At 43.3% G+C, this 72089-nt stretch overlaps 1 protein-coding gene and 1 pseudogene across 3 annotated transcripts; both read left to right on the top strand.

The window, feature by feature from the left end:
- The first annotated feature begins 21294 nt into the window (after window positions 1-21294).
- On the top strand, window positions 21295-57073 carry PMP22 (peripheral myelin protein 22). Of its 3 annotated transcripts, none has more exons than XM_054458395.2 (5): window positions 21295-21514; window positions 25947-26058; window positions 27525-27624; window positions 47267-47407; window positions 55776-57073. In XM_054458395.2, exons 2-5 carry the CDS (start codon window positions 25981-25983, stop codon window positions 55937-55939), a joined length of 483 nt encoding a protein of 160 aa, XP_054314370.1. In that variant the 5' UTR covers window positions 21295-21514; window positions 25947-25980; the 3' UTR covers window positions 55940-57073. The 3 variants fall into 3 exon arrangements, with proteins under 3 accessions (XP_054314370.1, XP_054314367.1, XP_054314368.1); XM_054458392.2 differs by lacking the exon at window positions 21295-21514 and adding an exon at window positions 24153-24290; XM_054458393.2 differs by lacking the exon at window positions 21295-21514 and adding an exon at window positions 24937-25603.
- Window positions 48976-49072, top strand: LOC129018536 (small nucleolar RNA U13; annotated as a pseudogene).
- Window positions 57074-72089: the final 15016 nt, after the last annotated feature.

Genomic DNA, 72089 nt, shown 5'->3' with positions numbered 1-72089 from the left:
CATGGTTGTGGGAAGACATTTAAAATAGGCTTTTGGGTTAGACACAGTGGCTCATGCCTATTATCTCAGCACTTTGGGAGGCCCAGGTGGCTTGAGCCTAGGAGTTTGAGACCAGCTTGGGCAACATAGCGAGATTCTGTCTCTACCAAAAATTTAAAAATTAGCCTGAAGTGTTGGTATGCACCTGTAGTCCCGCCTATTTGGGAGGCTGAGGCAGGAGGATCATTTGAGCCCAAGAGTTTGAAGCTGCAATGAACTATGATCATGCCACTGCACTTCAGCCTGGGTGACAGAGTGAGACCCTGTCTCTAAAAAATAAAATAAAATAAAATAAAATAAAATAAATAAAATAAAATAGGTTTTTGTAAAAGTTGAGAGACAGCAACAGGGACCCAAACTCACAAACTAAGATAAAACTAACAACCCATCTCAGGCATAAAAGGGTCTGTCCAGGGATGGAAGCCTTTGGGTCCTCCTACTCCTCTAGCCCACAAGGGGGAAGCCCTACAATATGGCCATGGGTATTTTGCCATGGAATCTTATGCTCACATGTGCTGAGACCAGAGCTGGCATGTACAACCACAAGTGGCCTGTGCCTGGAATTTGTGACCGAGAAAGGAGCCATAGGACCCAGATGTCACAACCACAGAATTCTCCAGAAACTTGTCTGGACATCCAGGGGCTTCAAATGGCCATAGTGTCCCCATATGCATGCTGGGAGGGCTGTGCTGTACAGAAATGTCTGTAAACATTTGGATGAGAACTATGTGTTTTAATGTCCTGTGCTCCGGTCCCTGCATGCAGCCAAACAGGCAGGTGCCATCCCATCATCTGCACGTAGAGAGTAGTGATGGTGAGAAAAATTATAGGAATGCTCTCTGGCAAAGACTAATCCCTCAAGATGCTCCAGGAAAATAGTTTTGGACCCAGGAATTGCCAGGTCTGGATAAACATAGTTCAGTCCCTCAGATGTTTTGAACATGACTAAATGTTCGGCTGTAAGGCCCTTCATCCGAGGCCTTCAGATAGTTCACGTTAAATCCTGATCCTGTCCCAGACAGTGGCCAGTGAAGAGTTATCAGATCCACTGCTCTAGTAACCAAATACCTTGGAGGGTTTATCCTTCAGAGATAAAAGTGAACCAGTGAGAAAGTTAAAGTTTCACACTGAGCTGCTGGAACAACACTGTGCTTACACAGTAGGGTCCAATTCCAGTCTTCTTTGCTAATAAAGTTTCTTTATACTGGGATCCTCATTTTCCTGATGTTTAAAACAGAAAAAAATTCACGCCTCAGTATCTGCAGGGATTGATTCTAGGACCCCCTGTGTATACCAAAATCTAAAGATGCTCAAGTCCCTTATATAAAAGGGTATAGTATTCACACACAACGTATACACATCCTCCACTACACTTTAAATCACCTTTAGATGACTTGTAATACCCAGTGAAATGTAAATGCTATGTAAATAGTTGTTATCCTATATTTTTATTTGTATTACTTACTGTTGTATTGGTTTATTTTATTTTATTTTTTCCTGAACATTTTAATCTCTAGTTGGTTGAATCTGTGGATGTGGAACCCATTGATATGGTGGAGGGCCAAGTGTGATAATAGAAATGTGCCTTGTTATGCATGGCCTCTAAGTATTTTATCAGTTTGGAAAACAAAAAGGGATTGACTTTGCCACAGTAAAGCTCTGGAAGTCCCTGCACATAATAAGCATTCAGGAAGCCTCAGGGGTGATAGTGATAAAATGATAATGTCCTGATAGCTCTTCCAAGAGGCGTTTATCCCTGCACTAGGGATTCTTGAGACATTCTATGATACTACCGTGCTGCACTCTTTCTTGTTTTCTAGTCTTGAAGTCTAAGTGGCAGAGTGACACTAGATGAGCCATTAGGTTAGAAATTTAAAACTTTTGAAGCAACATAAACAAGTGAGTTGTCAAACAGCTGAAAGTGATGTTTTAACAGCCAAAATGTGACAAATATAAACACAGGGTTATCAAAGTGCAGGCATTCTAGTAATACATAGGGGTTTGGAGATTTGTACGTTTTTCTTCTTATGCTTTTATTCATTCATTCAGCAAATACCTGTTTTATGCCAGAGACTGTAATTAGGCAGAGGAATAAAAAATTGCAAGACAAGTCCCAGCCTTCGATGGGATCCATATATATAGCCTAGAAGGAGGAGTCCAGTAAAGAAATAAATTCAATAAAGCATAATTAGATCTATAACAACTCGATTTGGTATTCATGATGTCAGCAGTCTGTGAGCAGTCATGCAGGTCTGTGACGTGCAGTAATTTTAATTCTGCTGAGGCACAGAATGAACTGATGGGCTGAGAATAATAAGCAGAAACAAGGCACCAAACAAAAAGAGACCAGCTGACTTCTCATTGCCCGTGTCTCAGAGATGCATGGTTCTCCATGGTAGCCACCAGCACAGCTGCCTTCTTGTGATAAAATACTTTCTCAATATTGTCTGGGAGAAACAATCTTGATACAAAAGCCAGATGCTATTGATGATGGAAATGAGGAAAAATTAAATTCTTCTAAGGAAGCAATTGCTCTTATCCAGAAAACAGAAGCATTTTGAGAGGAAGAATAATGCTGTATTGGACACCACCATGGAAAATCATGAAGTGCTCAGAATGTAGCCCTCATGAATAGGATAAGCTTTATTCCATGTGCCTTGTGCAATGGTAGGTGAAAGATGTCGGGAGAAGATTCATAAAGGAGGTGGTCTTGGATCAGATTCTTGGAAGATAAGTCACATGCTAACACTCTGACTAAGGTCAAGTGTTAATAAAATGCCTGACCTGTTTGGAAAATACAGGTTGAAAAACCAAAGGGACTTGTGTTTCTGGCCAAGATGGAGTGATAAGGACTGGACTGACTCTCTGGCCAGAAACAACAACAACAAAACAAACAAACAAATATCAGACAAAATATACAGAACAACGGTTTTCAAGACACTGGACATTGGACAACAAAGAACAGTGATCTCTGAGAGACAAGAAATGAATGAGATGAATCCTATAATAGCCTCAGCTCACACCACTGAGTTTCCAGTTCATGACACAAGGAGGAGAAATCCAGGAAGAGCCCAGTGAACTCCCGAGTTGAGGAGAAAGAACTGAGTTTGGGCAGTCTAAGGATGCTAGGGTCATAGGACTAAAGTACCAAAGAGGAGAGAGAGAGAGAGAGAGAGAGAGCCCTTGAAAAACTCAATAGAGTACTGATTGGTCCACTTGTGTAAGAACAAAGACAACGTGAGACCCAGGGAAAGGACCAGTCAAAAGAATTTGAGGGAACAATACTTTGTGCTCACACAAGGTGGAAGTAATACCTGTTTCCACCATCCAAACTGGAAAAACTCATAATTAAGTATGCTAGTCAGAAAGGTCTTGATTCAGTAGTGGGCAATAATTGGCTCTAGACCTGCCTAACAAATCTCAAAAGCAAAATCAGAAAGGATCAAACTGTTTCCAAGTAATTTAACTGTACTGTAAAACAAAGCTCAAAAATATTTGTAGGAAGACAAAAATATCCAGCACCCAACAAGGTGAAATTCACACTGTCTAGCATCTGATCAATATAACCAAGCGTGCAAAGAAATAGGAAAAATGACCCACACTGAGAAGAAAATCAATCAAGTGAAACAAACCTAGAGCTTACACAGATGTCAGAATTAGCAGACAAGCAAATTAAAGTGGTTATTATAACTGAATTCAAGTTGAAAAAGTTAGGTAGAGACGTGGAATGTATGTAACCAGAAATCAAACCTATGGAAATAAAAATGACAACATCTGAGATGAAAAATACATGGGATGAGATTAATGACAGATTAGACCTTGCAGAAGAAAAGATTAGTGAACTAGAAGACATGGCAATGAAAACTATCCCAAGTGAAACACACAGAAAATAAAATAATTTTTAAAAAATGAGGCCAGGTGCCATGGCTGCCAGCATTTTGGGAGGCCGAGGCGGGGGGATTACCCGAGGACAGGAGTTTGAGACCAGCCTGGTCAACTTGGTGAAACCCTGTCTCCACTAAAAATACAACAATTAGCAGGGTGTGGCGGTGCACACCTGTGATCCCAGCTACTCGGGAGGTTGAGGAAGGAGGATTGGTTGAGTCCGGGAGGCAGAGGTTACAGTGAGCTGAAATGGTGCCACTGCACTCCAGCCTGGATGACAGAGTGAGAGTCCATCTCAAAAAAAAAAAAAAAAAAAGAAAAGAAAAGAAAAGAAAAGAGCATCAGTGCCCCATGGAACAAACTTAAGTTGATTGTGTGTGTGTGTGTGTGTGTGTGTGTGTGTGTGTGTGTATGTAAGCAGCCCTTAAAGGAGGAGAGAAAAGAAAGGAGTTGACAGAAGAAAACATTTGAAGAACGAATGCAGTGTTTTTCAAATTTGATGACAATGAACCACAGGTCCAAGAAACTCAATGAAACTGATGTACAAGAAATAGGAAAAAAAATGACATCAGTGCACATCCTACTCAAATTGCTCAAAGTGACTAATGAAGAGAAAGTCTTATAAACAGATTTTAAAAACCAAGTTCTTTAGAGGTAGAAAGAGATAAAAACAGCAGGACCAGCTTCCTTTGCACACAACCTGTGCAGTTGCACAAGGTACACTGTGAACGGTCTCAATGCTTGGTTTAATGCCCTGCTGTTGCCATCTTGAAATTTTTAGTAATTTTTGTACAAGGGGTCTACATATTCACTTTACACTGGGCCTCACAAATAATATAGCTGGTCTCAGAATAACACATGTTTGATCAGAAACAATGCAAGCAAGAAGACAGTGAAGCAACATTTTTAAAAGCTGGAGAGAAAAATATATCTGTCAACCCATAATTCTATACAGAGGAAGAAATATTTTCAAAAACAAAGGCAAAATAAGGACTTATCAAATTGTGTTCTTTAAATTTGTGTGGTTTACTCCATGCTAACTACACTTCAATAAAATTATTTTGCAAAAAGGAAAAACAAACAAAACCCATTTTGGTAATGGTTAATGCTCTGCCCCTCAGCCTTCCTCTGCACTTACCTGTCAGCTCAGGGGAGGGTTCCTACACCTGCTGACAGCTCTCCCACCTCAAGCACATGCATCTCTGCTTTGGTGTGGGGGGTGAGGGGGTGGGTTTCGAAGGAACCGTGGGAGTTTTCTCAGCCTGTATGCAAGGATGCAAGTGACAGGATTTAATGCTCCCAGGAGCAACTGTCAACCAATGACAGATGGGAATCAGTGGATAATACTCAAAATGAAGCAAATGAAGCTCAGACAGTATAAAGGATCTTCCCTATGCCCATTAACGAGAAGACTGAAATTGGGTCCTCCTGCATCAAGACAATGCTATTCTTCTGGATCTGCCCAACAAATGTTAAAAGCAAATCCAGAAAGAATCAAACTGTTTCCAAGTAATGTAACTGTACCATAAAACTAAGATCAAGAATACTTATAGGAAGACAGAAATATTCAGCACCTAGTAAGGTGAAATTCACATTGTCTGGCATCCCATCAATATGATCAGAGAGACACTGGGAGGTGTGTTCTACCTGAGTCTTTAAAAACTTCCCAGCAATAGTAACCGTCTCATAAAAGAATCCCATGTTGGCTTCCCCCAATCCCCCACCATCTTATCTTACTTTTCTAATTCCCTACTTTTGATTGCTGGAATCATCTCTCAGATAGAAAGCCTGCATCAAGCCCTTGCCTCCAGGTGAGTTTTTGGAGGAATCCAAAACCAAGACACTTTCCTTCTTGACCAACTTCTCGCACAGTCTTGCACTCAGAATTCCTATTCTCTCCTAATTTAGCAATTCCTTGGTTGCTAAGCTTTACAGAAGATGCCTGTCTTTAATAAATCCTATTGAATTATATCTTTCTTCGGATTCTTGATTCCTCTTTAATAGTTAAGCAATTTATATTGTAGCTTAACTCCTCTAATTTGACATCTAGATCTGCAATGACCACTACATTGCCATCAGCCACAAAGGATTATGGTGCTTTTGAAATGTGGCTAGACCAAATTGAGATATGCTACAGTATAAAAAATGTATGTTGGATTTTGAAGACTTAGTACAAAATAGAACAAAACATTTCAATATTTTAATATTAATTATTTGTTGAAATTACTTTGGACATATTGGGTCAAATAAAATTTATTGTTTAAACTAATGTTTCTTGTCTTATTTTACTTTATATAAGTGACTTCTAGAAGTTTTTAAATTTACATACATAGTTCACATAGTTCTATTAGGCAGAGGATTTTTGCAATTGTCCAAGACTGTGAAAGACTCTCTCAGCTTTTGATTGATATTAGTTGGTTACTGTAGGTGTCTTCTACCCTGAGGGTAAAAGGAATTTGAAATCTAATTTTAATACAAGAACCAAGGGAAAAAATTGACCTTTAATGAGTCACTTTCAGATAATTCATTACAAGTAATTTCTAGTTTACAAAGCAATAATTGTAAGAACCGTTCATAAGTCAATTATTTGCCCTTGAAATATCATTTCCCATAGAATTGGTTTTAAGTGATAGTTTCATGCCTAGCTAGCCACATAGGGAATTCAGCCACATGGGGAATTTCAACCACATTCTTTGTTCAGTAGATTTTGTGGCCTGGTTTGAAGACTCAGTCACCATTTTAGACATGGTTTTTTGGAGAAGATGTTGGGTGACAAGCAGAGAGAAAATATCACATTTATTCAAAAGGTTCTTTTTTGCCAGCTGCCAGTGTCTGTTGAGACAGAAATAGGTGCTGGTGATAGGTCTGGCCTCTGGAAAAAACTGGATGTCACCTCTGTCTAGGAAAAGGTCATCTTTTAGTCATTGGATGAAGGGCTTGTTTAAGACCTTGGAGGGCTTCTTCCTCCCTGGAGAGGCCTGTCTAAAGCTCCTGGCTACTTCAGATCATGTCAGTCCTGAGGAGGGAGGTGAGGTATTCTTAGGATTCCAGGTGCTCTCCAATTTCATACAGGTTCTTTTTAACCCAGAGTAATGTAATGAGTGAAGAGGATTGTGTAAAATGATAAATGGAAAATAAATGCCAGTTTCAGGGAGGCAGTAGTGTCTGTGGAGAGTTGGTAAATTAGGACACATATCTCGCTATGGTAGAGACAATGCTCACCAGATTCTGTGTGCTCTCCCATATTTCCCTGTCTCCTTTGCAGTTGGCTTGGGTCCATCGGATTAATTTTGGTCAACAGGCTCTGAAGAAAAATGACATTTCAGGGAATTAAGAGCACGTGTTCCTCCCTCTACCTTCTCTTTCTTCCCCCAGTGACCTTGGAGGCTACTTGTTGATAAGGTGAGTCCACAAGAAGGAGGAATCCTGGATCCCTGAGTCACTGTTTGGATTATAGTGCTTACCAACCCTCATTGGACTTTGAGTGACTAAGAAATCATCTTTCCTTGGATTAAACCACTAAGATTTCGATTTTATTTGCTATTTCAGCAGAGCCCATTCTATCTTGACTAATATACTACCTAATTGTGAACCACTACTCAGCTCCAAATGACTCCTGCCATATAGTCATGTACACATGGCATTGCCAAGTAGCCCAGCTTTTCAAGAGAAGCCAGAAGCAGGGATTTTCATGTGACTCTAGGTTTAAAATGCTGAAAATGAATTCAGTTTTAAAACACTGTGACCCAATACTGTGTAGACCAAACATATCAGTGAGCTGAGTTCAGCCCATCAGCTGCCAGTCTCCAATCTGAGTTCCCTCTAGCCTATTCAAGTATTTTGCAAACTGTAAACGTTATAGTCTCTTTGTAATTTTAGACATAAAAGCACCAGTTATGTGAAACAGTGGTGTGGAAAGAAATGTCTCAGAAATTTCAGTCTAATGTGTTATGAGGCCATGACTGACAAAGGAGAGTCCATAATCCAAAGTGAAACCATTTTTTCATCTTTTCTGTCTTCTTTCCCTGCTCTCCTGTTTGTTTCTTTCCTTTTCCACCACCGTTAAGAGAATATGTGAGGTGGTGCCTTAGGTCAGGTTTCCCAGAAGCAGACACAGCAACAAGGATTCACAAGCAAGTGACTTAGTATGCGAGGGCTCCCAGGGCAGACTGGCGAAGGGGGAGGGGAAACAGGGCAGGCAAGGAGAAGAAGCCGTGCAAGGGTATGGTCTCAGGCAAAATCCACAGAAGGTAGCTTCAGCCTGATCCCAAGAGGAACATTGGAAGGTAGGTTCCAGCCCATAATTATCGCATCCCAAAGCTAGTGACCTGAGTTCATTTTCCTCAATCTGACAGTCTGGTTAATGGCCAAGGTGGGGTGGGGGACAGGCAGGTGGGCTCCCATGCATTCCCAGCTCTCTCTGCCTGCAGGTTAGGTGGCTCAGAAGCCCAAGCAGGCTACAGAGAAGAGCTGCAGGACTGGCTGTTGGAAGCCGAGTGATGGGGGCAGCCCAGTGAGCAGATACACGGAAAAGATCAAATGGGATTTGACAGAATTTGGGTGGAACTTCAACACTGTCACTTTAGGTATAAAAAAAATTAAGGCAAAGGGAAAAAATAAGCCGTCTCTGAACTTGCATCATTAGTGAGTATAGTTCTTTATATACACATGGTAACTGTGTGATTTTGGACATCTCATTGAATTTCTCTGAGCCTAAGATAATTTGAGATTACAGTAATCCTTCAATATCCTCAGGGTACTGGTTCCAGGAGCCCCTGAGGATACCAAAACCTGAGGATGCTCAAGTCCCTGATATAAAAAGGTGTAGTATTTGCATATATCCTGTGCACATCCTTGTGTGTACTTTAAATCATCTCTAGATTACTTGTGATTGCCTAATGCGATGTAAATGTTATGTAAATAGTTGTTACACTGCATTTTAAACATTTGTCTTTTTTATTTTTTTGCACTGTTAATTTTTATTTATTTATTTTAAAATATTTTCAATTTGCAGTTGGTTGAATCTGAAGAGCTCTTGGATACGGAGAGCTGACTGTATATGGCTACTCTGAAGAATGTAAGAAACAGTGTGATACGCTTAGGGCTCGGCACATTTTGGTACTCACTAAATTTTCTCAACATCTTCCTTCTACGTGCTCCTGGTACCCCTTATCCAAGCACCAGCTGCCTTCTGCTCTCCCCAGCCTGCTAGAACACACCTGGGTAGGAACCCGCACTGTCCCTAAGCAATGCCTCCTTCCAGCCTTCTCCCTCCACATCTCATCTTTATCCCAAAACTTTGGATAAACTGAATCATGCCCATTTTAGCATTCCTAACCTAAAAATGACTCTCCAGCAATGACATTGAAAAGTGTTAAAAATCTAGGAATGTCAGGGCTGGGCATGGTGGCTCACGCCGGTAATTCCAGCACTTTGGGAGGTGCAGGCAGGTGCATCACCTGAGGTCAGGAGTTCAAGACCAGCCTGACCAACATGGTGAAACCCCATCTCTACTAAAAATACAAAAATTAGCTGAGCGTGGTGGCACACGCCTGTAATCCCAGCTACTTAGGAGGCTGAGGCAGGAGAATCGCTTGAACCTGGAAAGTGGAGGTTGCAGTGAGCCGAGATCATGCCACTTAACTCCAGCCTGGGCAACAGAGTGAGACTCAGTCTAAAACAACAATAACAACAAAAACAAACAAACAAAAAACATTTGAACTTGAACTGGAATTATAAAATTGACCTAGCAACCTGAGGCTCTCTCCATCTCACTCACTTCTAGTCCTCTAGGTCCAGCTATGACTGAGGTCAGCAGTCAGCCTGGGGTCCCCCACCCCATCTCAGTTGAGGGCTCCCTCTGGGTGAAGAACAGCTTGGCATAGGCTCCCAGGCACACAATCTCTTTCATGTCATGTGACAGGATTGTGATATTTGCAGTTTTGTGGGTCGAAAACACATGCAACAAAACTTTGGCCAAGGGTTTATTTCTGTGACGTGCTGAGCCACTTTCCTTCTGCCCAGAACTATAAGATGAAAATTTACTTTTATGATTTTTCAGCTATCTATGGAGCATGTGGTATGAGTCAGAAATGGTGTTTTTGCCCAATTTAGAGACTAGTGCAGAAGACAGACAAAGAAAAAGACAACTCAGGTCTAATACATTGTGCTTTTTGTGGGGAAGTGTGGGGTGCTGTAGGAATACAAGAGACAGATTAGTAACCAGTCCTCTCAGGGAGTTTAAGAACTTTCCAAAAAATAACAACCTGAGACCTGGAGGACAAATGAGAGTCAGGGAGATAAAGAGCAGATGGAGGTCACAAAAGAATTCCCAGGGTTAGAACACCAGTGCCAGGGTCTGAAGGTAGAGAAACCATGAGTAGTAACCCACCCATCACCTAGAAGGGAAAATGTACTGGGACATAGTTCAAAGCACCATCATGCTACCTTTGGGTTACAGGAAAAAAGGATCCTAACTGGCTAAGAAACAGGCCATAAACAGGTTTTTATTTTGTTCTACGTTGTTGTTTTTATTGCAAAACTTCTTAGACCCTTTAGAGTCCTTTTATATGTTTATCAAGAAATCCTGCAATGGGCCTTTTTCCTCCCTGACAAGTACTTAGTGTGGCCCATGGAGCCCAGAGAGGGTAGAGCCATATTGGTGAAAGGGCTCAGCTGGAGTACAGAGAACAAAGTGGATGAGAACTCCAGCCAGCACTAGGGGGGTCATTCCTGTGGCTCCTTGAGCAGCCCTCACCAGCACTCCTCGTACCAGCTTTAAGGGACGAACTGGCACTTGATCAACCTTGCCATCAAGACCGTGGCTCCTATTCACAATAGCGAAGACTTGGAACCAACCCAAATGTCCATCAATGATAGATTGGATTAAGAAAATGTGGCACATATACACCACGGAATACTATGCAGCCATAAAAAAGGATGAGTTCATGTCCTTTGTAGGGACATGGATGAAGCTGGAAACCATCATTCTGAGCAAACTATCACAAGGACAGAAAACCAAACACCACATGTTCTCACTCATAGGTGGGAATTGAACAATGAGAACACTTGGACACAGGGTGGGGAACATCACACACCGGGACCTGTCGTGGGATACGAGGAGGGGGGAGGGATAGATTAGGAGATATACCTAATGTAAATGATGAGTTAATGGGTGCAGCACACCAACATGGCACATGTATATATATGTAACAAACTGGCACGATGTGCACATGTACCCTAGAACTTAAAGTTTCATAATAATAATAATAAAAAGAAACTTGAACTAGATGTACACATAGCAACATGGTTAGATTTCAGAAGCAGTGTTGAATAAAAATGAAAAACGATGAGGTCTTAGAGCACAATATCATTTGTATGGATTACAAATATATCCACACTCAAAAGAATAGTATATATTAAAAATATCATTAAAAAAAAGACTGTGGCTCATGGATGGCTATGGAATAATGCTTCCTACCCCAACTACTTTTTCTAGCCAATGAGGTGCTAAATGATGAGAGTTATTACTATTACTCAGTGCCCTTCTGAAGTAAATGTTCTGTTCTTTATAAACATTTTCCTGTTGATATGGTTTGGCTCTGTGTCCCCACCCAAATCTCATTTTGTAGCTCCCATAATTCCCACGTGTTATGGAAGGGACCCAGTGGGAGATGACTGAATCATGGGGGCAGGTCTTTCCTATGCTGTTCTCATGATAGTGAATGGATCCTCACGAGATCTGATGGTTTTAAAGACAGAAGTTTCCCTGCACAAGCTCTCTCTCTTTGCCTGCTGCCATCCACGAAAGATGTGACTTGCTCCTCCTTGCCTTCTGCCATGATTGTGAGGCCTCCCCAGACATGTGGAACTGTAAGTCCAATAAACTTCTCATTTTTGTAAATTTTCTAGTCTCAGTGTGTCTTTAACAGCAGCATGAAAACAGACAAATACACCTGTTACCTGATTTTCCATAGGTCTTGCATTGGGCACTGAAGAAATGGCATATTGGTTCAGTGTTCAAAGAAAAATGTTAATGATCAAGCTCATTTCACTTTTGGGAGTTCGTGGTTCCAGGCCTGGGGCTGTATACTTAGAGGCCCCTCCTCAGCTCTTTCTACAGCAAAGCTACTCACAGTGTTGTCGCCACATGGGACCAGTGCCAATTCACAAACTTTTTAAGGGCTGTGGTGAAGTGAGTACAGACGGTGAGAATAAAACTTTAGAACATTTGACAGAAATTTGATGTTGTCGTGGCATCCAAGTGCATGATAGTGGGCATGTTCCATCTCCCATGGCCCGCCTGTAGGTCATGTCACTGACTGTGATGAATTAGAAATAAAGAACAAAAAAACACGGTGCTTCACCCCAGTTGATTTCAGAAGTCCTCCTCGACACTATACCTCAGAGCACTCCACAAATCCATGGGACTCTCTACAGACCCATAGTGTTCTCCAGAGAACCACAAGACTCTCAGAAAATGCCTGAGAGTCTCTATAGAGTCAAGCGACTCCCAAAGAACTCCAGGAATCTTCTCAATCTCTCTGGCCTTAACCACTCTTCTCCTTTAGAGATGAAACTGAGCCAACTATTACAGTCCATTTTCAGGTCCCAGACAACCAGTGGAACAAGTGGAAGTCAATTTGCTACTGCCAGGGATAATCACGTCTGCCCCTGCTGGCATAGAGACCTATTTGTAAATCTAATGCATTTGGTGTCTAACCCGAAGTCCAGGATTGTTAATGTATCAGTTAGTGTTTGCTGTGTAACAAACCACCCCAAAACTTAGTGTGTCTTAACACAACAAATTACTCCTTTTCACAATATTGAGGGGTAGCTGGGCTTTATTTGGCATCCATTCTGGTCTAGATCGGGTACAGCTGTTCTCTGCTGTGGTGACTCATGTGTCTAGGACCTTAGCTGGGATGGCACAGGCCGTTCAGATCTCTCTCAGTGTTGCCTGTCAATATCCAGCGGCTTGTCCAGGCTTGCTCAGATGATGGTGGAAAGGTCCCCAGCAGCCACAAAGCAAATCCCAATGAGAATGTTCTTTTAAAGCCTCTGCTTGTGTCACACTGTTAATGTCCCATTCGCTAAACGAGGTCACATGGCCAGGTCCAGACTCAAAGAGTGGAGGAATCAGACTTCACCTCTTGATGAAGGGAGCAGAAATGCCACATCGCAAGGGGGCATGCATACAGGGATGGGGAGCATTTGGGGCTAGTTTTGCATGCTAATAAAGACTGAAGAGGTTGTGTGATGTTTGCTTTTAGCCTGTAGCTGTTGCTCAGTAAATATCTATTGAATGAATATTATTTTAAGAGGACTTCAGTTTTCCTTTCCTTCACATAGTTGAGGTCACGATGTCCAAAATACACTTCTCCCAGACTCTGGTTCTGGCTGTGGGTGACTTTGGATGTCAAAAACACTTAGTCATCTTCTGTTTACTCTCCCATCATGGAAGAAGCTGCAAAGGTCAGTGACCTTAGTAAAAGGAATTATATGACTTTTGTTTCCTTTATACAAGAAACCGCTGGCCTAGATGACGAACAGACATTTCAATGTGCAATTATTAAGAAGAGACCTACCAGATTGGGTTCTATTGAGGTATTTGCACATAACATTGTGTGGACAAGGTAAGGATTGATAATCAGGCACTGAAATTGTTGGGTGAAAAGGGGTCTCTCAGTCCCCTGAGTCGGAGCATACCACGTGGACTGCCATTGGGTTTATGCACGGGCTGAGGCACCAGGTTATCTGATATAGCTTCAAGGCTGAGGAGTCCATGCATTCAGCCTCCTAACAGGTCTTCGCTCTCAGCTTGCTGGGGTGAAGTTTTTTTCACAAGGCCTTCCAGTTGGGGGTGTATCCCTGGCAGTCCACATGAACCACTTTCCCCTGGGTTCTTTGGAAGAAACTCTTCCCTGGGTGATGTGAGGAAGCTGGGAAGGCCTGTGTAATGAGGCCACCAGGATGCTTCCATTTCTCTGGAGGATTTCCTGCCCCTCCGTCATGCACAGATGGTAGCTGCATTGCTGGGCTTCTGTGCTCAGCTCCAGGTTCCTCTGCATCCCATCCCTCCCGGTCCATATGTGGGGATTTGTTCCAGGAGGGATCTGATCAGAAAAAAAGACAACAAGAGGCAATAAATTACAACAAACTTTATTGGTGGGCCTTGGACAGGGTTTCAGGATGGGGAAAATCCTTCACAGCTGGGGATCTTCCAGGGGCCACTATCGAGAAAGCTAAAGAGAAAAGGGAACTCACGGGGCAGGGGGACGTGGAGACAGGGCTTATTAGTTTAGGTGATACCAACATCACTCAGCAATGTGGTGAGGAGTCTCCAGGTCGGAAAGCTCTGAAGGGCCATAGCAGCTTGGAGTCTTAGAGCCACAAGGCTCTATGGTATCCAGGGCAGCCGATGCGAGTAAGGTTTCATGGGGCATGCAAAGCAGGCAGGTTCCAAGTGGCTAAAAAGGCTGCTTGTTTGAGCTACTTTAAGAATAACTGGATGTGTAAAAATTTGAATTTGAGGCCAGTGGGCTTTTGAGCCGATGGTTCCCAGCCTGCTGTGAAGAAATAAACCACCAAGTGGTCAATACCCAGAGGCCATCGTGGGCTCATTTATAGAACTCCTTACCTGGATTCTGGGCAGTTCTTCCAAAGACTGTGACAAGGTCACTCCCTGAATTGAATCACTGTGTTCTTCCCCAAATGGGAAATAAACATATGACGAGGGAGAGCCTGAGCCCCACTGGGAACGTTGTCTCTCCTGTGGAGAACCGCATGACCTCAGACCACATCCACCCAGTTCCTTACTCAGAATCACAGCAACACATTTCTTTGGCATTTCTGTTCAATGTTGGCTTCTACGGATGTTTTCTGTTCCCTCTTCGCTGGCCTGGAGTCCTTAAGCCTCTACCTCCTGCCTTCAAATCTGCCTTTTCATTTCCTGAAGTGACTGTCATCAGCTCGCCTCTATGGTTAGAGACTAGAATCGTGGAGCCCAATGTTTCCAATGGTGAGGTCCGTGGAACCTAAGTCTTGGAGGTAACCTGGGAATAAAAATTCCATGGTCCTATACATTTAGAAAATGCTTTGTAATCGAGTTCCCTCCTAGCGATTCCCAAGACACAGTTGCAGGTTAAATGATCCAAGGTTAGACAGTAGTGAAGCAGGAGAGCATGGGGACTGTCCCCTGGGGAGGATGGGTAGAAACATTTTCCTGGGATGAGGAATTCGAAAATGACCTGGGGTCTCCCAATAATCAAGGAGCTCACAAAATCATAGAATTCAGATAGTCAAGTGATTGTGGTTTCATTATGGTTTCACATTGTGAGGCTGGAACATGAGAGAGAGAGAGGGAAAGGGAAAAAAAAACAGAAGGGGATAGAGAGAGGTAAAGGGAGGAAGGGGTAGGGAAAGCGAGAGGGAGAGGGATTCTGAGAAAGAAGGCAATGCGGTAGGTGATAGACCATTGGCAACCACGAGAGTTTTGTCGCTTGGTCAAATTGACCATAAATGTCAGTGCAGTTTTACTCATCTGAACCACATGTCTGACCATGCTCTTGCTGTGGGTTGGAGGGATTCTCATATTTAAAGTCACATACCTAAACCAACGAACTGTTGGCTCATTCAGGCTCCCTCAAGATCAAGAAACTTCAAAAACACTTCTCTTTTTTCCTTTTATTTTTCTTAATCTCCCAATGTATTTAAATAAGTATAAGGTACAATCATTAAACTCATGGTCTATATAAATGTCTACATTTTACCATCAACATTGTAAGATGCACAGCTCATTCCAATACTGCCATAGCACCTCTGTGCTTGGAGTGACTCCACTTGGGATCAGTGCAAAAGACGAAGCAAGACCTGGCTCGTGGCCCTCCCAGTGCCTCCCTGGGGTTGAAGCAGTGTGTGTTTCCTACATTGAAGTTACAGAGTCACAGACTCCTTATGATGGAGGCACGAGGCTGAGATCTGCGATCGCTCATCACAATGAATCCTGTTATGTGTTCAGCTCCATGCGGTTATTTCTCCCATTTAATGTTAGAACTTGGAAACACAGTGTTGAACAAATTCTGTCGTATTGCATTCTTCAGTCTTTGCATTCTTTCAGTTTTACTTTCACTTTTGTCACAGTGGTACTCAAAGACTGTACATTTGGTGGAATTTAGTGGTCAAGAACCTGGGGTCTTGGCTTCAAGTGGTCGAAGTTTATATATTGGCTCCACCATTTTCTCACTGTGTGGGTGTCTTGGAGGTCACGGCAGTTCTCCCCTCATGGGATTGTTGGAAGTATTTAATGAGAGGGTTAGCACAGTGCCTGGCACATAGCCAGTGCTCAACAAATTATAGGTGTGCTATTTTGTATCCATCACGAATGGCTCTTCATTTCATTAAACATTCTTCTTGGACGTTATTTTTAATACTTACATAATATTTCATCTTATGACTGTATCAAAAGTTACTCAATCATTCCTCTAGTCTTTGAGATTTAGGATGTTCACACTTTTCTTTGTTATAAAACATGTCACCTTTATTCGGCTATAAATACCATTATAGCCAAATTTTTGCATATCCATGACTTTCTAAAGATACATTTTTAGAATTTTAATTTCTGGGCCCAAAATTTAAAGTAAAACAATTACATAGGCCCAGGCTTACCACTGAAATCCTGTAGATTAGATATTTCCTAGTCTAACAATGAAGAGTAAACATTCTTGAAGTTTTGCCCGGCTTTCCCTTGAACGTCTCGAAAGGATTTGACCTTTGTCTGTGAACTTCCCTGGCTTAGCTGAGGTTTCACACTTGATAAGTGGTTCAGGAACTTGGAGATGAAGAAAACATCTGGTCTCCAGTTCATTTTAAGTACAACTGGTGCTCCCTAGGCTCAGAAGTGCACACAGAATGATGCATTGTGGGGACTATGATGCGTCGTGGGGCTTGTCCTCCCAGGGTCCCATCCAGGACCGTTCGTGTTCACCTTGTCCTTGCTGGAGATTAATGCCCCATTTCTTGGTGTGGCTTCGACTGCCTGAAGCAGGCATTTCTTTGGGTTACATGGGCCTTCCTGTCCACCTCTCTCAATAAGGACAATCTCTCACATCAAGTCAAGGCTGCATTTCTCGACATTGCTATGCCTGGTCTGCAGTGGCCTAGAAAATCCCTGCATTCTTCCCCATTCCGTGCATTCCCATGTGGCAAGATTGCTCTGCTTCTCCGTTTTATTTGAACCTATGCCCTATTGGAGCAGAAGCATTTTCACTTAGGAGTAAACAGTCTTAGAAAAGTTTTAGAGTTTGCAATCCCAAGTATACATCCATTTCTGACTCTTGCTTAAATTGCTCCCGAATCCTCTAGCTGCTAGCTCATGAGATGTCAGAGAAAAGACTGCTTTCTCCCCTCCACTTGCATCTGTGGAATCTGGCTTTCCTAAGCAACAATGCATTTGTGAACAGAGAATCCTTTGTACTTGGTCTGGTCCCACTGCCACAACATAATAATTCTGCGACTTCTCTCTCCCACAGGTGAAGGAGTTAATATACAACTTACTCCAAGATACCTTTCTGTATTTTAAAGATGTCATTTAGGGAACAGTCCTGTGTCAATGTGAGTTTTTTTGTGTGTCTTTATGTTGCTTTCTGACTGCATCTGTGTTGTTCATAAAGAATATCTTCTAGGGATTAGGACCTGACATAATTTCAAACTTGCATTTGTAGAAGATTCTGTCACAGAAGTCAAACTAGCTCCTTCTGTTCCTTTTATTCTCCCTTCTCCTTCTCTTCCCTCCCCTCTTCCTAGCCATATCTCCCTCCCTCCCTCTCTCCTTCCTTCTTTCCTTCCTTCCTTTCTTCCTCCCTCCCTCCCTTCTTCCCTCCCTCCCTCCCTCCCTCCTTCCTTCCTTCCTTCCTTCCCCTCTGCCTTCTTTCTCTGCCTTGCTTGTTCTTTCAACAAGCTGCTCTCACTCAACATCAAAACAGTCTAGCTGAGTCTAGATGAGGCAGGACTGACTTTTGAGGACCCTTCCAGGCCAGCTGTGTCCAGGGCTGGCCAAGAACTCCCACACAGGCTGCTGGCTATGAGGACACAGGAAAGACTTCATTCTTAGTGTAAACACTTTTCAGATATTGACTGAGCACCTGGTGGGATAGATGCTCCAACAACAACTTCATCACCTGGACAAACACCAAACTCAGACTTGCCTCTGGTTTTCTCTCTGGGGAGCCTGCATAGTGAAAAAATTACAGGTCTGGGAGTCAGAGGAACTGACTTTTTCAAGCCCCAGCCCTGGCATTCACTAGCTAGTCCCTGGAGGAAACATTGTAAATTTTCCAAGCCTCAGTTTCTTCACATAGAAAATGATTATAATGATTCCTCTTAAATAAGATACTGCTATATGTTAACAGCATTTTATTAGCTATAAAGTGCAGAAGGGCTTCCTCCCTCTTCAAGAGTCTGCTGGGATTCCACTGTCATGGACAACATTTCATTCTTATGAAATTAAATTGTCACCTACAGGCAGGATTCTGCCAGTGCTGGTGCTATACAGACATATGGAATGCAAATGTCCCTGGAGGAGCACAAAGCCTTATTGGCAGGATGAGACAGGATTCTTGAAAGCTGTACTAATGTGACTGGTGCCGAAAAAAAAATGGATGTCTTAGGATATGTTCTTGCTTTTTGATGGAAAAAGAAACGTGAATGCATAAATATGTGTAATGTGAGAATATCTTTCATACAAATAGGACATTAAATGATAGTGTTTATGGAAGCATGATGAAAAGATATGCTAGGGACGTGCTGGGTACAATTAGAGGCATGGTAGAACGTCAGATAGCCCAGGCTGTGAGTACAGGATCTGTAGCCAGAATGCCTGGTTAGAATCCAGCCTCTGTCATTTCTTTGCAGTGTGTCTTGAGAAAGTGACTGAACATCTCGCTGTGCCTCAGTTTCTCCCTCTTCTAAAAGAGGATGATGGGGTGCCTATTTCATACAGTTGTGAGGATTAAGTGACTTGACGCATATAAAATGTTCAAGATGGTGCCTGGAATATGCTAAACACGAAGTAAATATAACCTATTGTCATCGTTATCAAGGACTTGTGGGTAATTGATGCTACTGAGCCGATGGAGCGTGGTGTAGCAGAACAGCTCAGGTGCTGGAAATAGCTAGTCTCATTGACTCAACTGTGTTTCCTCAGAGAATCCCGATTCTCATTTTTCCTATCCGTAAATGGAAGGGAGGATAGCAAATAATAATAAATGTTATTTGGTGACTATTCTGTGTGTTTATTTTGCAAGAGGCTCAGTGGGATATCGCCTACAGCTTTGCAGAGACATTGCTCAACACAGATGCATGGGATAGGGGTCCCGTTTGGCTGAGAACAGGGTTATTGGAAATGGGAGACCAGGAAGGAGTTTTCCTCACCTGACTCTGGGAAGGGAAGAGAGTCTGGCCCAGATGGGTAAAGACGAGTGTGTTGGCATCTGGTAGACAGGGCCAGTGGCATACAACAGTGAACAGCTCTAGTGCTGACAGCCAACAGGGACTTCAGTGTTTGGCTGCTGGAGATGGAGGACCCAGGCAAAAGAGACGTGAGGCCAAGAGAGCAGGTCTCAGAATGTGGAGCTCAAGGAAGGAGAGAGGGAGGGCTGATCAGACTGGTCCTATCTGGCCAGAAGCCATGCCTCACATTCACTAGACCCCACCCCTTTTCCTCTGAATCTTTAGCTCTTAGATCAGAAATAATCTTAGACGTTTTCAGGCTTGATCCTGGCCTGAGGGACAGCAGCCTCTGTCATGTAGCCTTTGGAGCTGATCATGGCAGTACCCAGGAAAAGGCTGTCTGGAGAGGCTGCAAAAACCATGCTCACTGTTCCCAGTCCCTGTACAAACCATGTCAGAGGAGGATGGAGGGAGGCTCCTCTCTCTCTCTCTCTGTCACACACACACACACACACACACAGATACACACACACACACACACACCCCATTTTGCCTGGCAGAACAGACCTATAATTTGCATAATGCTGCAGCAGCCCACACTGCACCTCATCTCCATTTGGGTTCCACAACAGAAGGGAGCTGGAAGGAAACCAGCGACAATCTAACTCCACATGACAACCTGGCTGGACAACGAAACATCCAGCGGGGAGAGAGACACTGGAAATTACCCATACCTGAGCCCCATCCCAAACCGCCTGAGTCAGCTTCTCTGACCATGGCCCAGGCTAGGTCATTCACAAAGCTCTTGAGTGATTCTAAAGAACCACTGCTGTGAAAAATAAAAATGATCTCAGCAAAGAGAGAAAGGTGAAACTGTCTTATTGGCACTGGCTGTGATGCTGGCTCTGAGCAGATGCTGGCTGTGGGCAGAACAGGGGAGACGGCCATTGAGAGGCCCTTGTGACTGGAGAGTCCAACCAAACGTAAAGTGTGTGACAGGGAGGGACTTCTCCAAACTCTGCAGGTCTCTCTAGACTGGGGATCCCTAACACAAGAGGAAGTCTTATGCCCCAAGTGCCAGAATTCCAGGAAACTCATGCAATGAAACCAGTCCCCTTGTGTCAGAGTTTGCAGCTAGAAGCGGTTCAAGGGATGGAGGACTCTCTGGCAGCTGGAGTGGGTATGCTGCAAAGAACCTAAATATGCCATAACTTCCTTTACTTCCCTCTCCAAGAATTTCCAAGAATTTCCAATTGCTCTTCCAGCCTGTCCTGCCTGACAGGTTAGAAAGTTTTCAATAGTTTTCAACAGAGGTGTGTTTACTTGCATTGAATGATCTCATGAAGGTCAGCTTGATTAGGGCACGTTAAAGACAGAGTCAGAAGAACCCATTTCCCTAAGTTTTATTCTAATGTACAACACATGTGATCATTTGCGATGGGGTCTAGGCAGACAGGGCAGGTAACAGGGAATCTTTCCAAACAGGGGTTGGAACAAAGCAGGCTTGATTTGGTGACTCTTGAGACATTTGGCTCACTGCTGTGATGCTGTGAGAGATTAGCTGTGCAATGTTTGGGCTCCTTAAAATGAAGTTCATTTAAAATAAAACTTACCTGCACATATGTAACACTGTAGACACAGATCCTTCACACAGTATATTTAATCTCTGCAGAATTCACTGGGAGGGGAGGGGAGCCAGTGGGACCTCTTTACTATTACACAGGTTGGCACTTCCAGTGAGAACAGTCTTGGCATCACAGGCTTCAGGCATACTCAAAGCTCTTCTCCCTTCTGATTCCAGTTTCTCCATGCCCTGCACGGCCTCTTGGGATTATTGTATTCTGGAAAGCACACAAAGTTGGACACTGTCTCTTTAAATAATAGAGGCTGAGAACCTCTCAGGCCACCATGACATATCCCAGCATTGGATCAGCCCCTGAATAAACTGGAAAGACGCCTGGTCTGGCTTCAGTTACAGGGAGCACCACCAGGGAACATCTCGGGGAGCCTGGTTGGAAGCTGCAGGCTTAGTCTGTCGGCTGCGGGTCTCTGGCTGCCCTGTGGGGAGGGTCTTGCCTTAGCATCCCTTGCATTTGACTGCAAAGAAATCTGCTTGGAAGAAGGGGTCACGCTGTTTGGCCGGGTGAGTTTTATTGGCAAACTGTGCCTCTGGGTGATGTGTGCCTACGCTTTACAAGAATTGCCTAATTCCCCACCCCCTGCAAGCTGTAAATGAAAAGGATTGCAGGAGAGATGGTGCATTTGCATTGGAATAGACTGGAGATTCAGAGAGCTTTTTATATCCTTGGTTAAGAGGTGGATATACACTCTGGCTGGGGAGGTGGGGGCCATCTGAGAGCATCTAGAAACCCTAATGCATCCAGATTGAAAGGAAGAAAGGAATCTAGATGCTTTTTCCCCCATGGAAAATAGCTGTGCACATACAGCTGGCAGGTGGCCTTGGTAAGCAGGTCAGGGAGAAGCTGCCACCTGTAGCAGAGCCTTGGCCAGCCGGGCTCTGGGTGTGGCAAGCCTGGTCAGCAGGCACTGAGTAGCATTTCCTCTCCCACCACTGAGAACCAGGCAGGAGGCCAGAGGCAGTGAGGGACAGATGGGTTGGGTTTACCTGTCTGGCAGCGTATGGTATGGCTGTGACCTGGGTGGTTATTGATTAAACTATTGGGTTCAAAAGAAAGGAAGAAGCGAGCTGTAGCACCCAATATATGCACTTTTCTGTATGTGTATTAGACTTTATTAAAAAATTTATTTGAAAATCACAAAGGAAGGGAAAGAAAACCCTGAGTTAGATATGCTCATATTTGTAAAGTGCTTACTTAGAACAGTCCTGAGTATGTTGTGATCACGTAAGTGTTGGTTAAATAAATAAATGTCCAAATGGCATAAAACAAAGTAATAATTTCTAGAGCAAATCTAACCTATAAAATGACCTATGGAGGAAAGAAAACATTTCCGTGTCTTTAGACTTTTTTTCTACTTGCATATGCACTTTCTTTTATAAATCTTTATCTATCTATCTATCTATCTATCTATCTATCTATCTATCTATCTACCTACTTATCTATCTATCTACCTACCTACCTACCTACCTATCAGAGTTACAAGCTACTTTAGTGCAGAGGTGGTCAGGTCTTCCCTGAAGGGTTGATGTGAGAGTTAAATGTGATATAATAATAGTGGTGGCAATTTGGGCACTGGGCCCTTATTATGTTGCAGACACGATGTTAACTGCTTTGTACATATTGTCTCCTTCAATCACCACCATAAACCTTTAAAGCAGGCATTACTAGTTCCTTTTGCACCTGAGAAAACTGAAGCTCAGTGAACTTGAGAAATTGCCCAAATTCACAACAAAAGTAAGCAGGGTGATTAGGTTTGTTGGAGCCTAGAGCCAGAGTGCCTAATCACTGCACCATACTGCCTCTCACAGACCAGGCATACAAAGTCCAGGCAAAGTGCCTGGCATATAACGCGCACTGTAAATGCAATGTTTACAAGTATGCTTCATTTTAATCTGATAACACGATAGTTTTAAAAAGATCATTGTTTGAAGATTTTTTCAAATTTATTTTTACTTACACTAAGAATACACAATTAGCTAAAATAGCAGGCCCTTTCAAATCGTAAAATAATATAGAATTATTTGAATCATTGAGAGTGATGAGCTTCTATGACACAGTACACTAGAGGTAGGGAAGTGTGTGTGTGTGTGTGTGTGTGTGTGTATGTGTGTGCGCGCGCGTGCGCGCGTGCGTGAACTGCTGTATTTTCAGGCAAAAACCTTTAACATCCACATTCCTGCTCCCTGTACCGTGCCTCAAGGCTGGCCTGCGCACGGGAGTCTCAGTTGGGCGCGCCTCTGCCAAGCCGAGACTGAAGGGCTAGCCTCTCTCCCTGTAACGCTGGGCGGGCCACGTTAGGAGGCTATGAATCAGCTGATTTCCTTGGCTGCTCCAACCCCACCTCAATGGCCACCTCGCACCCGCCCCCCAAACCCCATAGCCAGGACTCCAGCCAAGGCTGACAGCCAAGCTCGACGGCTGCAGGAACACTGCCTGGAGCTTATTCGGTGGTAGTCTGGTTTTGCCCAGGCTAGGAGGAGCCCAATCCCAGACTATGCTATCCAGTAGTCGGCTGGACTTTTCTTCCCCTAATTCGCACCCAAGCGGAGCCCGCTAGATCAATCCCCGCCAATCCTAGGAAGCTGGCATGCTTCATAGGTGCAGACAGTAATAGCGGGGACCGGAGCGGGGCAGGTGTGCCCGGCTAAGACGCCAGGACAAGGCAGGGGCTCCAGGACCCGAGAGGAGAGGGACTTCTTCCAGCGCTCAAGCGCCCGCTGCCCTCTATTAGTGGGAGAGGAATCCAGCCTCAGCCCCGCACCGGCGCGGTTGGCGTCGGCGCGCCCCGAAGCCCAGCCCTGGGCATCCGCTGAGCTACATTTGGCTGGGTCTTCCCAGAGTGGGCTGAGGAGCCAGTTTCTCGGTCAACACTAGGTTTCCATGATCTCCACGGGGCCAGGGGAGGAGGGAGGTGGGAGGTGAGAAAGCTCAGCCGCCTCTGGTTTCGAGTAAAACTCGCCGCGGTTTTGCAGAGACCGACTTTTTCCTGAGGCGCATTTAAGGCCAAGTAACTGTCTCCTGCCCTCCCTCTCTCCTGCCCCCTCTCCTCCCTGAGTCCCGCCCTCCCGCACACGCTGACCCAGGGACACACCCTACTGCAGCGACGCAAACAGGGCGTTGTTCCCGTTAAAGGGGAACGCCAGGAGCCTCCCACTGCCCCCTTGCTTCGCGCGCGCGCAGCCCCGCAACGCAGCTTTGGCGGCGCCAGCAGCGGAGCCAACGCACCCGAGTTTGTGCTTGAGGCCACCCTGAGGATCGGGACAGCTGTTCCTTTGGGCTGTAAGTGATTTGGTGGGCAGAGTGAAGGAGATGGAGGAGAAATGTGGGCATCTTCCAGTGAGGGTGCCAGAAAGCGCAGAGCAGGCGCGGGGCTTTGGCCAGCTCCCTGGGGCTTCTGTTTAGGGGCACAGGGTCCCCTGTGTGTCCTGTTTCCCTCCAATGGGGCTTGGAGTAATACAAGGAGGAGAGCCTTTATGGTCTGTAAGACCTTACAGGGCAAGGGTGATGGTACTGGTGTCTGGATGGAGGATAAGGGCGGCCCAGTTCTCGCCTTGCTGAAGAGGCGTTGACTCTGGGACACACTGGCAAAACAGTCCCTGTGGCGGACATCCCGAGAGTGCTGGACTCCTGTGGTTCCCCAGTTCCCAGCCTCCTGCCATCGGTTTAATTCAAACCCTCTGGGAGTCATCAGAAATCCTTGTTTATTTCTTCCAGTGCATTCCAGAGTTTCTTTGAATGTGATGCTCGTGGAGAGGAACGGAGGGGCCTGGGATTGGGTACTTTCCAAACTGGGTTATTGAAACGTTGTCTCCCTGGCCCAAGACTCTGCCTAAAGTGGTCCCCAGAGTCTCAGCCAGATCTTTCACAGCCATGCATGTCCTCTAATAGGTCATCCCAGACTTCAGTTCCCCCAAAGTTTAAAATGAGGGGCGAGGACCGCATTACTTGGGAGAAATGTCCTACCGGCTCTGACCGGCTGAAATTCTCAGACTCAGCCTTTTACCCTCTGTCTCTCTCTCCCGTTCGCTGGACATCTACTCCCTTCGGTCCAGGCTCCTGGGCTCCTGTCCCACCGCACCCAGACCGGAGCTGAGGCTTGATGGGATCCGCGTCCTGGCTTTGAGTGCCTGGGGTGCAGACTGGACCCCTAGGCGAGCACGTGGGTCTAGCGCAAGAGCGGAATGCCCCCTGCCCCCAGGGGCTGCCTGGGGAAGCGCGCGGTGGACGGGAAGCGCAGGGTCCGGGCAAGCATCCCGAGCCATTCTTTCCTTTCCACACTACTCTGGCTCTGCACCGCCTTTCCGGAGCCGCCAGAGTCTGCGCGAGGCCAGGACCGTTCCTCTACGCTGGCAGAGTTGGGTGGAAACTTGGAGACCAACGGAATGCGGACAGCACTGGGGTCTGGGAAACCAGCCTCCTCGCCGCTGTCTCCCCCACCGCATGCCACGGCAGTCTCCAGGTCTCAGACGGAAATCTGGGCGCCTACTCCCCTCAACCCTACCTCCACCCCATAGGGGAATTCACCATCTGAACCGGGGTCTCGGAGAACGTGACCTCTCACCTTCCAGGGAGGTCGCCGGGAGGCGCTTGGGGTAGGTGGAAGCGTGCAGTGGCCTCTGCTCATATTTTCTGGAAACCCTTCTGTTCCCTGGGTGGTTTTAGAAGTGCGAACCGCTTGTTTTGTTTCCAAAAGCAAAAGATGTTCTGTTGCAGGCGGGCCCGGCTGGGCGCTGGGCACTGGGCGCTGGTCCTGCAGGCGGCTGCTGCCCCCTCTCGGCGGCAGGCGGCGCGAAGGCTCCTGACCCGCGCGGGCGGTCGGGCTGCGGGCGCTGGGCCAGGCCGGGCCTTCCGCTAGTGCGCGGGACCCTCCCTCTGCGCGCGCCTCCCTCGCTCGGCCCAGTGCTTTCGGCCTCACGCCCAGCGCTCTCCCCGCAGGCAGAAACTCCGCTGAGCAGAACTTGCCGCCAGAATGCTCCTCCTGTTGCTGAGTATCATCGTCCTCCACGTCGCGGTGCTGGTGCTGCTGTTCGTCTCCACGATCGTCAGCGTGAGTGCCTGGCGGGGAGGCTTCCTGCGTGGCCCGCCCTTCCCCATCTGGGTTCCCAGCCCGTGCTCCTTCTGGTTCAGGACTGTGTTATTTGCAGACAGTTGGAAGTCTCAGACGTCCCAGGGAAGTTTCTGGCAATCTGCCCCCTTCCAGTTGCTTTGAGAAAACGCGAGCAGATTCAGTGATAGGAACCAAGTGAGCGTCGGGCTAGGTTAGCTGCGCAGTTCTCTATTTAAGCCAAATAACTTCAGAGCCGATCTAGGGTCCCCGACTTTCATTTGATAAGATTGTTTAACTTTTTTTTTTCTTGATGCAGCCTCGTTGAAGAAGAGGAGTATTTATGATTTTTTTTTTCTCCAAACCATAGTCAGATGGGTGAATTAATTTATAAAACACCCTTTTAGGACTTGAAATTGGAAAGTTAAAATGGGCTTTTCTGGAAAAGAGTTCACAGGTCCCATGTCGGCTTTATGGCATGAACACAACACCTTGTTAGTAAAGCTTCCACTGGTAGGAACAGGCCATCAGAGTAACTTCTGTTACAAAACTGTCCAGCCCATTAGATCTTAAAAGTTATTTTCTTGGCGATGAAGATGAGCAGACATTCAGGCAGTTTTCCAATGGTGGCTTTCACTTCTTAATTTAAGGCACATTGTAAGCATGATTTTCTTTTTAGTTTTCTTTCTTTTTTTTTTTTTTGAGACGGAGTCTCCAGCCTGTCACCCAGGCTGGAGTGCAGTGGCATGATCTTGGCTTACTGCAACCTCTGCCTTCTGGGTTCAAGCCATTCTCCTGCCTCAACCTGGGATTACAGGTGCCCGCCACCACGCCCGGCTAATTTTTTTTTTTTTTTTTTTTTTTTTTTTTTTTTTTTGTATTTTTAGTAAAGACGGGGTTTCACAATGTTAGCCAGGCTGGTCTCGAACTCCTGACCTCATGATCCGCCCACCTCCGCCTCCCAAAGTGCTGGAATTACAGGCGTGAGCCACCGTGCCCGGCCTGTAAGCATGATTTTCTAGTCTCTGTGAGGAATAATTATGTTGGGGATTTGTGACTTAGTTTAACATTTACAAGCATCTTCACAGTATGTCCATTGTGCCTGGTGATGATAGTATCAGACTGATAGGAGCTATAAACAAGGAAATAGACTCAGAGAGGCAGGCTTGGGGAATGATCTCGAGATGCCGGGAGGAGAGAAGGCTTGAAAGCAGGTGTCTCAGGTTGAGTTCATCGCTCCTTCTACTATAGTAAACATCTCTGCACATAATCGTTTCTGTGTGCATGTGGAACTTCTCCATTTACAAGGTGCTTTTAAGTCATAAAACATTGGCTCTTACTATGCAGGGGTGGGCGGGGTGGCTAGGTGGATGAGGGTGCTTTTCGCCATCCCTGGGCCTTTCTCCTTCCCCTTTTCCTTCACTCCTCACTCCCTCCCTGACTCAGGATATCTATCTGATTCTCTCTAGCAATGGATCGTGGGCAATGGACACGCAACTGATCTCTGGCAGAACTGTAGCACTTCTTCCTCAGGAAATGTCCACCACTGTTTCTCATCATCACCAAACGGTGAGGCTGGTTTTGTGCTCCGTGAGCTTGTCCTCAGATGCCTGTAACACGTTTCTCAGTCCAGAGCTGGAAACGCTTATTGGAAGACACAAGCCAGAATGTTGTTGCTGGGGTGGGGTGTGATGTGACAGGGAGCCATCAGCCCAGGGAAAATGGGAGGGGTGGTGATCTCGCTGGGGAAGCTGAGATCCTAGGCATCATTGTGATTCACTCTACCTAGAGACATGCCCTTAGCGCCCTCCTGATCACTTAGGATAATGCTTTTTGTGATTTGAAAAAATGTCGACATGGGAGCTGTGAAGGTGGTATGATAGCTAAGCCTTAGGCAGACCCCCTTGGGACATTGGATCAAACGTGTATCTTTGGTTTGGTGGCTGTCTCTATTCAGAAATGTTCTGCCCCTTTCTGCTGCAGTGACAGTGGGGCTAGCTCACTGCACCATCAGTTACAGGGACACAAGACTGGCTGCCTTTCCAGGTCTTGGGCCTCAGTGATGCCACCTAGCATCAAAACCTTTGAATGTTTCCCTGTTGCAAGATGGGGACTTGAAGCTATTTGCAAAACCCTAAGCTAAGCCTTGGGGTCCTTAATCCAGAAGATTGTATTTCTACTCTGTCCTTAGCATCTTTGCTTGTAAGATATGGAAGCCAGGCTTCAGGAGGGTCAAATTAAGGGATAGTTGGCAGCAGAAGCACCAACTAGATACCCCAAGCACCCAGAGGGAAAGGAACAGCCAGCCAGGAGCTCTGTGTGTTTGGGTGCAGACAGGTGGAGGTAAACAGGATGAGCTGTTTTGGTGGCTGGGTAGGCCATAGCGATTGATGTTAAGAGCCCGTGGACCTGGATCCACATGATCTTTTGTTCCAAAAGATGTGTCCTCAGGCTGGAAGGACCTAGAGATACAGCAGAGCTTTCCTAACATCCTGGGTTTAAAAGGCCACGGAAATATAGCTTTAAATGTTGCTGCAGCTACTCGTAGATCCAGTATATATATTCAAGATGCTACACCAGATGAGAGAAACGAATTTAGATCCAGTTCAATAAAACAGGCAGTGGAGTGGCCTTTGGTCCTGGCTTTGCATAATCTAATTTCTTTGCTGGACTTTCCCTCTTACGGCTTTGTACCCAGTAATACCCAAGCATGTCCCAAGCTGAAGCATTATAAATTAAATTCCTTGAACCACAGTACAAATAGAAACTGCTAACATACTCATTTGGTAATTTATATGGAGAAGATAAGCAAGGAATAGAAAACCCTGCTTTATGTTTTTACCTTCTGGGTTGTGGAGGGAGCAGAGAAAAGATCCCAGTCCTACTGGAGTGAGAACAGTGCTTAATCTTGTCTCTGAGTGTGTGAAAGGCATTGAATTAAAGCCATCCCAAAAATTACGTGGTGGGTTTGCATGGTGAGTTGGCAACTGAGTAAATGAAATACCCATGAGTGCCTGAGAATGTGACCGTAGCACTGCTTGTCCCCAAAGCCACAGCATCCGGTTTCTCCCCCTTTAGGGTCTGGCTGAAGTTCCCAAAGCACTCCGGATGGGAGTCTCCGTACTCGCTACTGACACCTGGTGGTTACAAGTAGTGACTCAGCCCGAAAAGGGCAGGCTTTGGTGCTCACAGGCGCCATCCCCAAGTGGCATCTGGCCACGCGGCTTGGCACGGAATCCTGGACTCTTGGGCCCGGAAGGGGGCAGTTTTGGCAGGCGTGTTAAAACCCGGCTAAGTTTCAGCAGAAGCGAGGCGGCAGAGGAGTTGCTAAGTTGTGCTTAAACCATCTGCAGGAAAGAAAGCAATATTGACCTGTAGCATGTTACAGATTTGCATTTGGTGTCTTCTGCCGTTGGAAATAGCTGTCAGTTGGTGCTAGAGGCAGATCTCAAAGAGGCACTAGGGTTATTTTAATCAGGAAACTTCTTATCTCTCAACTTGTTCCTTCTGTGCCAAGCTCATGTTCTTGGGTTCATTTACAATGCCTCCTTAGTGTGGGTTTCAAATCTGCCTCGTTGCTTTCTGTGAGGACCCCAGAGTGTCTGTTTTCCACATCTCCCTTCTCAGCTCTCACAATCAGGGCATTTTGAAAACATCTGGACACTGCACCTAAACATGCTGGGTTTGTTTTCACGCCACTCAGGCTTAATCTAAATTTGAAATTTCCGTTTACACTTCCCCAGTGGTGGTTATCTCTGCTGCTATCTTCCCCAACATGGCAGCACTTGCTAGGAGTTCAGCCTTAAGTGGCGAATCCTCCGGGGCCTCTTTGATTGAGTTTAACAATTGTGGCAGCAAACAATAAGCTGAAAAAAATGTGTAATTTTTAAAACATTACACTGCCTTTACAAATGAATTATGCTCATTGCCAACCATTTACCTTCTCTGTATTTGCTCTTAGAAAGTATATTTGAAAAAAAAAAGCTTGTTAAGTAATCAAAAGTAATTCATTACTGACATCGATTTGTGAAGAATATGTTGCAAGTGTGAAAAAATAAACAGTGGCGCGATCTCGGCTCACCGCAACCTCTGCCTCCTGGGTTCAAGCGATTTTCCTGCCTCAGCCTCCTGAGTAGCTGGGATTATAGGCGCCCAACACCACGCCTGGCTAATTTTTGTATTTTTAGTAGAGAGGGGTTTCACCATGTTGGGCAGGCTGGTCTCGAACTTCTGAACTCAGGTTATCCACCCACCTCGCTCCCAAAGTGCTGGGATTACAGGTGTGAGCCACTGCGCCACGTGACTCGGTATTTTTTTCTGAAAGGACTCATTTTTCTGGTGCATGACCATGACACTTCAGCTCTCTCTGGGGGTTGCCACTCATGTTGTTTTCTACATGAATGGGGCCTCCTGGCATCGCGCCATGAGGCAGTCTAACATCTAGGTTGTGTAGTTTGAAAGAGACATACCAGATCTTGCCCCCAGGCTACATCTTAATATTAGAAATCGTTTTAGATTTTTAACTAACTGACTTTGACTCCGCCTGCCTTCTCGTTTTTCTAAATGTGTTTGTATACTTTCTGGCACCCCCTCCTTATCTGCCTCGTGTGGGCAGAGGTAAGAGAGGCTTAGTGTGGGGATATTCATTATGATATTGTATACAGTGCCTCTCCGGCCCAGGGAATACGAGGATCTGGAATGCATAGGCCTTACCTGGATGGTCCCGAGCCTGGTCGAAGAGTCAGGAGATAAGTATGGAAGGGTGAATCACTCCCTTGGAAGGCAGAGCAGGCCAGGTGCCCAAAGGGAGGCAGGCAGACAGCGCCTGAGTTCAGGGAGGAAGCGGAAGGGAAATCTCTGGTGGGAGGTAGAATCTGATCCATCCTCCAAAGGATGGGCAGGATTTAAGTCAATACAGGCAACGGGAAGGAGAATATTCCCTGTTAGGGCAATGATGTAACCTAAGGTAAGGGTAGAACAAGGCAGGGGATGGGGTAGACCGGTTGGCTAGTGTTCTGGTTAGGATTAGGGTTGATTGTGTATAAGAGAACATCTTCAAATGATAGGGGCTTAAATAAGATCATTTATTTTTCTCTCTTTTCAAAGAAGTCTGGAAGTAGGTAGCTTGAGAGAGGTATGGAAGTTCCATGAAATTGTCAGAGATGCAGACACTTTCTAGCTCATTTCTTTGCCATCTCTTGGGTTTGGCTGTCATCTTCAGTAAACAAAAGGCTGCTAGAGCTCCAGCCATCTCATCCATGATTCAAGCAGTAGGGTGGAGAAAGGAGGTGGGGAAGAATGAATCCCCTTTTCTTTTAATGAAATGTGACATGGTCACACCTACACCTATTTACAAGAGAGGCTGAGAAATATAGTCATTCGGCCTTGGGGGAAGCATGGCTTTTCAAATCATAGAAACTTGGCAGCCAATACCTCTCTGTAAGCCTGGTGTGGAATACTTCCCTTGAGGGTTTGACCATCCCCTCCCATACCCAGTCATACTCTTTTGCAATAGCTCAGTTGGGCCCTATGCAGTTCCATAAGTCCCAGTTATTTCAGCATTCTTCAAAGAGTCCATCTCTGCTGCATCCTGGGCTCTGTCAGCCACCCCACCATTCTCACATGGACGCTTCTCAGAAACTTTAGGATCTGTTGAGGCTTCTCTCTCTCTATTTCTACCACCTCTCCACGTATAAGTGAAGTCTTATTATTATTATTGAGACAGAGTTTCACTCTTGTTGCCCAGGCTGGAGTTCAGTGGCATGATCTTGGCTCACTGCAACCTCCGCCTCCCGGGTTCAAGCAGTTCTCCTGCCTTAGCCTCCCGAGTAGCTGGGATTACAGGCATGCACCACCATGCTTGGCTAATTTTTTGTATTTTTAGTAGAGACAGGCTTTCTCCATGTTGGTCAGGCTGCTCTCAAACTCCCGACCTCAGGTGATCCACCTGCCTCAGCCTCCCAAAGTGCTGGGATTACAGGTGTGAGCCACTGCACCCGGCCGTCTTATTATTATTTAATGATGTCTCTTGAATCTCTGTTTTCTTCCAGTCCAGACCTCTCTTCTGAATCCCGGACCTGTTTATCCAGCTATCTCCTGGCCACTTCCCTTGGGATATCTAAGAGAGGCCCCCAAGTCACTAGGCCAGAGACAGTCCTAATCTACCCCTTTGTCACTTTCTAGTATTTTAGCGAACGCTGCTTCACCAGCTGGCAAGCCAAACATCTAGAGTCTGCCTTGACGTGTTAGTTCTTTCTCTTCTCAGTATTGTCATTGGTCCCTCAGGCCACCCCATTGTTCCAATGTCTGTTGCCCACCTGTGGTCATGCTGCTTCCTCATTTGTCAGAGGCGCCAGGGCAGCCTCCTAACTAGTTTGCCTGCACCCTTTCTTGCTCCTCTGTGATTCATTTCTCATATAGAATCCAGGCTGACATTTAAAAAAACACAAACCTAATTATATCACTCCTCATTTTGAAACCTTTCAGAGGCCCTTCATTGGTCTTAATCTTCAGATGAAAATCTTTAACAAGGCCCATCGGAATCTACCTGAATGATCCACTCCTGCTTCTGTTAAGTCTCACCTCCCATCTCTCTTCCCCTCATCTTGGAATTTCAGCATTTTCTCACTTCCTGAAATGTGAACTTCCCATTTTGGGAGTCTCTCCATTTCTCTTCTGATCTTTCATGCAGGACTATTTCTTGAACAACTGTCATGGACCAGAGACTGTTGCAGGTGCTAAGGTTACAAGAGTGAACAAGAGCTTATGTTTTCCTGGACAAACCAGTCAGTAAACATGGAGAATTTGGGGGCAATGGTAAGAACTATATAAGACAGGGTAGTGGGATAAAGAGGGATTGCAGTGGTGAAGGAAGGTCTCCTTGAGGAGTGGCCAGGAACCAGCCATATGAACATCTAGGGGAGGTTCCGTACAGAAGGACCGTCAAGTGCAAGATCGCTGGGGAGGGAAGGAGCTTGGCGTAGTTGAGGGACAGGGGGCAGGGCAGACTGGTGGGAACAGAGAGTGAGGGGTAAGTAGAATCACAGACCATCTCAAAGATCCCCCCCACCCACACTAGGAAGGAGTTGGGTGCACATGCATGCATTTCTAATCTTTGTGATTTCCTTAGACCTGCTGTCTTCCACGGGTTTCTCAGTGGTCTGTTTGATTCCAAGTTGGAGTGACAGTCCAGAAGCCTCTATAAGGCAGAATATGTCAGAAATTGTACAAGGTAGAAATGCATCAGTATATTTTCAGTGATTATTTTGGGTGACGGGATTCTTATCACTTTGGCTGTTTTCTTTCTTTTGCTGCCTTACCTGTTTTCCTCATTGAGATCTTTTATTTTCACAATCAGAAAATAACTATGAACATTTTATGTTAGAAAATTGGTTTTGAGTAACAAGTAGGTTCGCTCTGCCTTGATTAAGAGAGTGGAGCCCTGGAGCGTGGCAGGCAGGGTTCATGGGGTAGCTTTGAACGAGGCCAGTTCCTGGAGCTTTAGTTTGCAAACTCATACAATCTGGAAGGCTCTGGTGAGGGGGAAGGGTGTGTCAAGCCTTCTCCCCAAGACCCTATGGGCGAGTTTAAAATCTACTGACCCAGAGGATTCAGGCAAAACATTTGCCCTGCTATTGAATGAACACTTTTTGTTTTGAAGTCTCCAAGATCCAAATATCAAGTCCAAGTTCTCATAAGCGTTCCTCTGCTCTTTGTTTAATTTGTGTGGACCTGATGTGTAGCAGAATGGGTCAGAATACTGGAATTATGCCACAGGCGACTTGGGAGCCCAAGAGCTGGAAGGGCACAGTCCTGGCTTGCCCTGGCCCCTGGCTGGTCTTCCATCAACTTCAGTGATGAGGCGGGACCCAGGCAGAGTTTGTCTTCAGTAAAATCTGTCTCTGAGGGCCTGTCCCTGCTCACAAAGTCCTCTCTTGTCTCAGAAGAAAAGGTAGCTGATAAACTTTTTCATGCTGAGGTGTTAGGCACAAAAAATGTGTCCCTTTTTGAATCACTTTTGTTTTTAAAGAGGAGGCCAGTGCTCAACACCAAAGCATGAAGGGAACTGTTGAACTTTCCTCTAATCTGTCCCCAAACATCCTTGGCCACCTCCATTGTCTAAGGGCAGTACCTGCAGCCCCTCATTTCCCAGTGACAACAGATGAGTCTGCTCTGCCACAGTGTGTGGGCTGGACAAGCACCAGACACTGAGAAGATGACCACTTACTACTCTTCCTTTCTGTTTAAACAGCAGCAGCAGCAGCAACAGCAAACTCATGACTATCAACAGGTTGTGTGTGGCACTAGGTCAATGCTTTGGGTTGAAAATTAGAGAAACTAAATCTTGCCAGTCTCAGCAGCCCCCAACCTGAGCCCTTGGTGGTCTCCTATCATCGCTGTCTTCAAAATGATCCCAGACTTGTTTATCAATTTGGTGACACTGTCATTTTGGCAAGGACACCGGACAATTTCCTTGTCTATGACTCAGCTTTTGGCCAGATTTTAGAAAACACGGGAGACCTTCTGCATTTATGGGTTCATGTTTGACATTTTAAAATTTTTGTGGCTCCCTGAGCCAACCCGTAATCTCTACCCAAGTAATGGCTCTGGATTTTACAGGCTCTTATGAGATGCTGAGACCCTGGTGGTGCAAGGGAGGTACAGGGGATGGAATGTGTTGTCAGCATGCCAGGATTTCAACCCTTAGAGTTTCTCTGATGCCGATACCCAGGAATTAGTACGAAATGTTTGAACCTGTGTCTGAACCGTATGACCTGGTATCTATAGTCTTTGCTTTAATAAAACTTCAATTGTATCCCCAAGATTTCACCAGAACCCAGAAAACATCCCTTGCATTTCAGGAGCAGGATTGGCCATGGTGCAGCCTGAGGTTGTGGATGTTGATCTTTGGTGCCCGAGAGAAGGCTGTCTGGGATGAAGCCTTCTGACTGTGGTCAGGTCCCTGCCAGTGTTGGGGACCACATGTGTGTGCAGTCATCCACACACATGTGGCCCCCAACACTGGCAGGGACCCGGAGTCATCTGGACCATCCCTCCTCCCTATCCCATCGAGCTGCAGACCCCTCTGCAATATGCCTACCACATGTTCATCCTACTACTGTTGGGGAACTCATCACCTTCAAGACAGCCTCTTTTAGTTTTGAAGAGCTAATAGTGAGATCCATTCATGTGTTCTTCAACTCTATTGAGCCTGTCCTATGTACTGGGCACTGTTCTAGAAACGGGGTGCACAGAGATGAACAAGAAAGAGCAGGTCCCTGCCATTGTGCAGCTTACAAGGAGTTGGAGGAAACAGGCAATACACAATAAATGCATCACTATGGGTAGTGGAGCATGCTCTGTAGGAAACAAATAGGGTGATCCAATGGAAAGTCATCAATGGAGGAATGAGCTGCTCAGGGAAGGCCTCTTCCTTCCATAGTGATGTGGTCTGAGATTTAAAAGACAGGGAAGGACCAGTTATAGGAAGAACCACGGGAAGAAAATTCCAGGAGGTAAAGGGAAGAACCAAGGCCCTGAGTTAGCTGAAGAAAGGAGGGTGGGGAATGCGGGAGAGAGGGATGGGAGCAGGATCGCTGGTGCCTCACAGGCTGTGGTACTGAGAAGGACAGTTGGGACATCATTGAAGGGTTTTAAGCACAAGAGTGTCATGATTTGATTTGTGTTTTGTAAGCTCATTCTGGCTGTTGAGAATGAATTCTGGGGAGAGGCAAGAGTGGAAACTGGGGACCACTGAGGAGTTTGTGGTCATAGTCCAGACTGGACATGATGATGACACTGAGATGACAATGATGACAATGACAATGATGTTAAGAATACAAACACCTCACGTAAGTGCCAGGCATTCTGTGAAAAGCAATGCATTAATCCTCACAAGAACTCTAGGAGGTAGCTGGTGGCTTAGCTAGGCAGGGGAAGTAGAGAAGAAAACAGGTCTCATGACAGGGTTTGCTGATGGGTTAGATGTAGGGAGTTAGGGAAGAATGATTCTAGATGACTCTAGGTTTTGGGCTTGAGCAACTGGGGTGTAACTGGATCTTGGACTGAGATGGGGAGACTGGAGGAGGAACAGAAGATTTAGAGGAAGGTGTAGAAATCAGGATTTATATTTTGACCATCAGAGAGGTCAGCAAATCACTTCAATTTAGAAGTCTTTAGCTTAGGGGAGAGGTCTGGGCTGGAAATTCAAAGTCAAGAGTCACTCTTCTATACCGAAGGGTATTCAATGTTGTGGGGCTGAATACAGTTACTTGGGGAGGAGTTGAGAGCAGAAGGCAGAAAAGGGGAACAGGGTTCAGAGCTAAGTCTTGGGCATGCCAGGGGTTAGCGAGGGTACAGGAAGGAGAGGAGACTGGGGATGAGCAGCCAGTGATGAGGGAGGAATGCCAGGAGATATTGTCACTTAAGAAATTACCTTGGCCAGGCGCGGTGGCTCACGCCTATAATCCCAGCACTTTGGGAGGCTGAGGCGGGCGGATTACAAGGTCAGGAGATCGAGACCATCCTGGCTAACACGGTGAAACCCCGTCTCTACTAAAAATACAAAAAAAAATTAGCCAGGCGTGGTGGCCGGTGCCTGTAGTCCCAGCTACTCGGGAGGCTGAGGCAGGAGAATGGTGTGAACCCAGGAGGCGGAGCTTGCAGTGAGCCGAGATCGCACCACTGCACTCTAGCCTGGGCGACAGAGCTAGACTCCGTCTCAAAAAAAAAAAAAAAAAAAAGAGAAATTACCTTGTTAAACCCAACACTGCCCCTCTTTTGTCCAGTCTCTTCTAGTTGCCTTCATTCATGCCTGATGTGCTGGACTTGGGTTTTATCAAGTTGCTTGGCTCGTCCTTAAAGAGTTTAAATCTCCATAGTGCCTCCTGGACAATGACCACAGGGTGACCCCAGTCTCTCCTCTACATGATGACTCTTCAAACAGTTGACGATTGCAGTTTTTCTTTCCTTCCTTCTTTCAGTGGCTTCTCTGGTGCTGGGGATTCCACTGGAATCCCAGCTGCATAAGCAGGGCCTCTTCTTGCCCTTCTGAAGTTTGGTCAGTGGTTTGGCTTGGCAGGCTGATGAGCAGAGAATGAGGGGAGCCTCTCTCTCTTTGCCACACCATTCTCCTTCCACCCTCTCTAGTGTTTGTGGATTCTAAGTCTGAAGAATGGTGGTAGAATAATTTAATTCATTAGATTTCAAGCATATCATTGACTTCTCTGCACCCCCAGTGTGTTGTAGTGGAAAAACTAGTAGTCTGGGCATCCGGGAATCCTTGTTTTTCTGCACCGGGTCTGCCTCTAACAAATTAGGTAACCTGGGGCAGGTACCCTGGTTTCCTAAAAGCAGAGTGGGCATTGAGGTAGGACCTGGAGTTGAGGTAGGACCTGCACATTGCATGGGTCCCGGAGCCTCTGTTCCTGTTCAGGATGTAATTGTGGCATCGAGGGATCCTAAAAGGAGGTGGCCTCTGCGCTGGGCCTTGGCAATGGGGTAGAACTGCAGTAGGCAGAGGGAGCAGAGATGGGTTTTGTGCTTGCAGATGGGCATTGGTTTACTGTCACTGGTGGAGGTAGCAGCTCTGTTGTTCTAGCTCTTCATTTCCATAATGTGTGGTCTTTTTTCATACTTTGGAGGAAAGAAGGAGGAGAACTGTATTATTTCTATAGGGAGAATTCCTCCTAAACCTGAAGATCTTGAAACTAAACCAATTATTCCCTGTTCATTCTCCACTGATGCAGTTGATGACTGCAATTGCAACTGCCTTTCCCGTCATCTTCTATGGCCAAACTCAGTGTTTTTAAGTGAGCTCTTCTTTTAAAAAACAGAAAAAAAAAAAGTTTCCTGATAAATCCGTTTGAAAGACACTAAGTTTTGAAAGTTAAGCAGGCTTTGATCATTCATGGTACATTGTGAATTACCAAGGAGGCAGATTGATATCCTTGATCATACAACCCACTCCCCTCCTTTTTCTTTTGTATCTGGTGAAGTAAGTCTTCCAAGAGCAATTCTTAGAGAAACAAAGCCTACTCTGTTTCCCTGTTTCTAGAGTTTTCCAACAAGGGTATAAAAAAACCTCAGACAGCTTACTATTATCCAGTAACCTCAAGTACCTCAGTGGCTGCATGTTATTCCCTTTAGAAGTCCAAGAACTCACTAGCAGAACAAGAATATGGATGTCAAAGTGCAGAACTCGACCCCGACAAACTAGCTCTGTGCCTGCCACAAAGCCTTTTAATTAGGAATGCGGTTCATTGAAGAACTGTATCAAGTTTAGCTGGAATACCTTGACATGAAGCTTCCTTCCACTTACTGAGCAGTTTGTGCCCACTAGTGGCCAGACACAGGCTTTGCTCTAGCTAAAATGCCCCCAGGATTACCTGTTGAAAGAGCCGCCCATGTGGTCTTCATTGCCTTTGTGAGCTCCATGCTGGCACGCAGTTGTCTCCATCTGTTTTGCTTTCTGCATGAATCATAGGCAAATTTAGCCTGACCAGCAAGCCCCATTTCAAAGCCACCAGCTGGGGGAGAAGTTGAAGCCCAGGGGGCAAGACCCACGCTGGGCTTTGGGCATGCTTGAGCTGGTGGGTGAAGCCTATGGGCAAAGGCCACATTGTTTAGGATGGGGGCCTTTCAGAGACTCAGCTATTTCTGGAATGACATTCATACTGAGAAATAAGGAAAATGGCGATCTATGTGATGGTTGTGGGTTGGGAGGTTTGGGCGTGGGAGTCCTGGTCTTGGGGTCATGTGTTTTGAAAACAGTCTAGCACTATGCAAATGGGAGGTATTAATAACTCTTTGCCTCTGTGATTTACTGTCTCGTGGCTTTTTCTGTCTTGGCCTCTCCAAGGTCTCTTCTGACTCTTGCAACTGTCCTTCCTTTCACTTTCAACAGAACCTGTTCTCTTGAGTCAGAACAGTTTTATGAATTGCCCAGAGTGGGACTTGATATGGGGCAGGGTTGGTTCCATGCTGGTAATGAAAGATGCACATGAACAGTTACATTGAAAAGTGCTTCGTACTTTCTGAGCCCTTAACTCTCTAGGTTGTAGGCCCTGGGCTAAGAATATAGCTGAGGGGGCTGATGTATTTCCTTCATTGCTCAGCTGCTCCTACAGCAGGAATCTGACCTTGAAATGAGCTTTGATCTTTGTGCAACTCGAGCTTCCCACTATCTGCTGGGGGAGCTGGGTCTGGGTGCTGCGGCAGCTCATGTCAGAAAGCTGTCAGCAGCTCTTGTACCAGACACTCTCAGAACAGGAGGCCTGCAAAGAGCTATAGCTTTAGTTTTGTTGTTGTTTTTTTTTTCTGAGGCGGAGTCTCACTCTGTCGCCCAGGCTGGAGTGCAGCAGCGCCATCTCGGCTCACTGCAAGCTCCGCCTCCCGGGTTCACGCCATTCTCCTGCCTCAGCCTCCCGAGTAGCTGGGACTACAGGCGCCCGCCACCACGCCCAGCTAATTTTTGGTATTTTTAGTAGAGACGAGGTTTCACCGCGTTAGCCAGGATGGTCTCGATTTCCTGACCTCGTGATCCACCCGCCTTGGTCTCCCAAAGCGCTGGGATTACGGGCGTGAGCCACCGCTCCTGGCCTTTTTTTTTTTTTTTTTTTTTTTGAGGCAGAGTCTTGCTCTGTTTCCAGGCTGGAGTGCAGTGGCATGATCTCGGCTCACTGCAATCTCCGACTCCTGGGTTCAAGTGATTCTCCTGCTCCAGCCTCCCAAATAGCTGTGATTACAGGCGTGTGCCACCACACCCAGCTAATTTTTGTATTTTTAGTAGAGACGGGGTTTCACCATGTTGGCCAGTATGATCTCGATCTCCTGACCTTGTGATCCGCCTGCCTCGGCCTCCCAAAGTGCTGGGATTACAGGCATGAGCCACCACGCCTGGCCAGAGCTTCAGTTTTTAATTCCAGTGCTCAGCACCAAGGTTGGATATTGGCTTAAAACTGCCACTGGGAACACCACAAATATTTACCAGGCCTCTACTTTGCACCAGGAACTTAGTGTGGCCTGGAGGATAGCAGGTACTCAACATAAGCTCTACTATTTACTGCATACTTGCAATTTGGGTGGGGGGTGGGGAAGAGTATGGCCACACTGGGGCTTGTGTTAATCTATAGTTTAGCCACTTGGGATGTTGGTGTCACACTAGGTTTGATCTAAATAAAACAGGTTTGTAATTGACAGCATTTTCCCTTGCCTTACATTTCTCTGAACTCGAATAATTATTTTCTGTACAGCTGACTTGTTTTGCCGTAGCAGAGTTTGGCAGATAATAGCTTGCATGTCGAATCCAACCTGCTTTTGTAAATAAGATTTTATTGGATAAATGGCTATTGAAGGGATGGGCCACACCTACTCATTTACATCTTGTCCATGGCTATGGCTGATTTTGTGCTACAAAGGCAGAATTGAGTAGTTGTTAAGAAGACCGTATGACCTGCAAAGCCTAAAGTATTTGCTCTCTGATTCTTTATAGACAGTTTGCTATCTGTGCAGATAGTTGCACTCTGACTCTGTAGCACCCTTATGCTGGAGAGGAGATATGAATTGATACCAAAGTTGTATCAAAACACTTTTTGGAGTTCTGGCCAATGTGCTAATAACCTGGCTTGTGTGAACATCGTAGCTCCCATTTTCTTTTTTTTTTTGAGACGGAGTCTTGCTCTCTCACCCAGGCTGGAGTGCAGTGGCGCGATCTCGGCTCACTGCAAGCTCCGCCTCCCGGGTTCACGCCATTCTCCTGCCTCAGCCTCCCGAGTAGCTGGGACTGCAGGCGCCCGCCACCGCGCCCGGCTAATTTTTTTTTTTTGTATTTTTAGCAGAGGCGGGGTTTCACTGTGTTAGCCAGGATGGTCTCGATCTCCTGACCTCGTGATCCGCCCTCCTGGGCCTCCCAAAGTGCTGGGATTGCAGGCGTGAGCCACCGCGCCCGGCCTGTGGCTCCCATGTTCATACTGCTTGGTGTGACCCAGATGGAAATGCTCCAGAACCTGGCCCCTCAATAACAGCCTGTAAATGCTTGTTTACGCTGTTTTCTCACATCAGCCCTTTAGGTGGGGTTATTTGCACTATCCTTTAACAGAGCTTCAATAGCAACTCTTTTGTTTGATCATTATGACAACCCAATAAAATATATTAGTGCCTCAAGTATGTGAAGCAGAATTCAAGGCCAAAAAAATGTATGTGGCAAGTTAGGTGGGTGGTCAGAAGAACTTGGCAACAGAGCCCAGCCCTGCCTGGGCTGTCCTAACCGGAGCACATAAATGCTGGAGAGAGTCAGGCTTTGCACGTGCTCACACGGGACCCTATCCTTGGACAGGATCAAAGCTGTGTCTTTTCTGGAGTGTGTGATATCTGCTGTCTCTTACTGCCTGGTTATCTGTCTATTCCAGTTCTGATGAATGGCTCTGACTGGGGAGCAGCATCATCTGAGCTTAGAAATGTCCTCAGGGCCCTATGGGGTTCCCTGTGAACAACAACCGAGAGCTCTTGAATCTTGCACCAGCCTTTTGGAGCTGGAATGGAGGTTGCTTTCTTCTGGGCTGGGCTCTGTTTTTTTCCTCTCGCTGTCACTGTGTAGCTTTTGATCAATGGCATTGGAAGAAAGGAAAATCCCTTGTTCTTTTCCTGGGCATGTGGAGGCCCAGTCCTGCCCAGAATTCCAGTAGCCCTTTGAGTTTTGGAATCCTAACTCTTAATAAGTCAATAGACTGCTGCGTCTGTTTTTACCTTTGTAATCTTTTAAATTGGTTTTAATTATTTAAGTAATACAAGTATTATAATACATGAAAATATTCTCAACTGAAAGGCCTTCTTGACCAAACTCTTCTTCGTTGCAACAGTAGTTCCTGGGGGAACCCACTGACATCAATTTGACACAACTTTGGCTCTTTCTCTACGAATACTTGCATGCCTGTGGATGTCTATACACCATTACATAGTTTTTTGGTGTTTGTTTTCATAATGATGACATGTTGTGTGTGCACCTTACTCTTTTCATTGTCTTAGAGATCTTTCAAAGACTCTTCATTTTCTAACTCATGATTTTTTTAACTGCTACAAAATATTTCATTGTGAGGATATACCATAATTTATTTTCCCTCATAGAAATGCTACAATGAATGTCCTTATTTATTTTCCTCTGAGTATATGTTCACTGTTTTTCCAGGATATAGTAGATAAGCACTTGAACATATATGTAGTGTCATTACGCTAGAGGTGTTACAATTTTTAAATTACTTTTAATGGCAAAAATTACAATTACTTTTGTATCAACCTAATATATTCTGCCACAAAATGGCTGGTCACAAAAGGATTATAATAATAATATTATTATTATTCCTATGAATGGTGTATGCAGGTAGCTATCACTTATTTGTTCTGCTGATATTATCCAGTTGTTTTGAATTTTGCATATTTGCTGGATGAAAATTGGTGTCACCCTCTTCATGGGTTTCACTTGTATTTCCTTGGCTGCTAGTGAGGTTGAGCACCTTTTACGATGTTTATTGGCTGTTCATATTTCTCCTTTGCTAATCACATTTTATATTTTAAATTTTATACTTTTAAATTTTTATATTTTAAATTTTAAATTTGTACTTAGCTGTTAAATTTTATACTTAGCTGTTTTCTCTTTATTCTGTCTGTAATTTAATTTTGTTAATGATGTGAACTAGAGATTTAATTTTATGTTTTACCAAATGAATAGCCAACACTATGTATTGTCTGTTGTACTTTTCCCCACTGGTTTATATGATGTTGTGTATTGTCTATTAAATTTACATGTATGCTTCCAAAGTCTTAATTCTGTTCCATTCTTTTATTTTTCTTTCATGATTAATACCGTATTTTTGAATTGCTAAAACTTTATAATATAAATATAAGCTTTGTATGTCTATAAATAAAATACATTTTATTAATTATAATTATGTTATATAATTATAATGTAAGCACTTGAACATATATAGTTCTATAATTATATATTATATAATTATATATCATAGTTCTATGATATGTTCTATAATTATATATTATATAATTATATATCATAGTTCTATGATATGTTCTATAATTATATATTATATATATCATAGTTCTATGATATGTTCTATAATTATATATTATAAAGTTACAATTAATTGTATATTAATTTATACCATATACTATAATAAGCAAAATATAGATATATGTTTTAAATCTGGTAGGTGATATCTTGACTCACTGGTTTTATTTGTTTTTCTGATTTTCTTTTTGTTCGTTTGTTTGTTTTGGTTTTTAGTTGCTGTTGTGTTTACTTCTTATCTGTCATTGCTTATTGTTTTTTAGATGAATTTTTAATTGTTTTTTTTGCAGTTCCAGTTGCAACATGGATTAGGATAGCATTGAATTTGTAGATTATTTTGTATGAAATTGGCATCTTTATAACTTTGAGTGTTTCTATCCAGGAACTTAGTATGTTTCTTTAGTACTTCTTTTATGTACTTGAATAAAATTTGTCTAACTCGTTGATGTTCCCCCAAAGAACCAGACATTTTTATTAAATGTATTTTAATATTTTTTTCTGTCTCATTAGTCTGTGCTTTTATCCATATTAAGTCAATTAATTTTTGGACTTATTTCGTTTTTTTTTTCTGGCTTCTTGAGTTGAAAGTTTAGTTCACTCTTTTTAAGGATTTTTCTAGCAAATGGTTAGAAGTGTATACATTGTCCTCTGAGAACTGCTTTGGCTACAACCCACAGGTGTGCCATGTGGCTCTCAATATAATTCCTTGCTGAAGAAATTTTTACTTTTCATCTTGATTTTTTTTAATCTGAGGAATTATCTGGAACACTGTTTTTAAATTTCCAAATTTATTTTGGCTAGTTTGTTTTTAATGTCGAATTTTGGTTTGCCTTTGGTTATATGTTGAGCCTATATCATTTCCACTTCGATATTTATTGAGGTATTCTTTGTTGCCTTATAGGCAGTTTGAAAAGCTGTCCCATGTGTGTTTGAAAATAACAAAAAAGCTGTCCCATGTGTGTTTGAAAATAACTTATGGTTTTGCTGTATAGAAAATTTGTGTCTTTTGCTATATAGACACAAGTTTTTATATTAGGACAAATTTGTTAATCCTCTTATGTAATCTATATTCTTTCTTATTTTTGGTCTACCTGACATCTATTTTGAGGTAGGAAGCTAAAGTCTTCCACTGTCATTGTGGTTTTAACAATTTCTTCTCATATTTTGATTATTTTTTGATTTTTACTTTTCCAGGCCATGTTATTATATGCATAAACAGTTATTTTCTTCAGTCATAGATCATGTAAACCAGAAGTAAAGATCAAATAAATCAAATCTTTCCTCTATGAAACAACCAAACAGCTCTCTGGCTACTTTCATCCTTTCAACATAAATTCTATTTTTTATTATTAATTTATCTTCTTTCTTTTTTGTTAATATTTGCCTAAAGCTTCTTTTCAAAATCTTTTTTGTTTTTGACTGTTGCTTGTCTTAGGTGGTATATCTATTATATTACAATATAGCTACAAAGTCTTTTTTTTTTTTTTTTTTTTTGAGACAGAGTCTCTCTCTCTGTGCCCAGGCTGGAGTGCAGTGGTGTGATCTTGGCTCACTACAACCTCCACCTCCTAAGTTCAAGCGATTCTCTGCCTCAGCCTCCCGAGTAGCTGGGACTACAGGTGCCCACCACCACACCCGGCCAATTTTTTTGTATTTAGAGATGGGGTTTTGGCATGTTGGCCAGGCTGGTCTTGAACTCCTGGCCTCAAGTGATCCACCCGCCTCAGCCTCCCAAAATGTCTTAATCAAAGATAAAATTCCATATCTTATGAGTGCCTTGAACCCATTCACATGTAATGTGGTTGATGATATACTTAGACTTATTGTCTTAATGCATGTGTTTTATTTATTGTGCTTATGGTTGAAAACCATCTTCTTCATCTCTGGATCATCAGAGTCAACCAGAGGGCTTGGCTCAAAACAGTAGGTATTCAACAAATGCTCATTGAATAAAAATGTCCTTGATCCTCTAATTCCGATTTGATTCGAGAAACAGCTTATGGCAAACAGCTCAGTTGTAGTGGGGTTGGGACTAAAATTCAAGTTATTGTTGAAAGATGTTTCAAGAAGTATTTAGGTTATATTATTAAATATTAGACACTTTCTGTTTATATAGATTTAACATATAAAGATTTTAAGTTTTCTGTATGTGTGAGGTCTCATAGTAGTTTCTGCTGAAAATGACAGGGGTGTGGGGATAAGGGTGAAAACAGTATCTCAGGATTGGAGAAGGAAATCTAAGATATTGTCTCCACCAGCCATACTCCTCATGAGCGTGCACATGGAAGGACATTTCCCAGCCAAAGTGAATCCCTTTATTTGTTTTAGTTTCAGATTTGGGTCTCAGATTTCTTTGTAATTCCAGCTGCATCTACCAAAGTGCTAGATAATTTTTTTATTTTAAGCAAATAATATTATGGGAACATTAGCTTTATTGCAAAGTGCTCCTCCAGAAGAACCGCTATGCTGGATAAAGACAAACATTTAATTAAGGTTATGTAAGAGTGAAATCAGGATGGCTCACAACCCATTAGCCGTCATTTTCTTACTTTAATTGACAAAGAAATTGAAAAAATAAAAGAAGCATATGTTGTGCTTGAATGTGAAGAGTACTAGACTAGAATCAAAGGCCTCTTAGATTGGGCTGTGTCATTTGGGCTCATGAAAACACCTCTGGAAATCTCTTTCAATGCAAAGGAGCTGGACTAGTTGATCTCTCAGATTTCTTCCAACTCTAAAATGTCTCCAGTCTGTGCCTTGGAAACATCTTAGGTGAAACTCTAGTAACAGTTAACCTAATTGGCACCCTTAAAATTCTGCCATGAGCTGCTTACAACTCAAAACAAGTTTATCTTACTCAGTTATTAATTATAAACCATCCAGATTTCAGAGCTGTGAGTACTGGGTGAAGCACTGAAGATATGCTTTTGAAGCCATTACATATGGCAGTTACTGAGCTGAAAGGATTAAATGCTGCAGCTTCCCCAGTTGCTCTTCCTCCGTGAGAGCAGTGCCTGCCCCCAGCATTCTGTGGCACTTGGAAGACAAGACAGAGGCCAAATGCAGATTTTTACCCTGGGCTTCCCTCTACAGTGTGGAACTCAGATTGTTTCTTCTTTCCTCCCTGAAATGACATGAATTTGCAGCAGATAGTGAACTGAAGAAACCATAGGAGGCACTGTCTTCTTGCCTGAATTTCAGTTGGAAGCTTGGAGATTTGGGGTTCAACAGAGATAAGGAAGTGTAAGCCTTCATCCCGTCTGGTGGTTTGTGATCACACACCACTCTGTGCTGAGGCTAATGGCCATGATCAGAGTTGACCAAAAAAAAAAAAAAAAAAAAAATACAGGTTGCCCAAGCAAATGGGTTTCCATACCTATAGAGAGCATACCTTTCTTCATCAGTATTTTCTTCCATTCTTCTAAAAAATTAGTTTGGGCTCTAACAGCCATTCCTATGATCTTTACCTCTCCTTGGGGAATGCAGATAATTTGAACAGTGGTTTTAAACTATTTTTCTTGGAATGCAGAAGTTCTGATAAGCCCTTCAAAGACCCCTGAGGGCAAGAAGAGGGAAGGCAGTAGGCAGGGCTCAGGCCTTCTTTAACACAGACACATGTACATAAGTAACACATTTGCACCAACACTGGAAGGAAATTCGATGTATTTTAAAATGACTTTAACTCCTAGTGGTGGAACTATAGATATTTTTTTACAGCCCTTCCCTAAATGTTCACGTGTTTTATATATATGTGTGTGTCATGTATTTGTATACGTGTATATACACATATATATAGAAACACACATATATGTATGCATATTTGTACATATAGGTATATATGTATGTAATGTGTACATATCGATACATATATGTGTTTGTATATGTGTATATCGGTACATATATATGTATCTATATATGTATATATTTTTTCCTCCAAAAGAAACAAATAAAGAATGTCTTCTTAGATTGCAAAAGTGAATTGTCTGAGTTCTGCTAAGGAAAAAAGGACTTCTGCTTCTGCTGCCTGTGAAGACTGTGCTGTCAGCAGTCATGGCCCCTCAGGCCCTGCACCTAGAGGCAGAGCCCTCCCCCGGCCATGGCCAGCTCTCCTAACCAAGTGTCTCTTTCCCCTAGAATGGCTGCAGTCTGTCCAGGCCACCATGATCCTGTCGATCATCTTCAGCATTCTGTCTCTGTTCCTGTTCTTCTGCCAACTCTTCACCCTCACCAAGGGGGGCAGATTTTACATCACTGGAATCTTCCAAATTCTTGCTGGTAAGTTGCGGATGCTAAAGTCCATGTGGAAGCAGGGTGCATCCAAGTCTGCAGAATGATTAGTTTAGTAGAAGGATGTGGCCTTAGAATAACTGATGTTCATGAGTCTCCCCACTGGATGCTTTCCATAAAGTGAGGGTGGGTGCTTGTATGTGTGGGTGTGTACGTGTATGTGTCTTAGAACTTGGGACTTAGAACTCTCCCCTTCTCCCTGGAATGAGATGCATATTAAAGAGAACTTAGAGGATCTGGAAGGAAGGTCCCCCCCCAAGCCAGGCGTATCATCAGGAATGAAACTGCAATCTGGACACATAATCAGAGGTGAATACTGAGGCTAGCTGTAGAGCAAAGGTCAGACTTGAGAGCTGTTTCTGTAGATTACATTATGCCTCCAGAAAATGGCCCCGATGTGCTAAGAACTGGCAAAGTAGTTATCAGGCATGTGTCTTCCACCAGTAGGTAGTGATGAGTCACACTGACAAATTCTCACCTTCCTTGCTTCCAGTTCCTAGATTCCACTGGGCTTTGATTGACTGTTGTCATCCTCTGGTATCTTCATTTTGGCACTCCTGTGTCACATATTGTCATTTCCAAACATGGGGCCATGACAACACATGAAAACACATGAGAGGTCTCCTTAATCTCCTGCCTAAACTGTCTTCAAGTTCCCTCTTTAAATGTGTTATTAATATGCATGGTGTGCAGAGTCCTAGAAACTTCTATTACACAGGGTGACATCTTCCAACTTTGTCTCTGGATTCTGCCTAGCATCTTGCTTCATTAGCTCTTATATGTCTGTCTGTTGACTTACTGTTGACTGAGCCAGCAGGGCGTTGGAGAGAAGTAAGAGCCAGATGTAGTGGTGGATTTCGTGGTCCAAATTCACAGATCACAAACTTCATATGTACCAGAGTATGTCTAGGTACTATGAGATGTTCTCAATTGTGACCCTCTGAGAGGGCAAAGGATGTAGCATCTCTTCTCTGAGTTGATTGTCAGAATGCCCATGGTACCATTTCACCACTCTGTGCCCAGGAGCAGTCATTGGAAGGTTGAAAGCAGCCCATGTGTCTTTGATAGATATAATGCCTTAAATAGGGTTGTATGGGAAGACACAGCCCAAGGTTAGATGTTGGTGACCTTGTCTAGAAGCCAGAGAGTTCCCCTTTCCTGAAAAAAGGAAGTAAATGATTAACCACTTCTCATTAAACACTCAAATACAACATTTCAATACTCATGGTTTTGAGATTTCAAAACCAGACAGTGCTTTGCTACTTACCCATGTCTTATGACACCAAGCCAAGCTCCTGGATGGTTGCTGGCTCTGTTAAATGACCAGTTATGCAAGGAGATCTCATTTCTAGGTATGTTAAAGTGAAGAGTTACCCTTACTCAATTTTCAGTTGGAATAAAGACAACTGTAACATATTCTGGGGTTTCTTTTTTTTTTCTGACTCATTTTAGTTTGATATCAAATCAAATAATGATCATATCCATTGCATCAGTGGATATGCCCTCAAGATAATATGGATTTAGAACCAGAAGTTTCATAATGTATTTATATTGAAATGTTAGTTTCATAAGCAATGATTGGGTTTTCATGCTCATGTGTGACATGTGCCTCCCTCAAACCTTGTTATGATTTGGCACATTACCCATCTGTTGTGAAAAAAATTACATTTTATTTGTACGGGCTCGTTATTTTACTGATGAATAATTTGAGCCCACCAGAGGGTAAACGAATGATCAAGGTCACCCAGCTCATGACAGGGACGATTGAATGTTACACTGAATATAGTGAGATACTTCTTATATTTTAAAGACAGAATGCACCAAAAAATTTAAAGAACACAAAATCCAAGGCAGAAGCTCTGCCTTTTATATTATCTTTTAGTGGAACTGATTTACAATGGAAGGTAAATGCAGATTTGCACTATGTATTATTCTGAAGTTCCAAACATCTGTGATGAATACAAGCCTGTACCATAAGACCCAGTCACATTGAAAATGTGGAGCCGAGAAGAGGTAAGCTGCTGTTGAACAGGCTCCCTGGGATAGCCAGTACCTTCATCTTCATTCATCCTGCTCAGCTGTTTCGGCTTTAAGTCCTTTAACAATGTCTTTTTAGCAACATCATTACATCATTTTAGGCCAAAACTCAAAGTCCAGAGATAAGAACCCTCAAGTCACTCATGTAACTGCACTGTGTGTTAAAAGTATTTCAGTTCAGCCAAACACTCTTCTAGGTATTGCGATTTAAGTATATTTAGTAATCCACTCTTGCTTCACTATTTTCATTCTCCTCCAAAGTCAATACAAGATGTTTAGAACTGTGCGGAAAGTGCAGAATTCCGAATGTAAAAGCACATGACTTTGTCCTCTTTATCCCCTTTACGTTTAGCTGCTTACCTCTCATGAGACTGAATTTTCAGTTATCTGTTGGTCCACATTTGAATAAGAAATTATCTTGAATTTGAAATGCTGAGCTGTAATAGCAGTTGTAATTTGTAAGTCCTGAGAGTGTCCTGTCCTCCCTTGTTAATCCCAGTCAAGATCATCTGAGAGTTGGTCTCCAAGGAACCTCAGATCTCTAGGATGTTGCACTGGAAATAGCTGCAGGATCTTTCCACTAATTCTGAGAACTGAAAGAGTTAGGAACTCTATTTGGAGATTTCCTGGTTCCCTTATCGTGTGACAGTTCTAAGTCAGTTTTGTCATGTGGTTTTCTGACTCACAGACTAGTAAGAAGTTAGTAATTAGAGAGCTAAGTAGATTATGGTTGGAGATGAGAAACCCAGGTTTTGGGAAAACCTGGGAAGTGACAACTTAACATCAAGGAAGTAGTCAGAAAAGCTAAAACTGACAAACAGAAGGGAAGAAAAGAAAGAAGAGAAAGAAAGGAAGAAAGAGAGGGAGGACAGAAGGAAGAAGAAAGTAGCTCCACACTCATGGGATGTAAAATCTACAAGCATGCATGCTGGCAAATGCCTCTTTGCACTGGAGCATTTTAAGTGGAAACCACTAGAATCTCTGTGTAGTCTCCGGAAGTGGCTGTGAGGGCTGCATTATCTCTGCACAGCTTCCTCTTGGTTGGCCCAGCTGTGATCTTTATGGATGGCACACATGAGCTTTCAGGAAAAGCACATGAAAGATGCTAGGGCTCTTGGAGCTGACTGTAGGTTTGGGAGTTGTCTCTGTCTCCTTGCTCTGGATTACAGCTCTGTGTGTCATGTGGGGTCTCCATGGTTTGCCAAATTATCTCTTCCTCACTTAGCCACAAGGCTAACAGTTAGGAACTATCTCTTCTTGATTGCATTAGGTTGGCTGCTTCCTGAATGCATATCAAAAGCCTCCTTCCTTTAGTTCAGTGCTTTCAACCTGAGCCATGCATCAGAATCACCTGAGGTCCTTTAAAAAAAAAAAAAGTGACAGTGGGCTGGGCGCAGTGGCTCATGCCTGTAATCCCAGCACTTTGGGAGGCTGGGGTGGGCAGATCCCTTGAGGTCAGGAGTTCAAGACCAGCCCGGCCAACATGGTGAAACCCTGTCTCTACTAAAAACAAACAAAAAAAATAGCCAGGCGTGGTGGTGCGTGCCTGTAGTCCCAGCTACTTGGGAAACTGAGGCAGAAGAGAATCACTTGAACCTAGGAGGTGGAGGTTGCAGTGAGCCAAGATCATGCCACTGCACTTCAGCCTGGGAGTGACAGAGTAAGACTGTCTCAAAAAAAAAAAAAAAAGGAAAAGAAAAAAAAAAGACAGTATTCAGGTCTCATCCCTGGAGACTCTCATTTAATAGTTGTGGGATGGATCCACTGCCTAGGTGACTCTGATGTGCATTTAGGGTTGGGAACCACTGACATAGCCATTAAACTGTCCCTAATCCCACCATAAGGTTTTCTAGGATATTTCCCCAGAAATAACTAAACTACCTTCTTAGAGAAGGAACATCCTGATCCTGCGTCTGGACTTTGGAGTCATTCTTATTTTCAGAACCTATAGCCATCTATTCCTTGACAGTAGTTATCCATGCCTTAGCTCTGCTGGGTGGGGTTGCACTACACTGGAAAACATCAAGAAATTAATCTAGACACAGACCTAAAAGGAAGATTTGCACGTTTTGATTTATTTTACTGCTTACACCTACCATCAAGCTCCATGTGGGGCACATAGAGGAACCTGAATAAAACTATTGGTTGGATGATTAGATAATTGTGTTTCCTTGGCAGAATCAAACTCAAGTCAAATGTGTAGTTACTGGGATTAAGAACAGAAAGAGTAGAGGGGATTCCTGAGTGAGTTTCACTTTCTCTATCTTTTTGTTATTGTTGTTCATTTGTTTTGTTAATAGAAAGATCAATATAGCTATAGAGCATTTAAAATAAAAGGATTTGGGCCAGGTGTGGTGGCCAATGCCTGTAATCCCAACACTTTGGAAGACTGAGGTGAGAGGATTACTTGAAGGCAGGGGTTCAAGACCAGCCTGGGCAACAAAGCAAGATGCCATCTCTATGAAAAATGATTTAAAAATTAGCCGGGTGCCTGACACACGCCTATGGTCCCAGCTATTCAGGAGTCTGAGGCAGGAGGATTGCTTGAGGCTGGGAAGTCAAGACTACAGTGAACTATGATCAGGACCCTGCGCTTGCTCCAGCCTGGGTGACAGAGACCCTGCCTCTCTAGGAAAAAAAAAAAAAAAGAATTTGGGGGGGGGATTAATAAAAGTTCAGTGCCATCCTGTCTAGAGTGATTCAAAGGTGGCTTATGTCAAATACCACATTTAGAAATTTTTGTTAGGGATGAATGATTATGAATGTCTCACTAGCCATGCCCAGATCAGAGTCAATGCTATGGGTGGCTTTCTAGGCAGCAGTGGTTACTTGGATACTGAAAATGGAAAAGGAGTGGGCTTCAATCACAGAAACACAGAGAAGTTTCTTACTTTCAGAGGAACAGGCCTCACAGCCCTTCCTGCCCTACCTTGTTGCCCTGAGGATGAAGGGGGAGGGAGACAAAGGCACCCACTCATCAACCCAACATCATAGCTGCACCTTCCAGTGACCGCCCTGGTGGTCCCACTGACATCCCTTTCCAGCCAACTTCTCTCTGACTTCTGCCCCAGGCTCTCAAATGAAAGTGCTTTTGCTGAGGTTACCAAAGTACACTTTGAAGTCTTTAATTTGTTGGATCACTCTGCTCCTTTCAATACTGTTAGCTACTCACTCTTTGAAGCTCTATTCCCCTGGCTTCTGAGACATCGCCGTGTTCCCACTTGCCTGAGTGAACACACCAGGCGGTCATGCTGGCCTCTCCTCTCTCCCTCACCCCACAGCCAGCCTTCTACTGAGTCCTGCATTTGGGTAGCATCCTCCATAGGCATTACGCCCATCTCTTTGTCTTGACTCACTAACCCCAGTGCAGCTATGCAAAGGCCTCCTCATGCTCCTTCCAGCTACCTGCCTTGTCCCTGCCCCTGAATCCATTTTCTACACCGTGGCCAGAGTGATCATTCTAAAACGTGCGTCTGATCATGTTTCTTCTCTGCTGAAGTTTCCTCAGAGGCTTCTCATCACAGCTTCTGTAACATGTCATGAAAGGCCCTCTCTTTCCTGACCCTTAGTGAGCTAATCAGCCTATTATATGAGAGTCTGTGTGGCTTCCCCAGTTCTCCAGTTTGGACTCAGTGCCCGTCTATGCTCTTGGGGCATCTGGTGCATTTCCTTCCCTCTGTTGAAATTCCGTCGGACTATATCGAAATTATATGCAAATGTCTGTCTTCTAGACACACAGTCCTTAAGGTAGGAGCCATGTCTCACTTATCTTGGTGCATCCAGAACAGCAGCTAGAACAGTGCCCGCATGCAATAGGCACTCATTAAATGTTCACTGAACCAAAGGGAATGGAGATGATAAGGATGTACTGGGAATTCCCTCAGCTGCTTCCTTTGACCTTGGCCCCTTGGGTGTTTCCTTCCAGGGGCTCTGGGCTCTAATCACTCTCATGGGGTTGCAGTCACTGTTAAAGGAGCTTAAGACTTTCTCTTCAAAAGGGCTTTAGGCAGAACTTGCAGGAAGTTGTTGCAGACCTACCCATCCTGAGACAGGGAGAAACTCTTGTAAGTTGAATGCCCAGCACATTTGTGTTGTCTGGACAGGGTCAGTGTCCTTCTTCTTAAAGATGACCTTTGCTCCCAGACTCAGGCCCCTCCCAGGGAGTCCCAGTCATTGCCAAAGAGCAGAACATCTGCCTGTGCCTCAGGGCCTCACTTACCCTTGCCACAGGGACCTGGAGATACATCTCCACCTACTGGTTGCTGAGAAAGTGAGTCACAGTCCACTTATTAGGAGTATTTGGCTTTTGGAGATGACTACTGGATGACATTAACTGTCTTGGGTTGCAGACAGAGGGAACCCAGCCAAAGAATCATCCTTTTCTCTATTTTAGTGTACATCTATTGCTTTACATGCAGACAATCTTGTAATAATATATTCCCTAAAACATCAGTCTCCTGACAACAATCATATAAAGTGCGTATCCTCTTTTTGGCTTTGTAGGTATCTAAGTTTACTGCTTATCACAGGTAAGCTTAGAGTCATTCACTTCTGAGATTCTACTAAGATGAAAGTCATACACATTAAGCTGTGTAGTTAGTCACTGCACTTCTCTATACTGCCTCTTTATGTCCCTCTTGTTCAAGGATGGAATCTGATATTTCCTCTTAGCCAGTAAAATCAGGGAGTAGCTGGTCCACTCAGCTCCTGAGGCATTTCTCATGCCAGATCTGGTTAGACAGCCCATTTGGGAGCCCTGCCTGCATGACGATAAGCGTTGTCCTGCCCTGCTAGCACTCTGTTAACACCTTGCTCTCTGCCAAGGTCATGTTTCCTTTTTTATAGCCCTGCCCTCGTTAGATAAGTCAGACAGAGCCCAAGAGACAACTTCAGTATGTCTTAAAGACAAGAGTTAGCACTTTGGAGAGGCAAGCCATTAAGGATCCTGGACCTCAAGGCAAATAAAGTGTGTCCCCAGCAGATCAAAACTGCTGTTTTCTGCAGTGAACAATTAACCAGCGATGATTTCACTCCTGACATGGCCATCTTTGCTGTCTTAACTTCCTGTAGGTGGCAGGTCCTGGATGCTGTCCCATTTTGGTTCCAAGACTATTGTGTGGCTCTCTTGACAGGGGCCACTCAAGCGGCAGTTTTCTCCTCTGAGTTGCAGGAAGACAGGCTTAACAGGGTGGTTCATGTGGCATATTCCCACTTCTGCACTGTCTTCAAACAAAGTTGCAGTGTCCAGTAAAACAGCAGCCCAAATAGCAGTGAGGTTAGATGTAGGTGGCCGGGGAGGCGGGTGCATTGGGAGCTCTGGAACCGCATGAATCCCACACGGCATACTGGATTTATAATAGAGTCACTCAGAGCTTCTCAAAGACCCTGTTTTCAGGGAGGAAACAGACCAGGCTTTGTGCAGCTCCAGGCTGGGGTGCTGACATCACTGGACCCCTCCTTGTGGGGGGACGCTGACTGTCATGTGAGCTGGGGCCATCAGTTTGAGCGTGGCTGCTCCACAGGGCCCAAGGTGGAGGTGTTTCTTCTCTTTCTGACACCGAAGGGCTGCATTGGTGGCCAGAGAGGGTGGCCTGACCCACCTGCGTATCCAATGCCCTTTAGCCTTCTTTGGGCTTCAGATGGTTGCCTTTGATCATCTTCCCCCTCTGCAGCGTGGCTTCCCACTCATACTGTCTGCTGCATTCTAATTTCTTCCTCACTTTCTTTTTTCCCCTCCACACATTTCTTTGTCTGCTTGGCAGTGCCCATAGGCATTGCTTGCTTCACCTGGTATATAACAACTCTGCTAGGGGGACCATAGGCCCCTGTGGTCTGCGTGGAGCTTAATCCTTTTACCATAGCGTGACTCCAATAATGGTAAAATGTCACTTCACTTCCATTGGCTTCAGGTAATGCCACCACTCACTTGTAGAGTGGCACATAGATTTCCAGGGGCTTCCATACCCAACCACCCTTGGAAAGAGACAGGTAGGTTTTACTTGCAGCCTGAATGCCTGCTGGCCATATAGTGTGGCCTGGGAATTGGTGACAGTTAAAGAAAGAGAAATAGGGCAGAAAATGTAAAGAAAACCCTCAGATATTAAGGCCTAGATGGCCAAGATTGGAAGTAGAGAGCAAGTCGTTTTCCTTATTCCTGGATTTTTGAGCTACCTCCTTTCAATTCTGGACCTGGAAGCAGATTTCCTTCCAGAGGTAGAAATGTTCTTCCTACCCAGCATTTGTCGGCATCCGGGGTGGCGGAGAGGGGGCCGCTCTGCCATGGACTCTCCCTTACCCAGCTTGTCACTCTCCTCCCCAGGTCTGTGCGTGATGAGCGCTGCGGCCATCTACACGGTGAGGCACCCGGAGTGGCATCTCAACTCGGATTACTCCTACGGCTTTGCCTACATCCTGGCGTGGGTGGCCTTCCCCCTGGCCCTTCTCAGCGGTGTCATCTACGTGATTTTGCGGAAACGCGAATGAGGCGCCCAGATGGTCTGTCTGAGGCTCTGAGCGTACATAGGGAAGGGAGGAAGGGAAACCAGAAAGCAGAAAAAGAAAAAAGAGCTAGCCCAAAATCCGAAACTCAAACCAAACCAAACAGAAAGCAGTGGAGGTGGGGGTTGCTGTTGATTGAAGATGTATATAATATCTCCGGTTTATAAAACCTATTTATAACACTTTTTACATATATGTACATAGTATTGTTTGCTTTTTATGTTGACCATCAGCCTCGTGTTGAGCCTTAAAGAAGTAGCTAAGGAACTTTACATCCTAACAGTATAATCCAGCTCAGTATTTTTGTTTTGTTTTCTGTTTGTTTTGTTTTACCCAGAAATAAGATAACTCCATCCTGCCCCTTCCTTTTCATCTGAAAGAAGATACCTCCCTCCCAGTCCACCTCATTTAGAAAACCAAAGTGTGGGTAGAAACCCCAAATGTCCAAAAGCCCTTTTCTGGTGGGTGACCCAGTGCATCCAACAGAAACAGCCGCTGCCTGAACCTCTGTGTGAAGCTTTACGCACACACGGACAAAATGCCCAAACTGGAGCCCTCGCAAAAACACGGCTTATGGCATTGGCATACTTGCCTTTACAGGTGGAGTATCTCAGTCACACATCTGAATGAGAAATCAGTGACAACAAATCTTTGAAATGGTGCTATGGATTTACCATTCCTTATTATCACTAATCATCTAAACGACTCACTGGAAATCCAATTAACAATTTTACAACATAAGACAGAATGGAGACCTGAATAATTCTGTGTAATATAAATGGTTTATAACTGCTTTTGTACCTAGCTAGGCTGCTATTATTACTATAATGAGTAAATCATAAAGCCTTCATCACTCCCACATTTTTCTTACGGTCGGAGCATCAGAACAAGTGTCTAGACTCCTTGGGACCGTGAGTTCCTAGAGCTTGGCTGAGTCTAGGCTGTTCTGTGCCTCCAAGGACTGTCTGGCGATGACTTATATTGGCCACCAACTGTAGATGTATATATGGTGCCCTTCTGATGCTAAGACTCCAGACCTTTTGTTTTTGCTTTGCATTTTCTGATTTTATACCAACTGTGTGGACTAAGATGCATTAAAATAAACATCAGAGTAACTCACTGGTCTCTCTTGAGTTTTTGTGGGAACTTAGGTGTGGGTACAAGGTGCCTGTTGGAGCAGGATGAAGAGCTTCAGTGGAAAGCAAAGTTGAGCTGGAGATTTGGGTTACAGGATGGTGCTAAGGTACCAAAATCATAGCTGTTTTACAAGCTACAGGGAGCACATGATGCCTTCATGATGTCTGTGCAAACGTTTGCTAATTGGAGACAGTTGGGAATTGCAGCTGAAATGGAAGCTGTAAATGGACTGGAAGGCACTTGAGTATTCATTTAGTTCAACCCTCTCTGGTGCTCTGTTGTCTGATGACCCACATGGAAAACATGGAGGCATGTCATGAGCTGCCCTGATATACCGGGAATGTTGGCAGAAGCATCTCAGATCCCTAACCCTGAGGTATGATATGGTGAAAGGTCTGAATGATGGTGACTTGAGGCCACACTTGCAGGTAAAACATTGGTTGGCACCAACTAAACTCCTAATTCCATCCTGAAGGAGAGAAAAGGCCACCATTGTCACCCAGCTCAGGGTTTCTGAGTTGTGTCTCATGCGTCCGTATTTTTACCCATCGACATTTTGTTGTGTGTCTGCAAAATAACAAGCAAATGATGCACTTGATAGTCCTTAATATTTATTGTGCAACTATTTTGAATTGGGTACCAAAGATAAAGAAGGAATGACATATATCTTAACATCAAAAGGTCACATTTTAGTGAGAGGTACAAGTAAACAAGTGACTATATTATAATAGGGTTAAGAGCATGGAAATGAGAGCCTGGGTTTGAGCCTGTCCCTTGCTGCTTGACAGCCATAGGAGCCTGAAAAGGTTACTTAAACACTAAGATTCAGTTTTCTCATCTGTAAAACGGGGATGCCAATACCAAGGGTATAGGGCTGTGGGGATCTAAAAGAAGTTATATGGGTAAAGTGTTCAGCATAGTGACTAGTACCTAGAAAGACTCTATAGATTAGAGTGGTTATCACATATGTTACAACAGAGGTGTATTTGAAAGAGCATGAAGGAGAGACATTGACTGTTATGCGGGATTCTCAGTATCAGTTTACACATGGGAATCTCCCATGCAGGAATTCCCATTAGAGATTTGGATTCCCTGTTTCCATGATGGGACCCACCCATCATGGTTTAAAGAACACTTCTGGTGATTACAGCATGCAACTGGGGATGACACCTCTGAGCTAGTGCAGGAGGTCTCATACTTCAGCATGCTAGTGAATCACCTCAGAATCCGATAGCATGCAGATTCTGAAACTTTAGGCCCAGGTGGGGATTGAGATTCTGCATTTCCAATTAGTGCCTGGGTGAGGTGGATGCTGCTTGTCCACCGACCACACTTTGAGTAGCAAGGGCCTAGCATAAAGCCACCTTCAGGTATCTTGTGCTCTTCTGTCTTCGGGTGTCTGTGACGGAAGGACTTCTCCTTTCTGAGGTTTTCAGTGGTGACCTGCTACTCTGCTTTTGACTCAGATAGTTTTAAGGTGGCACAGGTGACCATGAGATGCACGCGAGATTAAGAAAACTAGGAATTTTATTTCACGAGCTGGTACTTTGAAAACATACACTTTTATTTCATAAACTTTTCTAACATTTCATTAAAAATTAATAGGGATAAGAACAAAGAAGAAAACCAAAAACGGCCCCTAAATCTCCCTACCCAGGTTACACTCTTGGCATTTAAAAAAAACATACATCTAGGATTATAACATCCTATCTTGTATCTAGAGGGAAAAATACAACCTGAAAGCCTCTTTCCCACCTACCCATAGTCTTTTGCCAAAGGTAACCATAAGACATAGTTTCTTATGACTTCTTCCAGGAAAAAAAATTGCCCACATATGTACATCCATCTATGTATTTTAAAAATGTACACAAAAGTGATCGTACTACTCACACTGTTCTGCAACTTTTCATTTAATGATAAAAATTTGAGATCATTCTATACAATTCTGTACCAGCATATACCTCATGCTTTTTAGTGAACACTATTTTATTCTCTCAAAATTCTGCATAGTATTTTATTGTGTTGTTGTACAAACCTTTACTTACCAGCCCTCCATTGATGGATATTTTGGTTGTGTCTACTTTTTATTATTAATCAAAATAATTCCGTGGACATCCTTGCACATGAGTATTGCTGAGTTTTTAAAAGTATGTCCAAATCTTAAATTCCTGGTAAGGATGTTGCCAAAACAGAGGGTGTGTATATTTTGAAGAATCTAATAGGTATTTTCAGCTTAGTCTCTAGGAAAATTACACCAACTCAGTTGACAGTTGAGCCTTACATTCTACATGTAACTCATGGAGTCCCCCCAAACAGAGAAGAGTTAGAATAAAACACTTCAGTAAAAACAACTTATCTGCTATCAGTTCCTTGGGTCATGATTGTTACTGATCTCTCATCTGTGGGGACAGCTTCGCTTCCTTGGGAACCTGTCTGCCTTAAGGACCTGCAATGGTAGAAGGGACATTATACTGACCCTACACAAACAACACAAAATTATAAAGAAATGCTATGAACAATTGTATGCAACAAATTAGACACCTTAGATGAAATGGACAAATTCCCCATACACAATTACTGAAACTGACTCAATATGAAATAGAAAATAAGAATAGGCCTATAATGAGTGAAGAGATTGATATATTAATACTACTACTAATAAATTATTCACAAACAAAAAAGCCCAGGACCAAATGGTTTCACTACTGAGTTCTACCAAATATTTAAAGAAGAATTAATACCAATTCTTAACGAACTCCTCTAAAAAATAGAAAAGTAAGGTAGGTAACACTGGCCTCTTCTTATGAAGCCGGTGTTCCCTTGATACCAAAACCAAAGATATCCCAAGAAATAAAAACTACAGACCAATATTTCTTATGAATATGAATTCAAAAATTCTTCACAAAATAACGGCAAACTATTTCAGCTATATGTAAAAGCATTATACACCACAGACCAGTGGGATTTATCCTAGGAAGGCAAATTTGGCTCACTATCTGAAAATGAATGAATGTAAAACATAAACAGAATAAAAAGCAAAAATCACATGATCATTTCATTAGAATCAAAAACACATTTGACAAAATCCAATATCCTTTCATAATAAAAACACTCAACAGACTAGTAATGAAGGGGAACTCCCTCAACCTGATAAAGGACAACTATGAAAAATCCATACCTAGCATCATATTTACTAGTGAAATATTAGATGCTTCCTCTCTAAGATCAGGAACAAGACAAGGACGTCTGCTCTCAATACCTCTATTTAACATTATACAGGGTGTTCCACCCAGTACAGTTAGGCAAGAAAAAGAAATACAAGTCATCCAGATTTGAAAAGAACATAAAAACTATATCTATTCATAGATGATATCACCTTGTATATAGAAAATCCTAAGGAATCCACTAAAAGCCTATTAGAACTAGTAAAGAAATTCAGTAAGAATTAATATACAAAAATCAATTATATTTGGTGAGCTGATTCTAAAATTCAAATACTTGCAATTAAAAATTTAAAAATTAAATTAAGAAAACAATTCTACTTATAATAGCATCAAAAAGGATAAAATAAATAGAAATAAATTTAACTAAAGAACTGCAAAACTTATACTGTGAAAATTATAAAATATTATTGAAAGACATTTAAAAAGATCTAAATATGAGGAAAGCCATTCCAGGTTCATGGGTTGGAAAGCTTCATGTTTTTAATATGGTAAAGCTCCCACTCTGTTTTCAGATTCAATGCAATCCCCAATAAAATCTCAGCAGACTTCTTTATAGAAATTGGCAAGCCAATTCTAAAATTCAAATGGAATTGCAAGAGAACGAGAATAACCAAAACAATTTTGAAAAAGAAGAACAATAGAAAAATGTAGCAGGATTCAAATGTCTTGACTTCAAAACTTACTACACAACAATAGTAATCAAGACAGTGTGGTATTGGCACAAAAATATATGCATTAATCAGTGGAATAGGATTGAGAGTCTAGACGGAAACCCACATATCTAAAATCAGCTGATTTTTGACAAGGGTGTCCATTCAATGAGAAAAGAATAGGGTTTTCAACAAATGGTGCTGGGACAAGTGAAAATCCATAAGCAAAAGAATGATGTTGGACCCTTATCTAACACCATATACAAAAATTAACTCAAAATGGATCAAAGACCTGAATGTAAGAGCTAAAACTATAAAACTCTTAGGAGAAAACTTATGGGTAAACCTTCATGACCTTGTATTTGGCAAAGGATTTTTAGATATAGCACCAAAAGCATAGGCAACAAAAAAGTTGATAAGTTGGATTTCAACAAAATTCAAAATTGTTGTGTTTCAAAGAACACCCTCAATAAAGTGAAAAGACAATGCACCACATAGGAGAAAATATTTGCAAAGCATATGGCTGATAAGAGCCTTGTGTCCAGAATAAGTAATAAACCCTTACATCTCAACGAAAAGATAAATATTCCAATAAAAAGTGGGCAAAGTCCTTGAAAAGGCATTTGTCCAAGGAAGATATACAAATGGCCAATAAGCACAAGAATAGATACTCTGTGTCATTAGTCACCAGAGAAATGCAAATCAAAACCATGAGATATCGCTTTACACCCACGAAGGCCAGAATAAAAAAGACTGATAATAACACACCTTGGATATGGAGAAATTGGAACCCTCCTACACTGTTGTTGGGAATGTGAATGGTGCTACTGCTTTGGAAAACAATCTGACAGTTCCTCAAAAAATTAAACATAGAGTTACCATGTGACCCAGCAGTTCCTCTCCTAGATAAGTACCAAAGAGAAATGAACACATATGTCCACACATGTCCACACAGAAATTCATACACAGATAATCAGCATTATTATATTAATGTAAGGTGAATTATGTAATATTACATAGTATTACAGAAATTCATGAATATGCAGCATTATAACAGCATTTATTTATAATGCAACCAAAATTTCTATTAACTGTTGAATGGATAAACAAAATTTGGTATATCTATATAGTAGAACATTATTTGATGCTAGGAATGATGCTAGAACATTATTTGTCCATAAAAAGGAATGAGTTACTGATACGTGCTACAACATGGATACACCTTGAAAACTTTAAGCTAAATGAGAGAAGCCAATTGCAAAAGACCACATATTATGTAATTTCATTTATACAAAATGCCCAGAACAGAGATATCCTTAGAGAAAAAAAAGTAGATTAGTGGTTGTTTAGGCCTGGGGAGTTGGAAAGGGAATGTCGGGTTGTACTAGCTAAATGGTACGATATTTCCTTTTAAGAAGATGAAAATGTTTTCAAATTGACTGTGGTGATGGTTGCACATCCTTTAAGAAATGTGAATATACAGCGGCTGGCAAGAAGGCCGAATAGGAACAGCTCTGGTCTGCAGCTCCTAGCGAGACCAATGCAGAAGGCAGGTGATTTCTGCATTTCCAACTGAGGTACCTGGCTCATCTCACTGGGACTAGTTAGACAGTGGGTGCAGCCCACGGAGGGCAAGCAGAAGCAGGGTGGGGCATCACCTCACCTAGGAAGCACAAGGGGCTGGGGACCTCCCTTCCCTAGCCATGGGAAGCCATGAGGGACAGTGCCATGAGGAACAGTGCATGCTGGCCCAGATACTACGTTTTTCCCATGGTCTTCGCAACCCGCAGACCAGGAGTCTCCCTCCAGTGCCTATGCCACCAGGGCCATGGGTTTGAAGCACAAAACTGGGTGGCTGTTTGGGCAGACACCAAGCTAGCTGCAGGAGTTTCTTTTCATACCCCAGTGGTGCCTGGAATGCCAGCGAGACAGAACCATTCACTCCCCCGGAAAGGAGGCTGAAGCCAGGAAGCCAAGTGGTCTAGCTCAGTGGATCCCACCCCCAAGCAGCCCAGCAAGCTAAGATCCACTGGCTTGAAATTCTCACTGCCAGCACAGCAGTCTGAAGTTGACCTGGGATGCTTGAGCTTGGTTAGGGGAGGGGCATCAGCCATTACTGAGGCTTGAGTAGGCAGTCTTCCTCTTAAAGTCTAAACAAAGCTGCCGGGAAGTTCAAACTGGGCAGAGCCCACTGCAGGTCAGCAAAGCCGCTATAGTCAGACTGCCTCTCTAGATTCCTCCTCTCTGGGCAGGGCATCTCTGAAAGAAAGGCAGCAGCCCCACTCAGGGGCTTATAGATAAAACTCCTGTCTCCCTGGGACACAGCACCTGGAGGAAAGGGTGGCTGTGGACACAGCTTCAGCAGATTTAAACATTCCTGCCTGCCACCTCTGAAGAGAGCAGCAGATCTTTCAGCACAGCACTCAAGCTCTGCTAATGGACAGACTGCCTCATCAAGTGGGTTCCTGATTCTCGTGCCTCCCGTCTGGGAGACACCTCCCAACAGGGGTCAATGGACACCTCATACAGGAGAGCTCTGGCTGGCATCTGGTGGGTGCCCCTCTGGGGCAAAGCTTCCAGAGGAAGGAATAGGCATCAATCTTTGCTGTTATGCAGTCTCTGCTGGTGAGACCCAGGCAAACAGGGTCTAGAGTGGACCTCCAGCAAACTCCAGCAGACCTGCAGCAGAGGAGCCTGACTGTTAGAAGGAAAACTAACAAGCAAAAAGGAACAGTATCAACATCAACAAAAAGGACATCCACACCAAAACAACATCCAAAGGTCACCAACATCAAAGATAAAAGGTAGATAAATCCATGAAGATGGGGAGAAACCAGTGCAAAAAGGCTGAAAGCTCCAAAAACCAGAACTCCTCTTCTCCTCCAAAGGATAACGACTTCTCGCCAGCAAGGGAACAAAACTGAATGGAGAATGAGTTTGATAAATTGACAGAAGTAGGCTTCAGAAGGTAAGTAATAACAAACTCCTCTGAGCTAAAGGAGCATGTTCTAATCCAATGCAAGGAAGCTAAGAATGTTGAAAAAAGGTTAGACAAATTGCTAACTAGAATAACCAGTTTAGAGAAGAACATAAATGACCTGATGGAGGTGAAAAACACAGCATGAGAACTTAGTGAAGCATACACAAGTATCAATAGCCTAATTGATCAAGTAAAAGAAAGAATATCAGAGATTGAAGATCAACTTAACGAAATAAAGTGTGAAGACAAGATTAGAGAAAAAAGAATGAAAAGGAATGAACAAAGCCTCCAAGAAATATGGGACTATGTGAAAAGACCAAATCTATGTTTGATTGGTGTACCTGAAAGTGACAGGGAGAATGGAACCAAGTTGGAAAATACTCTTCAGGATATGATCCAGGAGAACTTCCCCAACCTAGCAAGACAGGCCCACATTCAAATTCAGGAAATGCAGAGAACACCACAAAGATACTCCTTGAGAAGAGCAACTCCAAGACACATAATCGTCAGATTTACCAAGGTTGAAATGAAGGAAAAAATGTTAAGGGCAGTCAGAGAGAAAGGTCGGGTTACCCACCAAGGGAAGCCCATCAGACTAATAGCGGGTCTCTCTACAGAAACCCTACAAGCCAGAAGATGCTGGGGGCCAATATTCAACATTCTTAAAGAGAAGAATTTTTAACCCAGAATTTCATATCCAGCCAAAATAAACTTCATAAGCGAAGGAGAAATAAAATCCTTTACAGGCAAGCAAATGCTGAGAGATGTTGTCACCACCAAGCCTGCCCTACAAGAGCTCCTGAAGGAAGCACTAAACATGGAAAGGAACAACCGGTACCAGCCACTGCAAAAACATACCAAATTGTAAAGACCATTGACACTATGAAGAAACTGCATCAACTAACAGGCAAAATAACCAGCTAGCATCGTAATGACAGGATCAAATTCACACATAACAATGTTAACCTTAAATGTAAATGGGTTAAATGCCTCAATTAGAAGACACAGGTTGGCAAATTGGATAAAGAGTCAAGACCCATTGGTGTGCTGTATTCAAAAGACCCATCTCACCTGCAAAGATAGACATAGGCTTGAAATAAAGAGATGGAGGAATATTTACCAAGCAAATGGAAAGCAAGAAAAAAGCAGGGATTGCAATCCTAGCCTCTGATAAAACAGACTTTAAGCCAAAAAAGATAAAAAAAGACAAAGAAGGGCATTACATAATGGTAAAGACATCAACGCAACAAGAAGAGCTAACTATCCTAAACATATATGTGCCCAATACTGGAGCACCCAGATTGATAAAGCAAGTTCTTAGAGACTTACAAAGACTTAGACTCCCACACAATAATAGTGGGAGACTTCAACACCCCACTGTCAGTATTAGACAGACCAACGAGACACAAAATTAACAAGGATATTCAGGACTTGAACTCAGCTCTGGACCAATTGGACTTAATATACATCTACAGAACTCTCCACCCCAAATCAACAGAATATATCTTCTTAGCACCACATGGTACTTATTCTAAAATTCACCACGTAATTGGAAGTAAAACACTCCTCAGCAAATGCAAAAGAATGGAAATCATAACAGACAGTCTCTCAGACCACAGTGGAATCAAATTAGAACTTAGGATTAAGAAACTCCCTCAAGAGATTGAGACCATCTTGGCTAACATAGTGAAACCCCGTCTCTACTAAAAAAAATACAAACAAAATTAGTCAGGTGTGGTGGCAGGCACCTTTAGTCCCAGCTACTCGGGAGGCTGAGGCAGGAGAATGGAGTGAACCTGAGAGGCAGGGCTTGCAGTGAGCCGAGATCGCACCACTGCAGTCCAGCCTGGGCAACAGAGTGAGACTCCACCTCAAAAAAAAAAAAAAAAAGAAAAAAAAGAAACTCACTCAAAACCATATAACTACATGGAAACTGAACAACCTGCTCCTGAATGACTACTGGGTAAATAATGAAATGAAGGCAGAAATAAATAAGTTCTTTGAAACCAACGAGAACAAATACACAACATTCCAGAATCTCTGGGACACAGCTAAAGCAGTGTTTAGAGGGAAATTTATAGCACTAACTGCCCACAAGAGAAAGCAGGAAAGATCTAAAATCGACACCCTAACATCACAATTAAAAGAACTAGAGAAGCAAGAGCAAACAAATTTAGAGGCTAGCAGAAGATAAGAAATAACTAAGATCAGAATAGAACTGAAAGAGATAGAAACACGAAAAATCATACAAAAAATCAATGAATCCAGGGGCTGGTCTTTTGAAAAGATCAACGAAATAGACTGCTAGCCAGACCAATAAGGAAGAAAAGAGAGAATAATCAAATAGACGCAATAAAAAATGATAAAGGGAATATCACCACTGATCCCACAGAAATACAAATTACCATCAGAGAATACTATAAACACCTCTATGCAAATGAACTAGAAAATCTAGAAGAAATGGATAAATTTCTGGACACATACACCCTCCCAAGTCTAAACCAGGAAGAAGTTGAATCCCTGAATAGACCAATAACAAGTTCTGAAACTGAGGCAGTAATTAATAGCCTACCAACCAAAAAAAAAAAAAAAAAAAGCCCAAGACCAGATGGATTCACAGCCAAATTCTACCAGAGGTACAAAGAGGAGCTGGTACCATTCCTTCTGAAACTATTCCGAACAACAGAAGAAGAGGGAATCCTCCCTAAGTTATTTTATGAAGCCAGCATCATCCTGATACCAAAACCTGGCAGAGACACAACAAAAAAGAAAATTTCAGGCCAATATCCTTGATGAACAGTGATGCAAAAATCTTCAATAAAATACTGGCAAACTGAATCCAGCAGCACATCAAAAGGCTTATCCACCATGATCAAGTCGGCTTCATCCCTGGGATGCAAGGCTGGTTCAACACATGCAAATCAATAAATGTAATCCATCACATAAACAGAACCAATGGCAAAAACCACATGATTATCTCAGTAAATGCAGAAAAGGCCTTCGACAAAATTCAACAGCCCTTTTCATGCTAAAAACTCTCAATAAACTAGGTATTGATGGAACATATCTCAAAATAATAAGAGCTATTTATGACAAACCCACAGCCAATATCATACTGAATGGGCAAAAACTGGAAGCATTCCCTTTGAAAACCGGCACAAGACAAGGATGCCCTCTCTCACCACTCCTATTCAACATAGTGTTGGAAGTTCTGGCCAGGGCAATTAGGCAAAAGAAAGAAATAAAGCATATTCAGATAGGAAGAGAGGAAGTCAAATTGTTACTGTTTGCAGATGACATGATTGTATATTTAGAAAACCCCATCGTCTCAGCCCAAAATCTCCTTAAGCTGATAAGCAACTTCAGCAAAGTCTCAGGATACAAAATCAATGTGCAAAAATCACAAGCATTCCTATACACCAATAACAGACAAACAGAGAGCCAAATCATGAGTGAACTCCCATTCACAATTGCTACAAAGATCATTAAATACCTAGGAATACAACTTACAAGAGATATGAAGTACCACTTCAAGGAGAACTACAAACCGCTGCTCAAGGAAATAAGAGAGGACACAAACAAATGGAAAAACACTCCATGCTCATGGATAGGAAGAATCAATATAGTGAAAATGGCCATACTTCCCAAAGTAATTTATAGATTCAATGCTATCCCCATCAAGCTACCATTGACTTTCTTCACAGAATTAGAAAAAACTATTTTAAATTTCATACGGAACCAAAAAAGAGCCCACATAGCCAAGGCAATCCTAAGCAAAAAGAACAAAGCTGGAGGCATCATGCTACCTGACTTCAAACTATACTACAAGGCTACAATAACAAACAGCATGGTGGTGGTACCAAAACAGATATATAGACCAATGGAACAGAACAGAGGCCTCAGAAATAACGCCATACATCTACAACCATCAGATCTTTGACAAACCTGACAAAAACAAGCAATGGGGAAAGGATTCCCTATTTAATACATGGTGTTGGGAAAACTGGCTAGCCATCTGCAGAAAACTGAAACTGGACCCCTTCCTTACACCTTATATAAAAATTAACTCAAGATGGATTAAAGACTTACATGTTAGACCTAAAACCATAAAAACCCTAGAGGAAAACCTAGGTAGTACCATTCAGGGCATAGGCATGGGCAAAGACTTCATGACTAAAACACCAAAAGCAATGGCAACAAAAGCCAAAATTGACAAATGGGGTCTAATTAAAATAAAGAGCTTCTGCACAGTGAAATAAACTATCATCAGAGTGAACAGGCAACCTAGAGAATGGGAGAAAATTTTTGCAGTCTATCCATCTGACAAAGGGCTAATATCCAGAATCTACAAAGAACTTAAACAAATTTACAAGAAAAAAACAAACAACCCCATCAAAAAGCGGGCAAAGGATATGAACAGACACTTCTCAAAAGAAGACATTCATGCAGCCAACAAACATATGAAAAAAAGCTCATCATCACTGGTCATTAGAGAAATCCAAATCAAAACCACAATGAGATACCATCTCACGCCAGTTAGAATGGCAATCATTAAAAAGTCAGGAAACAACAGATGCTGGAGAGGATGTGGAGAAATAGGAAAGCTTTTACACTGTTGGTGGGAGTGTAAATTAGTTCAACCATTGTGGAAGACAGTGTGGTGATTCCTCAAGGGTCTAGAACCAGAAATACCATTTGGCCCAGCAATCCCATTACTGGGTATATACCCAAAGGATTATAAATCATTCTACTATAAAGATATGTTTATTGTGGCACTGTTCACAATAGCAAAGACTTGGAACCAACCCAAATGCCCATCAATGATAGACTGCATAAAGAAAATGTGGCACATATATACCATGGAATACAATGCAGCCATAAAAAAGGATGAGTTCATGTCCTTTGCAGGGACATGGATGAAGCTGGAAACCGTCATTCTCAGCAAACTAACACAAGAACAGAAAACTAAACACCACATGTTCTCACTAATAAGTGAGACTTGAACAATGAGAACACACGGACACAGGGAGGGGAACATCACATACCGGGGCCCGTTGCGGGGTAGGAGGCTAGGGGAGGGATCACATTAGGAGAAATACCTAATGTAGATGACAGGTTGATGGGTGCAGCACACCACCATGGCATGTATATACCTATGTAACAAACCTGCACATTCTGCATATGTATCCCAGAACTTAAAGTATAATTTAAAAACAGAAATGTGAATGTACTAAAAGCCAATGAATTGTACACTGTAACTGGGTCTATTTTATGGTATGAGAACTATATCTCAATAAAGATGTTAAAAAAGAAAAGAAAAGAAACAGCTGTTTGCTCCAGCTGTTGCTAATTCTCTAATTAAGTCTGTTCTTTCAGCTTAAAAAGTAATACACCTTGGCCGGGCGTGGTGGCTCACACTTGTAATCCCAGCACTTTGGGAGGCTGAGGTGGGCGGATCACGAGGTCAGGAGATCGAGACCATCCTGGCTGACATGGTGAAACCCTGTCTCTACTAAAAATACAAAAAAATTAGCCGGGCTTGGTGGCGGGCACCTGCAGTCCTAGCTACTCAGGAGGCTGAGGCAGGAGAATGGCGTGAACCCAGGAGGTGGAGCTTGCAGTGAGCTGAGATCGCACCACTGCACTCCAGCCTGGGCGACAGAGCAAGACTCCGTCTCAAAAAATAATAATAATAATAATAATACACCTTTTATTCTTGTGGTTTTGGTTATTTTTTATTTTTATTTTTGAAGGGATGAGATTCTTATTCCTTCTGAGCAAGATAAATCAAAACAGGACATTGGAGATGAACAGTTAACATATTTCTTCACTAACACAATCTTGGGTTTTCCCAGGGGATTGTTTTGATGACATTTATTTTCCATCCTTGGGCACTTCTGAGAAATATTTCAGTCTTAGGAATTTACAGAAATGGAGTTTTGATTAGAAACTGCCCTCTTAGCAGCTGCTTTCTGCTCTGCTTTCAGACTTCTGGGAGTGTGTTGTTTACCGAATGGCAAATACATGGAGGGAAATAGCTGTCCAGGGTGGCCGGCTTGCTCCTTTGCCTCTCTTTTCTTTCCAGAATCATGTACCCTTCATGCCCTTCATGCCTTAGCAGACCACAACTCCAGTTTTGTCTCCCTAACGCTTTTGGGTGCTGAAAACTCAGTGCTGAGTTTTTCTGCCCTTAGCATTTTCTTTCAGGACTTTTCAACCTCTTGGTCTGTTGTTTATTGATTGGCAAATTCCTTCACGGGAAGTTCAGGAAAGAGTGTTGGGCTAACTTCAGTGGGTTTCCTTTTTTCTAACCTGCTAGTCCCTCAAGTCCTGGTGGTTTTGGTATCTCTCAATGCTTTTAAGTAGATTTTGTTTTGTTTTTGGTATTTTACCCGGATTTTCCAGTAGTTCTCAGGTAGAATTTATCTGCTGTAAGCTATTATACAAGAAGGCCCTTCCATTTTAAAAACAAAAATTCAGTTTTTATTTTGAAAGAGTTAGGTTAAACTTATAAATTAATTGGGGGAAAATTAATATCTTCCCAAGCAAGTAAATAGTATGAATAACTCTATTTAGTTCTTTGTTTATACTTTACTAAAGTTTTTGTTTTCATTATAAAGATGAATATATATTAGTGAGTTTCATTAATAAATATGTTAATATATAGGCATTCACATACCTTGTGGCTTTCATGAATTGATTTTATTCCGCTACATCTTATTGTCAGTTCTTGTGGGCATGTTGGAAACCAACTGAGTTTTTTTTTCTTTTTTTGAGATGGAGTCTCGCTCTGTCACCCAGGCTGGAGTGCAGGGGCCTGATCTCCACTGGCTGCAACCTCTGCCTCCTGGGTTCAAGCAATTCTCCTGCCTCAGCCTCCTTAGTTAGCTGGGATTGCAGGTGCCCACCACCACGCCCAGCTAATTTTTGTATTTTTAGTAGAGATGCGGTTTCACCATGGTGGCCAGGTTGATCTCGAACTCTTGACCTCAGGTGATCCACCACCCTCAGCCTCCCAAAGTGCTGGGATTACAGGCATGAGTCACTGTGCCTGGCCACCAATTGAATTTTCTAAACCGGTTTTATACTTGGTTCCCTTACTGAACTGTGTTTTTTCATTTCCCTAATACTTTTCCAATTAATTATTTTAGCTTTTCACATGTTAGTAAATAATTACAGCATGAGCAAAAGCAGAAAAAAAAAGAGATAATATGCCTCTTCTGCCTTTCCTAAAAGTGCTTAATTTTCTTTATTGCCTTATTGATCACCTAGAACTTCCAAAACATGCCAAAGAATAGATGTGATAATGAACATGGTTTTCTTTCTCTTTTTCTGAATTTAATGGCAATGCTAGTGCTAATATTTCTTGATTCTCAATAGGGATTTTAACCAATAATTTATATTAAATGTTACCATCTTTTCAGATTTTATCAGGAAGACTGTTTTATTTTTCTGCCTTTAAGCAATTACTATGGTAAATCCTATTAATAGTTTTTTAAACATTGAATTGTTTGTTAATGAAATAAAGGCCTCTTCTTATTGGTGCATCATTCTTTTAATACGTTGATTTTTTTTGCTAGCATTTTATTATGGCTTTTTTGGTGTTCATAAATGAGATCTTTTTTTTTTTTTTTTTTTTTTTTTGAGACTGAATCTCGCTCTGTTGCCCAGGCTGGAGTGCAGTGGTGCTATCTTGGCTCACTGCAAGCTCCGCCTCCGGGGTTCACGCCATTCTCCTGCCTCAGCCTCCCAAGTAGCTGAGACTACAGGCACCTGCCACCACGCCTGGCTAATTGTTTGTATTTTTAGTAGAGACAGTGTTGCATTGCGTTAGTCAGGATGGTCTTGATCTCCTGACCTCGTGATCCACCCACCTTGGCCTCCCAAAGTGCTGGGATTACAGGCGTGAACCACCGCGCCTGGCCGATGAGATCGATTTTTAAATTTTTATGTGTGCTATCTTTAATGAGTTTTAATTTTAGGGTTATGTTAAGGGTGTCACATGACACAAGTGCACTTTTGTATGTGTGATTAAGGGGCTTAGGTAACATAGGTCTTATTGGTTTTCTTGATGATTTCATAGAACTCAGCAGTGGAAACTTCTTGGCTCTCGGATAATTATCCTATCAACTAGAGGATGTCAA

This window comes from Pongo pygmaeus, chromosome 19 (genome assembly GCF_028885625.2).
Source record: "Pongo pygmaeus isolate AG05252 chromosome 19, NHGRI_mPonPyg2-v2.0_pri, whole genome shotgun sequence".
NCBI classification, from domain to species: Eukaryota; Metazoa; Chordata; class Mammalia; order Primates; family Hominidae; genus Pongo; species Pongo pygmaeus.
Note: the sequence above shows the minus strand (reverse complement) of the source record. Positions and strands in the feature narration are given on the sequence as shown.

Excerpts from the sequence above, each read along its gene's own strand:
- PMP22 (XM_054458395.2), top strand. The coding sequence starts at position 25,981 with ATGCTCCTCCTGTTGCTGAGTATCATCGTCCTCCACGTCGCGGTGCTG. Across the intron at positions 26,059-27,524 it reads TCGTCTCCACGATCGTCAGC|CAATGGATCGTGGGCAATGG; the intron begins GTGAGTGCCTGG and ends GATTCTCTCTAG. Across the intron at positions 47,408-55,775 it reads AATCTTCCAAATTCTTGCTG|GTCTGTGCGTGATGAGCGCT; the intron begins GTAAGTTGCGGA and ends TCTCCTCCCCAG.